We start from the raw sequence: 72,089 nt of genomic DNA on the forward strand, positions 1-72,089 counted from the left end.
TAGGAGTCTAGGACACTCAGTCACTGTTCATAGGCTACTAGCTCCTGCGTGTGTGCACTCACTGTCTGTGTACACACACTACACACACTCTATTTCCTTCTGATAACTGATTGCTTATTGTAATTAGTTAGTTGTACTTACTGTTACTACTTACTCTTACTGTACTAGGAGTCTCTAGGACACTCAGTCACTGTTCATAGGCTACTAGCTCCTGCGTGTGTGCACTCACTGTCTGTGTACACACACTACACACACTCTATTTCCTTCTGATAACTGATTGCTTATTGTAATTAGTTAGTTGTACACTTACTGTTACTACTTACTCTTACTGTACTAGGAGTCTAGGACACTCAGTCACTGTTCATAGGCTACTAGCTCCTGCGTGTGTGCACTCACTGTCTGTGTACACACACTACACACACTCTATTTCCTTCTGATAACTGATTGCTTATTGTAATTAGTTAGTTGTACTTACTGTTACTACTCACTCTTACTGTACTAGGAGTCTAGGACACTCAGTCACTGTTCATAGGCTACTAGCTCCTGCGTGTGTGCACTCACTGTCTGTGTACACACACTACACACACTCTATTTCCTTCTGATAACTGATTGCTTATTGTAATTAGTTAGTTGTACTTACTGTTACTACTTACTCTTACTGTACTAGGAGTCTAGGACACTCAGTCACTGTTCATAGGCTACTAGCTCCTGCGTGTGTGCACTCACTGTTTGTGTACACACACTACACACACTCTATTTCCTTCTGATAACTGATTGCTTATTGTAATTAGTTAGTTGTACTTACTGTTACTACTTACTCTTACTGTACTAGGAGTCTAGGACACTCAGTCACTGTTCATAGGCTACTAGCTCCTGCGTGTGTGCACTCACTGTCTGTGTACACACACTACACACACTCTATTTCCTTCTGATAACTGATTGCTTATTGTAATTAGTTAGTTGTACTTACTGTTACTACTTACTCTTACTGTACTAGGAGTCTAGGACACTCAGTCACTGTTCATAGGCTACTAGCTCCTGCGTGTGTGCACTCACTGTCTGTGTACACACACTACACACACTCTATTTCCTTCTGATAACTGATTGATTATTGTAATTAGTTAGTTGTACTTACTGACTGTTACTACTTACTTACTTACTGTACTAGGGACACTCACTCAGTCACTGTTCATAGGCTAGCTCCTGCGCGTGTTTGCGCGTGCGTGCACTCACTGTCTGTAGTGTACACACACTAAATTTACTGGTGATTACTACTGATTATTGTAACTGCTAGTTGTACTTCCTGACTGTTACTACTTACTTACTGTACTAGGGACACTCACTCAGTCACCTCACCCACCAACCCACTCCATTAAAGTACCCCACTTTTCACCCGCCCTTTTAAAAAACTTTTGTCTATACGCCCAAAACATCGAAGATGTCTGGAAGTGGCAGCCAGCGCGGTTTGGGCAAGGGGAAGGGCAGCAAGGGAATCAGGAGAAGAGGGAGCAGCATTGTGGCAGGCCGCGGCCGCGCCACCATGCACAGTTCCGCAGCAGCAGCAGCAGCGTCAGTGGCTAACATTCCTCCCATAGCCACTGGCCGTGGACGCCTTGGGCGCCGCCCAGCAGGAGCATCTGCAACTCACGCTGCAGAGACACAGCAGCAGCAGCGTGTAGCACCTGCTCCGATTTTCCTCCAGCCGGGTCGGAAACGTCCCATTGAGGAAAAGCATGCAGACACTGTGGTGCAACTCATGACGGAGGATGAGCAGCCCGCCATCAGCTCTGCATCCGAGGCCTCCACCCTCACCACCACCCCTGTTCGCAGCAGCCGCCCAGCAGGGCCTGGGGAGGAGGCCAGTTCACCGTCAGTTGGCGACCTGTCATTCAGCAGTCTTTTGACCCCAGACATCATGAGTCAATTGTCTGCTGTTGTTGGCGATTTTGAGGAGGAGATGCTGATGGGCACTTTGGGGGATGAGGGATTGGACAGCAAGACTGTGGCGACAGTCAAGCAGCCCATCCATGCATCAGGAGAGGAGTTTGGGGGGTCCTCATCCCAGCAGGACATGTTTCAGGAGGGGGAGGATGATGATGACCCGGTGACAGACAGAGACTGGGTGCCACCACCTCCAGGGGATGTCGTCCTCAGCAGCTCTGAGGAGGAGGAGGAGGATGCTCTTGTGGGCCTTGCAAGGAGGCGCATCATTGCAAGCATTGGCAGCAGCAGTAGGCAGGTCCCACAGCCTGCTGGTGTCTCAGGCTCAGCAGCAGCAGCAGCAGCATCTGCCAGTACCACCACCAGCCGCACCCAAGCCCCCCAAGCCCCCCCCCCCCAACCACCACAGGGAGACAGGCAGCAGCGCTTCCATGCCGTAGGGGGATGTTTCTGTCACCAATCTGGCGATATTTCACCATGCCCACTGTGTACAGCAAGTACGCCACTTGCAACCACTGTCAGCGGAAGTTGAGCAGAGGTGCAGACCCCTTAAAGTTCAGCACCAGCTCGCTCATCAACCACCTTGCTGCGAAACATTTCCACCAGCATGAGGAGTTCCAGAGGCTGAAGGCATCTGGTGCTGGCAGTGGCACCACACCCATCACTGCACAGCCTTCAGCAGCAGCAGCAACAGCAGCCACCCGCCCTCCTGCTCCTCCAGCAGCACCAGCAGGAGTGCGGAAACGCACTGCTCCTCCCCCCTCTGCAACTCCTGCCGCCGACACTGAGGCCTGTTCTGGCAGCCAGTCCTCAGTGGCCTCCTCCGCTGTGTCTGCTGATTCCCGTGCCAGCAAAAGGCCACGCCAGAGCCTTTTGAGCGAGTCCTTCCAGGGGGTGGTTAGGGCTCTGCCTCCCAGCAGCCGTCGCGTGCGGCAGCTGAACGGCTTGCTGGCACGGGCCATGTGCTCCCAACTCTTGCCGTACACGCTCGTGCAGGAGGGGAGCGACATTCGTGCGCTGCTTGCTTGCGCAGCCCCAGACTGGCAGCTCCCCAGCAGACACTTTTTCTCCCGCAAGGCCATTCCTGCACTGCACCGCTTTGTGATGGCCAATGTGGAGCGAGGGCTGGAGCACGCGGTTGGTGAAAGGGTCCACGTCACCATGGACTCCTGGAGCAGCCGCTTCGGGACAGGCCGCTACCTGTCCTTCACTGTCCACTGGGTCAGCTTGGTGGAAGGGGGTGAGGATGGGAGAGCAGCAGCGGGCACAGCAGCAGCAGCAACACAGTGGGTGGTGCCACCCCGCAGGGTCAGGGGAACTGCAGCAGGTTCCTCCGATCCTCTGCCATCCTCCGGCACACCTGGCCAAACCCCCCGCCTCAGCAGCAGCGTGAAGGCCCGCCACTGCCAAGCGCTGCTGCACTTGGTCAGCCTTGGGAAGACCAAGCTGACGGCAACCCATGTGTTGGCCAAACTCCAGGAGCAGGAGAGGATTTGGCTGACCCCCAGAGGCCTCAGAGTCGGAGAGGTGGTGGCCGACAATGGGGCCAATCTGGTTGCCGCAATAGACAGGGGAAACCTGACCCACATCCCCTGTCTTGCCCACGTGCTGAACCTGGTAGTGCAGAAGTTCTTGCGCACCTACCAGGGGATGGGCGAACTGCTGGAAACGGCAAGGAACGTTGTGCGTCACTTCCGGCGCTCGGCTGCAGCCTGTGCGAGCCTGGAAGACGTGCAAAAGGAGCTGGATCTGCCACGCCATCGGCTGATCCTTGACGTTCCGACTCGCTGGAACTCCACCCTGGCGATGTTGGAGCGTCTGGTTGAACAGAAGCACGCTGTCAACCAGTACCTTGCCCTGGCCACTGTTTCCGCCGCTCAGAGAAGGGACAAGACCAGCAACATCCCATCCATCGTCCCCGATGATGACTGGAGGCACATGCAGCAGGTGTGCTTAGTGCTGGCTCCCTTTCTGCAGGCCACTAACATGGTGAGCAGGGACCATGCTATGGTCTGCGAGTGGGTGCCCCTGGTTTGTCTGCTGAACAGGGCCCTCGATGCTTTGCTGGAACAGGGAGCGGCAGCCTTGGACCAGCAGGAGCGGCAAGCAGCTGCACAGTCCACCTCTGAGGGGGAGGAGGAGGAGGACTTGGTGGAGGTCCCTGACCTTGCTGCTGATGAGGGGGAGCAGCACAGTGCAGCTGAGTTGGTGCGGGGGTGGAGAGAGGATGAGGCTGACGAGGCAGAGGAGGAGGATGAGGACAGCAGCACTGCCGTCGATGTGCCAGCAGACGTGGCCCGCCTCTTCCCAATGGCAGCGCACATGCTGACGTGCCTGCGCAGAGACCCCAGGGTGATCCAGATGAAGCAGAGGGAGGACATCTGGATCAGCATGATGTTGGACCCACGCCTCAAGGGGAAGTTGAGCCAGTTCCTGCCGCCTGCAGGAGGAGACCCAGCGCAACAAATAAGGAGCTTGCAGCAGGCCCTTGTTGAGCGCTTGGAGGAAGCCTTCCCCCAGCCTTCCACCCCCACTGTCCAGCAGCCAGCACAGAGGCAGCAGCAGGTGCCTGCATCCAGCAGCAAGCGCCCCACAGACCTGCTGTCTCTCAGCCACGAGCTCTACAGGACTGTAGAGGCTCCGGCAGCAGTGACTAGAGAGGAGGTGCATGCAGCAGCATCCTCCACCGGTCACAGCCAGCGCCTGACCCGCATGGTGGCTGACTACATGGGGTCCTACAGCGGGCTTGACAGCGATGCCCCTGTTGATCCCATGGAGTATTGGGTCAAGCGCCTGGAGATCTGGAGCGAGCTGGCGCACTACGCCCTGGAAGTGCTGTCCTGCCCCCCTTCCAGCGTGCTGTCCGAGCGCTGCTTCAGTGCAGCTGGTGGTGTGGTCACCGAGAAACGCTCACGTCTGTCTCACAAGTCTGTGGACAGACTGACGTTTCTCAAGATGAACCAGGCGTGGGTGGAAGGCGAGTTCCTGGCCCCTGTTGTCGGCGAGAGGGGGACATGAACTGGCTAAGAACCATCGTTAATGTGCCTTACCACCCTTTACCACCTCCTGGCTCCTGCTCACTAAGCCAGCCTGGTTCACTTTGACTATTACGTCGCCTGCAGCCACACATTTTACACCTACAGTGGGCTGCTGTGTACTGCCCTTCTGCTGTCTGTCTGTGTTTCCCACTGCCAGGGTACACAGATTTACCTTCTGCTGCCACTCTGCCACCAGCTATTACGTCAAACAATAGCTATATATCTGTGTAATTTGTTTTACAAACAAAACCAAAAAACCATAAAAAAAAAAAAAAAAAGGTTTAATTTTTCTGAGGTGCCCGGGTTGAAAACTGTGTTGTCCCAGTTGTGTATTGGACACGATGTGGGCTGCACGACCGCTGTCTGGGACCTCCTGTTGTGTTCATTTACGGCCTGGTATCACCGCTAGGTACCAGGGCTATTATGTCACGCTGCCTGCCTGCTGCCACACTCACACTACTCCTCCATTCCTCCTCTTGATGCTGCTGTCTGTCTGTGTTTCCCAACGCCAGGGTACACAGATTTACCTTCTGCTGCCACTCTGCCACCAGCTATTACGTCAAAAAATAGCTATATCTGTGTAATTGGTTGTAAAACCAAAACTACAAAACCATAAAAAAAAAAAAAGGTTTAATTTTTCTGAGGTGCCCGGGTTGAAAACTGTGTTGTCCCAGTTGTGTATTGGACACAATGTGGGCTACACGACCGCTGTCTGGGACCTCCTGCCTGCTGTGTTTATTTACAGCCCTGGTATCACCGCTAGGTACCAGGGCTATTATGTCACTCTGCCTGCCTGCTGCCACACTCACACTACTCCTCCATTCCTCCTGCTGATGCTGCTGTCTGTCTGTGTTTCCCAACGCCAGGGTACACAGATTTACCTTCTGCTGCCACTCTGCCACCAGCTATTACGTCAAAAAATAGCTATATCTGTGTAATTGGTTGTAAAACCAAAACTACAAAACCATAAAAAAAAAAAAAAAGGTTTAATTTTTCTGAGGTGCCCGGGTTGAAAACTGTGTTGTCCCAGTTGTGTATTGGACACAATGTGGGCTACACGACCGCTGTCTGGGACCTCCTGCCTGCTGTGTTTATTTACAGCCCTGGTATCACCGCTAGGTATCAGGGCTATTATGTCACGCTGCCTGCCTGCTGCCACACTCACACTACTCCTCCATTCCTCCTGCTGATGCTGCTGTCTGTCTGTGTTTCCCAATGCCAGGGTACACAGATTTACCTTCTGCTGCCACTCTGCCACCAGCTATTACGTCAAAAAATAGCTATATCTGTGTAATTGGTTGTAAAACCAAAACTACAAAACCATAAAAAAAAATAAAAAAAAGGTTTAATTTTTCTGAGGTGCCCGGGTTGAAAACTGTGTTGTCCCAGTTGTGTATTGGACACAATGTGGGCTACACGACCGCTGTCTGGGACCTCCTGCCTGCTGTGTTTATTTACAGCCCTGGTATCACCGCTAGGTACCAGGGCTATTATGTCACGCTGCCTGCCTGCTGCCACACTCACACTACTCCTCCATTCCTCCTGCTGATGCTGCTGTCTGTCTGTGTTTCCCAACGCCAGGGTACACAGATTTACCTTCTGCTGCCACTCTGCCACCAGCTATTACGTCAAAAAATAGCTATATCTGTGTAATTGGTTGTAAAACCAAAACTACAAAACCATAAAAAAAAAAGGTTTAATTTTTCTGAGGTGCCCGGGTTGAAAACTGTGTTGTCCCAGTTGTGTATTGGACACAATGTGGGCTACACGACCGCTGTCTAGAACCTCCTGCCTGCTGTGTTTATTTACAGCCCTGGTATCACCGCTAGGTACCAGGGCTATTATGTCACGCTGCCTGCCTGCTGCCACACTCACACTACTCCTCCATTCCTCCTGCTGATGCTGCTGTCTGTCTGTGTTTCCCAACGCCAGGGTACACAGATTTACCTTCTGCTGCCACTCTGCCACCAGCTATTACGTCAAAAAATAGCTATATCTGTGTAATTGGTTGTAAAACCAAAACTACAAAACCATAAAAAAAAAAAAAGGTTTAATTTTTCTGAGGTGCCCGGGTTGAAAACTGTGTTGTCCCAGTTGTGTATTGGACACAATGTGGGCTACACGACCGCTGTCTGGGACCTCCTGCCTGCTGTGTTTATTTACAGCCCTGGTATCACCGCTAGGTACCAGGGCTATTATGTCACGCTGCCTGCCTCATTGACTGCCTGCTGCCACACACTCATCCTCCTCCTCCTCCTGCTGAATTTACCTCCTGCTGTCTGTGTGTTTCCACTGCCAGGGAGCACATACAATGGCGCTTCCAACATGCGTGCGCCACCAGCTATTTGTTACGCTCAAAAATAGCTGCATTTCTTTAAAAAAAAAATTTGAAAAGAGAAATAAGTGAAGAAGAAGACGATATAGAAGAAGATGAAGAAGATGAAGAAGAAGAAGATGAAGAAGAAGAAGAAGAAGAAGGAGAAGAAGATGAAGATGAAGAAGAAGAAGATGAAGAAGAAGAAGATGAAGAAGATGAAGAAGATGAAGATGAAGAAGATGAAGAAGATGAAGAAGAAGAAGATGAAGAAGAAGAAGATGAAGAAGAAGAAGATGAAGATGATGAAGAAGAAGAAGATGAAGAAGATGATGATGAAGAAGAAGAAGATGAAGAAGATGAAGAAGATGAAGATGAAGAAGATGAAGAAGATGAAGAAGAAGAAGATGATGAAGAAGAAGAAGAAGATGAAGAAGAAGATGAAGAAGAAGAAGAAGATGAAGAAGAAGAAGATGAAGAAGATGAAGATGAAGAAGATGAAGAAGATGAAGAAGAAGAAGATGAAGATGATGAAGAAGAAGAAGATGAAGAAGAAGATGAAGATGATGAAGAAGAAGAAGATGAAGAAGATGAAGAAGATGAAGATGAAGAAGATGAAGATGAAGAAGATGAAGAAGATGAAGAAGAAGAAGATGATGAAGAAGAAGAAGAAGATGAAGAAGAAGATGAAGAAGATGAAGAAGAAGAAGAAGATGAAGAAGATGAAGATGAAGAAGATGAAGAAGAAGAAGAAGAAGATGAAGAAGATGAAGAAGAAGATGAAGAAGATGAAGAAGAAGATGAAGAAGAAGATGAAGAAGATGAAGAAAAAGAAGATGAAGAAGAAGAAGATGATGATGAAGAAGATGAAGAAGAAGAAGAAGACAATATAAAAGAAGAAGAAGATATAGAAGAAGATATAGAAGAAGAAGATATAGAAGAAGAAGATATAGAAGAAGAAGAAGAAGAAGATATAGAAGATAAAGAAGAAGAAGAAGAAGTATATACAGTACTGAACAAATTTCTGGACACAACTTCTCTTTTCAACTTTTTTTTTTTAAAGGAACATCCCCACATAATCACTTGCTGTTGTTACTTGGAAAAAAAGAGGTTTCTTGCATCATTCACCCTCAAAACAAGTGTTGGAAGCTATTTAAGGCCATTTCGAATAGTCAGCTCGAATAATGAGCTCGAATACCGACTCGAATAGTGAGCTCGAATTCCGAGGTCGAATCGAATAGTAAAAATTATTCGACTCGAATATTCGACTGATCTCAAATAATTTACTATTCGAATTCGACCTAACTCGAATTTTGAAAAGGGGTATTTGAGCACCACTGGTGAATACTTCATCCTACTACTAACTACTGAATCTGAGAGAGCCTAAGCGCTTTGAGTCCTATGGGAGAAAAGCGCTATAGAAATGTTATTGTATTGTATTGTATTGAAACTGGGGATAGTTTCCTTATATGCGCTAGATTGATTTGTTTTGCCCACATTATCCCAGATAAGGACAGGGGGTCAAGCAAACTGATTCCAAGCCTACCCATTTTAGGGCCATAAACAACTTTAAATGTTAACATTTAAGTCTATCTTTCAAATCTTTTGTTTATGTAGCCAAACTAAGCATGTATTAATAAAGAACATTTTAAAGCGGACCTGAACTCCGAACCTCCTCTCTGCTTTAAAAGATACACAACAGTATAATAACCTTTAAAGCGGTTTAACACCCAGCATTACAACTTTGCTTTAAAAGATTGCTTACAGCTTACAAACTATTATGCCAGATTTTTTTTTTAAGCAGAAATTCACTGAATGGGTTAAACATGACATTTTAGTGTTGGATTCAACTAGGAATCCGCATCCGTTCTTATCTTTTAGTTATAAATGTATCTTTATTTGGAATGCAATTAGACCTCTGAAAAGCCTGCCGGGGAAGCCCTCTTTGTTCTCTCAGAGCAGTGTTTGTTTGTTACATTGTAGATAGATACATTTGTAACTAAACAAGCAAGCACGAGGAGAATTTCTAGCTAAATGCAGCACTAAAATGTCATGTTTAATCCATTCAGTGAATTTCTGCTAAAAAAAAATCTGGCATAATAGTTTATAAACTGTAAGCAATCTTTTAAAGCAAAGTTGAAATGCTGGGTGTTAGACCACTTTAAACTAAAAACTTTCCTTTGTTACAGCTGATACAAATCCTGCAATAAATCTGCACCGTTTCTACTTCCTGATTCATGGAAGCAGACATATTGTTTACAGCCTGCGCTTTCAAATGAACTTATCTCCTATCTCTGCCATGGCAGTCATGTGACACAGGAGAGATCAAATTATAATTTATGATTAGACACAAATGAGGGGGAATTAAACAGGCTAAACTCTCTAAATACATACAGGGTGCATTTCACTATGTTTTCTATGTTTTCTTTCTATCCTGTGCAAGAGTTCGGGTCCAAGGGCTAAAGGGCAAACTAAACTGAAACTACTGAATATTTTTAATTAATTAACATTAATACAGTGCTTACACCAAGCAGCCTACAGTTATGTACTTTTAAAGAGAAACTCCGACCAAGAATTGAACTTTATCCCAATCAGTAGTTGATACCCCCTTTTACATGAGAAATCTATTCCTTTTTTGCAAAAGGGCCCATCGGGGGCTCTGTATGGCTGATATTGTGGTGAAAACCCTCCCACAAGAAACTCTGAGGACCATGGTACTCCTGGCAGTTTCCTGTCTGTGAACCTTGTTGCATTGTGGGAAATAGCTGTTTACAGCTGTTTCCAACTGCCCAAACAGCAAGCAGCAGCTACATCACACGCCAGCAGTAAAAATGTCACCATGTGATAAATGTCCGAATGTAAATCAGAGATTTAAAAGATTTTACAATGGGCAAACACTGACTAAATCATTTGTACATAATTATTGTAAAAATGAAGCACTTCTTCATTACATTATTTTCACTGGAGTTCCTCTTTAAGTTGTACCACAATAAGACACTGCCCACAATATATTGTAGCCACACTCACCTTTTCAAGACACTCCCCTGTCATAAGCAAACGCAGGGGGGATTACAGCTGCCTAGAATCCCCCCTCAGACCAGGGTGGTGCAGTGTATGGGGACAGGCACAAGTTGAGACACCAGAATATCTGCAGACATCCTGTAGCTCACAGCCCCGCCCCCTTTCTTTCCCTGCTACAGTTGACTTTGGATCTAGCAGCAGTGTGTGTACAAAGCATGGAGCAGCAGCGTGTGTACAGAGCATGAAACAGCTCTGGGGAACTTAACAGAGCCAGGTATGAGCACAGCCCTGTGCCCTACTGTGTGAATGCTTCACTTTCCCCGTCATTACCAATATCGGCTGTCCTCATTATTATCTGTATCTGAACTACTCCTGATTAATCCCGGTTTCGATCGGTCGGAAAATTGCACCATGCATACCTAGCATGATGTCCTACCATACTATTATACTATATTGTGCATGGCTGAGGGAGAGCTTTCAGGAATCCTGGCCTTTAAAATCCTGTGTTTGATCCTGCCTGTCAAACTTTCACAGACTAGTTCTTGTAACGGCCAAAGAGTCCTTCTATTGTTGTCATTAGCTAATCATTGTAACGATCGGTGTCAGCACACAGAGAGAATCTGATTATTGGTGATCTGCAGTATCACCAAGAATACAGATTATACCTGATTATTGATGATCTGCAGAATCACCGATAATCCAAGTATAACTAACCTCTGACACCTATATAGTGTGAGTGTTTGGTGCAACACTAATGACTTTGAGTAAGACCACCCGAGGAGCAGGTGGTCTTTGGCAGTACGGGCAATACCGCCTTTTGGGAAGAACAACAACCTTCCAGCAGTCTGAGACCTCCACAGGGGCGGAGTCCCAAGGTGAAGGTAGGAAGGACCTGTGAGTGAGTGACACCTGAAAGGTGGATGCCACTAGCAGGTCTAGAGACTATCTCTTAAGGGGGAGATAGCTCTCTAAGTCGGGCAAGCCAGGTCGGCAACACACAGACAGATAAAGTACAAAAGCAGAAGACTGATTCGGTATCCAAGGCAGGCAGGGTTTGGCAACAGGTAATCAGATATACGAAGGTACCGAATCAGAAAGCAGAGGGATCGTCAGGAATGCAATAGGTCATAACAGATATCAAACAATGCCTAGTCTTGGGTGTGAGGTCCGTGGTCTCTACACCCTGGAACTAGTCTGAGGTATAACAGAATGATAACACAAGTTCCCTAGTCTTGGGTGTGAGGTCCGTGGTCTCTACACCCTGGAACTAGTCTGAAGTATAACAGAATGATAACACAAGTTCCCTAGTCTTGGGTGTGAGGTCCGTGGTCTCTACACCCTGGAACTAGTCTGAAGTATAACAGAATGATAACACAAGTTTCCTAGTCTTGGGTGTGAGGTCCGTGGTCTCTACACCCTGGAACTAGTCTGAAGTATAACAGAATGATAGCACAAGTTCCCTAGTCTTGGGTGTGAGGTCCATGGTCTCTACACCCTGGAACTAGTCTGAAGTATAACAGCATGATAACACAAATATTCTGGCTCAGTGTGAATTCCCAGGTCCTCCTGGTTCAAACACACTGTAGGATCTGACTAAAGTCTGAGTGCTTCCACGTAGTGTTCGCAACGGCAGACAACTTGTGACTGGCCAGCAGTAACTATATATAGAGCACCGCTCTCTGGCGCCACCCTTAAGTGATAGACCAATAGTTACTAGCTCTGAGATCAGCTGACCAGCCAGGTCAGCCGATCCCCCTTTTGCCGTCATAAAAGTTGTGCCTCTCAGCGTGCGCGCGTATTCCTGAATCTGTGTGAACTAACAGACCCAGCCACACCAGATGCACGCTGCTGCGTGCAAACCCCCGCGCTAGACGCGGAATCAGCCGCCTTGCTATCAGTACACGCGGCGGCTTTTCCGTGTTTCCTCACAATCATATAGACTTTACTAAAACACATTTGTGATTGCTTTGTATTATTAGTTTATAGTGCATGTATGAGGTTGTGGTTGGTGACACAGGTTGCTTTGCCTGGGGCATAAATAAGTCATAATCATTCTTGTCTCTAACACACAGCAATAAAAGTTTGGCCAAGGTTCTAACCTGGGGTAGTCCATCCCCAGTGAATCGGGGATCCCCAAATGCTGCATGATGGATGCTTTACCAAGGAAAAAGGTTCAGCACCCATACCAAAATACTAGCATGGAAACTCCCCTGGAGGATTTAAAGAGAAGCTTTAGCAAAAACGGGGAAAAAATAAATCAATACATTGCAAAGTGAGAAGATAAAATATACTGTAGAAGAGAGATCAATGAATTATTGATATTGGCTATGTAATTTGTTCATGTTGTTTGAAGGTGATCGGAAAGTGATCGGAAAGAGCAAGTTCCGTTCCGCCGTTAAATTCCGTCGCTATGAAAATTCCGTCTGATTTTTACGAAATTCCGCGGAATTCCGGATTCCGCCGGAAAAATTTAAATAATCGCAAAAGTAACCTTGTTTATCCTATATGGTAGCCCATAGACCCTATTAACTATTCCCTTAGTCCTTTCCTTCCTCCCTCCTCCCAGAGGGAGTAGGGTCTTGCCTTCCAGGGAATTGTAGTATTTCAAAAGCCAGCTTACATACCTTGGCTGGGAATTGAACCCAGGTCTGAGTGTGTGGTATGATATATCCAAGAAAAAAATGAGCTTGCTTAAGGATTTGTAGCATGTCAAAAGCCAACTCACATTGGCTGGGAATAGAACCCAGGCCTACTGCTCTGTAGGCTGCTATCCTAACCATTATACCACCATCACAACACACTACATGGCTACATGCTGAAGCCAGCCTAGCATGTACCATTATGATATATGCAAGAGACACACAAACATCTCCATAAAATCATTCAACAGCAACTGCATGCACAGTTTTTGTGGTACACGGTCTCTGGCACAATTGGTTAGAGCGTGTGGCTGTTAACTGCAAGGTTGGTGGTTCAAGCCCACCCAGGCATGGCCTTGCCTTTTGTGTTCAACAGTTGTCCGAAGAGAACCCCAGATAGCCAGGTAGATTCATCTTTCTCTCTCTCTCTCTCTCTCTCTCTCTCTCTCTCTCTCGTAGGGATGGTCACCGCTTTCCGCGGAATTGTATTTTCTGCAATTTTAGGTGGAAATTGGTGATTCCATTCCGTTTGGTCGGAACGGAAATGCTTTTTCAATCTGGCGGAATTCCGAAATTGCCTGTGAAATCCTGCCAGTATCCGTTGATGGTTTTAAGCTGAAAATTCAGTTCAATGGCATCAAGTCCTAGGAGAGAGAGAGAGAGAGAGAGAGAGGGAGGGAGAGAGAGAGAGTTCATTTTTCTCTTGGATATATCACAATGGTAGATGCTAGGCTGGCTTCAGCATGTAGCATTGTCATGTGTTGTGTTGGTGGTATAATGGTTAGGATAGCAGCCTACCGAGCACTAGACCTGGGTTCAATTCCTGGCCAATGTGAGTTGGCTTTTGACATGCTACAAATCCTTAAGCAAGCTCATTTTTCTCTTGGATATATCACAATGGTACAGGCTAGACTGGCTTCAGCATGTAGTGTTGGTGGTGGTATAGTGGTGAAGAGAGCTACTTACCAAGCACTCAGACCTGGGTTCAATTCCCAGCCAAGGTATGTAAGCTGGCTTTTGAAATACTACAATTCCCTGGAAGACGAGACCCTCCTCCCTCCGGTAGGAGAGAGGAAACATACAGGTTATCAGGAAGAAATTAGTTAGGTGGAGAAATAAATTTGAATTCCGTAAAATTCCACGGAATTTTAAAATTTTCCGTGGAATTCCGTTTTAGAGCTATAGCAATTCCGTTCTGTCATATCGGAACCGGAATCACCAAATTCCGGCCAGAATCGCGGAATTTACAATCCAGCAACCATCCCTAGTTGTTTGATCCACAATGAGCCTAGTTAAAGTAAAAATAAACTCACTCGCATACTCTTTTCTCTTAATGCCAAGATACAGTGGAATCTTTATTTATGCTTGATCAAGGGCGTTCCCGAGCTGGCTTACAAAGGCAGAGTTCTGAACTCAACCTCCAGTCTGCTTAAAAACCCCTGTTAACATATTCCTCCCTTTAGGGAGTCTCTTTCTGTCAGTCCAATCATCACTGGCAAGTGGAAGCTTGCACCTCCTGACTGGGTGACCCCACTGTGTCTTTCTGGATGACCTCAGAAGAATTCCTTGTAGGATAAGTTTTGTTTCCCTCAGGCTGTGTCTGACTTTAGTTAGGTTTCTATTCTTCTGTATGACCTCAGAGGTGGCCAGCCCTGGATACAGTCATCTGGTTCAGACCACCCTTTCAATGTACTCCTCCAGAAAATACCAGTATAGGCCAGTTCCTGGAATGACAAAAGCACCTTGGCACAATAAATTGTTCTCAATATAAATACTGAAAGCATTACTATAGCATACTTATTTTGGTCATATCATAATAATTCTTAAAACAATACAGTAATCATATTCTTAAAGCATCACTCTAGCACACTAGTTTGATTTATTCAGAGTGATACTTTCAGAAAGCAGCATAGGAATATAAAAGGTATACACACAATTAATTACAAAACCTTAATTGATTCTTTCCACAGCCTGCAGGTCATCATCTTTACTACTGGCAGACAAGAAAAAAAAACTAGACAGCACCAACTGCCATTATTTACAACCCCACCCACTAACATTGTGATAGGCTAAAATGTTTTTTTTTTTTTAAATTAGATATAAATATGCACAGAGGGAGATACTGGTTGCTTGGCAGTTGGAAACAGCTGTTATTTCCCACAATGCAACGAAGTTCACAGCCAGGGCACTGTCAGAACCATGGTCATGACATCACACTGTGGGAGGCGTTTTACCACCAATATCAGCAATACAGACCCCTCTGACGATCTTTTCGAGCAAAGGTAAAGATTTCTGGTGGGAAAAGGGGTATTGGCTACTGAGTGGGAAGTGAACTTCAATCCTTGTTACAGTTCCATTTTAATATGGACACCCCCATTCTACTCCACTCTAATAGATCCAAAATATAAAAAAAAATTCTGTTGACTTCCACTTTAAAATGTTCTACATGTTTTCTATGCACAATACCACTTGCTTCTAATAAAAGAAACTATAACTAATTTCCACATAAACTTTTGCAATTTTCAAAGTTGAAAGTTTGAATTCCCACAATGCATTACACTAGAGTTCAATCAGATCTTACTATTCCTTGTGTAAAAGCCTGAATCCTCTGTGACCTACACATGATTTAAATAGCACAATGAAGCTTGATTCATTCTGTTATTAACCAAGGTACAGGTAGGTTTGCTCACAACCTCTAAAAGAAAATATATATTCTGGACAAGAGCCAAGGCACCTGAAATTAAACTTACTTTACTTGAAAAAAAATAAGATCTAGTCTTGGAGAGGAAATGCATTTCTGGGAAATGGGGTACAAGATTTAAATGTGTTGCTATTTGTATAAGGTTAATGGCTTGTCCTTATAATTTGATTCAGCACAATTATTACTTATTAAAGTGGGATTATACTCCCCAAACCAAAATTTCAGTAACTACGCTTAAGTACATAAAAGAACATTTGAAAGAATCTCCAAGTATTCCCAGTGTGTAAATGCATTTATTTTCACTACAGAGAGCAGTACAGGCTTCGCTTATCTCTGGTCATTGGCAAAGATATTCAGTGTCAGAAAGAATCTCTCTGCCTCTGCACACTGCTTCCCTCCTATCCTGCTGAAGTGACTCAGCTATTGCCAGGGTGATGTGTTCATTCAGCGGAGGGAGGGAGGAGAGAGCAGAAACAAGACACAGGCAGAGAGAGTCTCCTGTCTGGCAATGATTACCGTACATTTGCCGACTAGCCAGAGATAAGTAAGCCAGTACTGCTCTCTGCCAGGAAAATAAAAATGTTTACACTCTGGGAATGCCTGGGAATGCTTTCAAATGCTCAAATGTTTTCAAGTGTGTGTGTGTGTGTGTGTGTGTGTGTGTGTGTGTGTGTGTGTGTGTGTGTGTGTGTGTGTGTGTGTATATTAGTGCCTATTAGACACCCACCCAAATAACTTGATTTGCCATGGCTTGCAGTAGGAGCAGTAAAATGTTGCAAGGAAATAGAGCTGGGAGACTTCCATCCGTCCTCCTCATCCTCAAGTATGTTGTGCCCTCTCAAAAAGCTACAGAAAATAATATCTGTGTAACACCGGTTGAGATGTCCCATAATGCACCACTGCTGAATATGCAAATCATCCCTTTGATGTCCCTGAAAACTAAATACACCTCCAGAACCGCTGTAATGCAAGGATGTGTCAGCTTGTTAATTGCACAGAGCCACAATAATCCAACATGCGTACAGAATGTTTCAGATTAGTTGGTCCTCATCAGTGTATGGCATGGATTAATGTGGCTCTGTGGGGTAGGCATTGGAACCGCTATGCGGTATGATGCCGACTTTAGAGATTAATAGCAAATCCCCCATAGGTGCTAGAAAGACCAAATTTGCAGGGAATGTTAAGCAGAAAAGTAGGAACAAGAGGAAAATAAATCTTTCAAAAAGACCTTGTAGTTATTGAGAAAATTAATGTTAAAGTTGGCGGAAATTTCCGCAATGTCCGCAAAAATTTCCGCGAAAATCCGCCTACCGCACTTCCATTACCGGTTTCCGAATTTTGATGTGGAAATGTAATTTGCGATCAGAAATTTGGAAATTGCATTTCCGCGGAATCCCAACGAGCATCCCTAGTCAACAGTCAGATACAACAATTAAGATAATTCCATAGACAGATGCCATATGCTTACAACTACTGATAGCCAGAATCTAAATTTTCTTGCCAACATATCAGTTTTGGGGGTTTTTTGTTCACCTTCCAAAAACATTTTATTATAGTTCTCATTGCAAAACAAATCTTGTCATCGCATTTAACATAATCGTGTCTAATATCTGACGTATAAAACAAGCATGTCAACTCAGCATCCCTGACCCCCTCCTTTCCCCCCCCACGTTTGATTTGGTCTCCCATTATCAACTAACTCAGAGTTAAAATGCACCAATCCATGTTCATAATGAGAGGATCTTATGATGTGCCCTACTGCCCTTAGTAAATTGCATAGAAACACATTTGCAACAGATGCAACAAGATTATAAAACCAGTGGTAACAGAAGTAGTGAAATTACTCTAAAAACTTTGTATTTTTTATTATTCTTTCGGAATTAGCAAAAAAAAAAAAAAAAATACTGTGTAGTCCAGAGTTTAAATACGTTTTTCAATAAATATGGAAAAAGCCAATTCCACTTTGGGGACACAGTTCATCTTATCGACATTCTCAGATCTCCATAAATATCAAACTGTGCTTTTTGTGGTGTTTCTCTTCATTTTGGTCATCACCGTGCTAGGAAATTTGACAATCCTTGTGCTAACATGCTCTGATTCTCAGTTACAGTCCCCCATGTATTTTTTCCTGGGTAACCTATCCTTTGTGGATATTTGTATGACTTTGGTAACTGTTCCTCAAATGCTCAAAAACTTTTTGCTGGAGCTACATGGGAGAGTCATTTCGTTTGAAGGTTGCATTGCCCAGGTGTATTTCTTCCTGAAGTTTGCCAATGTGGAAGACTTTTTGCTAGCTGTCATGGCTTATGATCGTTATATTGCAATCTGTGACCCACTCCACTACGTGGTGGTTATGCACAAAAGACTAAGAATCCGATTTATTGTTGGCTGTTGGCTACTCTCTACAGCGAATGCAGTGTTGCATGCAGGTTTAACTTCTCGACTTTCTTACTGCCAGTCTAACTTCCTCAACCACTTTCTGTGTGACATGGTACCACTTTTCAAGATCGCCTGCTCTGATATAAGTATCAATCAGCTGGTCATCTTCACAGAGGGCTCCATAGTGGTAGCGGGACCTTTTATACTCATCGTAGTCTCTTACATCTTTATTATGAGGGCCATTTTCAAGATTCGCTCAGCGGAAGGAAGGAGAAAAGTCTTCTCCACTTGTTCTTCACACCTTATTGTGGTCACATTTTATTTTGGAACTATCCTGTTCACTTATTTCCGTCCTCCTTCCAGCTTCTCGCAGACCAAAAACTGGGTGGCAAGTCTGATGTACACAATTTTTGCCCCAATGTTTAACCCTTTCATATACAGTTTGAGGAACAAGGATGTGCAGCAGGCGGCACAAAGGTTTCTTACTAAAAATAAACCAGTTTAAAGTGAACCTGAGCCAAAGCTTGGGTCAAAAAGGAGGTGTTGGATCAGGACGATATCATCATATCAGGACGATCTAACTTTTTTTCAAAGCACCAGAGCTGCAGCCACTAGGGCGCACTCTATAGACAGTAGAGAGTATTGCCCAAGGTCTCGTACTGAAGAGGTGCTGGCTTACTGAACAGAAAGAGTGTCAGGGGTAGAGCCCTAACCAGTACACTATCCAGCCACTATTCTGGATTGTATGGGAAAAACCCTTAGTGTTGAAGTGGTTAATGTTTCTTACACTGAATTGGAATCCATGGCACACTCGGCATTGGCATTAGGTAACAAACAGTGAATTTGACAGATAGACATAGAGATCAAAACATTAAGGTGTTGGTGCAGTACTGCACAGGGTTGCATTGAAGGTTGGAATAGAAGGCTGGGAATTTTGCTGGGGGGGGGGGGGGGGGCAAGGGTCCAGCAGGAGGATAGCTGTTGCTGGGGAAGGGGTTAGAGTTCAGCAGGAGGACTGCTTCAGGAAGAAAGTTCTCCTGTGCTTGGTGGTTTTGGAGGGGATGGTTTTGTAGTTTCAGCCTAATGGGAGGACAACTGCCAGAGTGGGAGGCTTAATGTGAAATCCTTGCGCCCCTGGTCTTCTTTCTAGGGGGGTGGAGGAGGTCCAAGGGTAAGCCTCCTCCACTGTTGGACCATAGTGAATGTTAATTACACTGCTCATTACCTCAGTAGCGCATTCCAGAATAATTCTTCTTTGGATTCCAATTTTAAATCATATCAATTTAAGGGTCTACAATGGTGGTCCCCCTTTTAAGTCTAAATTAACATGCACGTAGATGTTCTACTAAAGCTCCCCTTAGTTAGAAAGTCGAGATTTAATCATAAAAACCTGCTGATTATTTATGAATATTGAAAGTAAAGTAAAAATAATATTTTTATTTGTGAACAATGTTTTTATTGAAACTAGAAAAAAAAACAAACATACCTACTGTATATAATTACAGAGAGCAATCTATCTGCTCAATTCCCTCCACACACTACACACAGATTTTCAATCAATTTCAGCATGAAATCTTTAAACATCTTTGGGTGTCTGCCAAATCTCATCCCCCCCTCCAGGGTTGTGTTGTTCTCACCTGTCCGCCATGTGGTCCCGGTCTCTGGTTCTCCCCCTCCAGCTGCTTCATCTTCCTCACTTCTGTGTCCCCGGGTGCCAGCGTTAGTAGTCTAGTGCAGAGGACAGACACTAGGGGCACTGTGACCACAAGAGGCCTCTAGTATTTAGCCTTTGCATTAAGTCACACAGGTGCCCAGGGAATTAAAAGTGAAGAAGACGTGCGGTGGACAGGCTAGTAGCTTCATTGCTGAAATTCTCCATACAGAAAGATTGACCTAACTGAGTAATTTTGGCTGAAAATCGCTCAATCAATCAGGCCAAATGCTGCACTGATTTCACACTAATTTGATCAGAGTGATCAAATCGGCCGTATATCGAAGGAAGAAATCAATGAGTGTATGACCTGCTTACGCTGTGCAAACAATGCACAAAAATGTCTGCTGTATCCAGGGGCCTTGTTTGCACAGCAATTGCTTCATTACAAGTCAATATGATAATGTACCCCACAACCCACAATGTTATCAGTTAGCTTCAGTGAAATGTAAATATTCCTTCAAATGGCATAAAGTGCATACACACACCAGACCTTTTCAAACTACGGGTCGTCAGACTCGCCCGCGGGGCGGTCGTTCTGACGACAGTTGCATGTGAGTACAAGCTGTCGTCAGCAGGGCTGGATTTAGGCCAAGGCAACCAGGCCATGGCCTAGGGCACTACAGGATGAAGTGCACCAAATATTCCTTCAAATGACATAAGGCATGTTTGCATTGTAGCCGGCAGCTATAGACTTGGGCAGCATTGGGGATGGACTTGGGCTGCATTGGGGATGGAAAGGAAGAGGAAGCTTCTGCACTGGAGAAGAGCAGATAAATGAGAGACGCTGATGGCTGCTGCAGTGCGAAGGCGATCTGGCTACCTATACTGAAAGGTGGGGGGGGGGAAGGAGGAGTTACGGGAGTCATCTGGAAACCTATACTGGAGGGAAAGGGGGAGTAGTCATCTGGCTACATATACTAGAGGAAAGGGGGAGGGGTCATCTGGCTACCTATACTGGGGGTTCATCAGGCTACCTATACTACTGAAGGGGGGGGGGGGCGGTGGTGACAGTGTCCTAGGGTGGTAAAGCCCTGGAACTTGTCAGACTGATAAGACTGGTTTTGACTGATCCACCGAGCGGTCCGGGTGGTAAAGCCCTGGAACTTGTCAGACTGATAAGACTGGTTTTGACTGATCCACCGAGCGGTCCGGTGTGTGTATGCGCCTTTAGACCGTCACTTTATGTTTTATACTTGTTTTTGCTGTGTTCAATGTTTTAGAGAAATAAGTTAATTTTGAGTTTCATGCCACATTAATTACCACTTACCTGGGGCTTCCTCCAGCCCGTGGCAGGCAGGAGGTGCCCTCGCCACCGCTCCCGAGGCTCCCGGTTGTCTCTGGTGGCCGACCCGACCTGGCTAGGCTGGCTGCCAGGTCGGGCTCTTCTGGGCTCCAACGACGGGCTCTTCTGCGGTCCAAGCAGGCGCTCTGACGTCATCGGACGTCCTCTGGGCTGTACTGCGCAGGCGTCAGCGCGGCCCCGTGAGGCGCAGATTGGAGCGCAGAAGAGCCCAACCTGGCAGCCGGGCCTGCGAAGGTCGGGTGAGCCACCGGAGATGACCGGGAGCCTCCAGAGCAGCGGCGAGGGCACCTCCTGCCAGCCACGGACTAGAGGAATTTTGGTAGCAATAGAATGTATGGGGGCTTTACTTTGGTACATCAAAATCGGCACAATATTACGCGTAAATTCATACGTTATTACAATAAGAAACTATTAACTACGAAATTAATTATGCTATTCCCATGAAATTTCACATTATGATCATGATGCATAATTGCGTATTACGATGCGTAATTATTTCTGCTCATCACTAGTGAACGGATCCTATTGATTCGCATAGGATCCATTCACCTCCGTTAGGGTCCGTTCTATTACAGTTCGCTAGACAGACCATTTTCTTATTCCAGAGTTAACCAGGCCTTACCCACAACTGAACATGGAAATCTGCAAGTAGCTGTGAGTGAATTGAGTAGACATTGGAAAGTCCAATGAAGGCTTATTATAAGCCGAAAGCTTACTGTTTATTTATCTCTAAGTTAGTCAATAAATAGTATCATCCTGATTCAAAGCTCCTTGATTAAGTCTCGTACCCACATACAAGGCAAGTCACGCAGCCAGCAGGTATTGGAACTTCAACCCTCAGGTAACAGTGTTGAGCTGACGTTGTGCAGATGCTATGTCAGGGGAAGCAAAACTGACAAGGACCAACACACAGTGGCCAATGGCCGCCGAGACCCCTGATGCACCACCACTTCTTGCTGGGTCTCCAGCGCTATATTATGTAGGGAGCCCCGGGCCCCGGCAAAATATCTTTGAGCCTTCTCTTGGGGCTTCCCATAGGTCCAGAATCTCAACCAATGAGAATCCTCCCAAACAAGTATTTTTTTTGGTCAGTTTAATATTGTTAAGAACAGGAAATAAACTTATATTAAAAAAAAAATCGAATGTAGTTTTCTTTTATTTGCTTCCTGGCACTATAGCTTCCCGTTGATCAATGTTGGCTTGATCAAACTATCAGGACTGCCACTCTCCTTTGCTTCTGGTTTCTAATACTGAACACTGGAGCCCCGGGCAAAGAATCTTCATAGCTCCCACTCAGAATCTCTAGGAGGGTTCTAATTGTTCCACTTAGAGGTCTAATGGTAACCCCGGTGGGAGCTATGAAGATGCTTTTACCGGGGCTCCAGTGTTATAAGACAGAAGCATCTGAAAGAAGCCGTAGTTCCTGCCGCTCTGGTGGTTTGGCTCAAGCCTTCGTGCAATGTGGAGGAGCAACAGTGCCAGGAAGCGAGCACTTGGTGGGTGGCAGGAAGCTTTGTGGCTCTAGCGTTGAGTGTGATGAAAGTAGCAGATCTAACATCAAACTTACTTTGATTACTTTTTTGACTGTTGGGGGCCTAACACACATATTTTTCAAAAAAATGGTGTAAAATGGTGTTAAAGAACTCAGGAGAAAGTTAATTGAATAAGGGCTCTTAGATGATGTAACTCATAGATTATCTCTCTTCTAGTTGTGGTGTTCGAATTCGAGACCATGTAGTTCGGAACCTGAACAGCCAAATTCAGCACCATTTTAGCATCGGACAGCAGGACTGGGGTGTGTTCCATTCAGCTCAGATATTTCCTCCTTCCATCAGGGAAGAATCAGGGAGTATCAGAGCTAAATGAAACCTACCCCACCCTACTGTCCAGTGCTGAAATGAAGCTTAGGCTATTGAGTTAATATTGTTGTTATTATTGCCGATCACGCATACTGGAACACACTGGATTCTCTTTTGATTCAATAAAATGATTGAAGTGATTGGTTGATTGTGCCACCAAATCGCTAGATGTATACCCATCTTTATACTTGGGCTGACAAATAAAACAAATATGTAAAGTTAGATAATTCAAGAGAAAAGCTTTGGGAATCAACCGCTATGCTACAATTGCCATGCTGAAAGCATAAAACTTTGTCAAGAACTACACTCTCTTGCTTAACAAAATAAGGATCTATGGTCCATTGATTCAACCGGGCTCCAATTTTTTTGTTATCGACCACAGCTCTATTATATTAATCTTAACATTCTGTAGTCACAATATCATTAACTGGCACAAAAACAAACCTAACATGTTAGCAAAATAATTGTTTCCAATTATCCAGGCTGTGTGGTTGAATTCCCATGATGCAATGCTCTAGAGACCAATCAGCCCAACAGAATTCCTTGTAGAATCAATATTACCAGATCAGAGGCCAGGTGTGTAATTCCTCAGTGACTGTTCTAAGGTTTAAATTGCACGCTAAATATGATTATCATCTCTTATTAGCTAAGTTACAGATAGGTTTGCTTGTAACTAAAAAATTTTTTAAAAATGCATCATAGGCAGAGAAAATGTAAATAAAAGCTTGTACTTCGTAAGTAAACTTATTTTATACAGGACATTTTGTTATTTTTGTAATGTTTAAACTCAACTTTTACCTGCTTTGTTTATAAAACACAAAAATGTATTGCTTTTTGGGAGCAGATAAGACTTACTTTTATTAACATATTTATTACAGGTGAAACTCAAAAAAATTAGACTATCGTGCAAAAGTCCATTTATTTTAGTAATGCAACTTAAAAGGGGAAACTAATTAAAAGCCTATATTTTATAAAATAACAGTAATATAATAATTGTTTTGTATTGGCGCTTTTTGTACCGCTTTAGACCACATCAAACATTATTGAACTGATTAGAGAAAAACTCTACAGATGCCCATCATTGATACAATCTTTTTTCTCCAATCTTACCCTTTTCTTTGTAATATGATGGACTGCCAAAAATATCCGTAAGTAACAACATGGGGGAAATTACTAATGTAGAATTACAAAAGGAACGAGCTTATGAAATGTGTGTTGTTGTTTTTTTTCCATACAGAACTATTTTTTTGTAACAGAGAATAATGTTTTGCAAAAAGGTAATGAATGCATTTACAACACAAACATATGTTTTCATGTTCTATTGAGATAAATGCATTTTTGTAAAAAAAAATCTCAACTTTGCCAACAAGCAATATATTTTCATTAAAAAAAAATGATAGCTCTGTAAAAATGTTCATAAAATGTTTGGTGAAGTGAAAACTGAGAAAAATTCTTATCACTAATAAGAAGTGTTACCAGTGACCCAAGAGGTAGGGGAACAAATAAACACTAAAATAAACACTAGAGTCTTTTTTAAGCTTTGTGCAACTGTAACAGTTAAGCAGGTTGTTTTTTTTTCTGTTATAGATTAGAAAAAAGTAATTTTCTCCAAAATGTTTAAAAACAACTCCACCTCAGTAATTTGCCTAACGCTACTGAAACAACAATTGAATACAGTACATTGGTGCAGCAGACATATTTGGTGAGAAGCCTACTCAAAATAATAAAGATTACATTCAGTATTGAAAGCAAGATTCTTAAAAATGGAATTAAAAAGCAGTAAGTTCTCTCTTATCTGTTTATACAAATACACACTACTTGGCCTTCCATATTGGTACGCATAAGCTCTTATCCTTAACATTTGTTAAAAAGGATATAAAATTATACAATAAATATTTGTTCAATTGAATTTTTTTTAAACAAAATTTTAAATTCAATATATAATAAAGCAGATTAAATATGATATATGCTGTAAGTACACATGTATATTTTACACATTATATATGAATTATAAGTTAATGAAGCCAAAAATTTCAAATTTCATTGAACCCCAGTCAAGCACGGCAAATACATAATTTTATGTAAATTCAGCAGTAGAAATTGATCTTAAACATCAATAAGAGTTATAAAATGTAAATGTCAAAATGAAAAGTGTTTAATTCCAAAAATGTTGCAAACTTGCATATAGCATTGAAGGGTAAGTACTTAAATTAAGCAGAATTATGGTAGAAGACAACTCAACTTTGGTAACAAAATTTGTCCTGTCAACATTCTCTGATATTTACCAATACCAGTCTGTCCTTTTTGTCATATTTCTGTTCATTTTGGTCATCACTGTGACTGGAAATTTAACTATTATTATGTTGACAAGCTCAGATTCCCAATTGCAGGTTCCCATGTACTTTTTTCTGGGCAACTTGTCCTTTGTAGACATTTGTATGTCTTTGGTGACCATTCCACTAATGCTTAAGAACTTCTTGCTAGAACTGGAGAGAAGAGTCATTTCTTTTGAAGGTTGCATGGCCCAAGTTTATTTCTTTTTAAAGTTTGCCAATGTTGAGGACTTCTTGCTTGCTGTCATGGCTTATGATCGCTATATTGCAATCTCTGACCCTCTCCATTATGTAGTGAACATGCACAAAAAGCTAAGAATCCGACTCCTTGCCAGCTGTTGGTTGCTTTCAACACTCAATGCAGTATTACACACAGGTCTGACCTCTCGACTTTCCTATTGCCACTCTAACTTTATTAACCACTTTCTGTGTGACATGGTACCACTTTTTGCACTCTCCTGCTCTGACATATCCATAAATCAGCTGGTCATCTTGACAGAAGGCTCTCTAGTGGTAGCAGGACCATTTATATTCATTGTAATCTCTTATGTCTATATTATAAAGGCTATTTTAAAGATCCGTTCAGCAGCAGGAAGGAGAAAGGTCTTCTCCACTTGTTCTTCCCACCTTATTGTGGTCACCTTTTATTTTGGAACCATCTTGTTTACTTACTTCCGTCCTTCCTCCAGCTATTCACTGACGAAGGACAGGATGGCTAGCGTGATGTACACTATTCTTGCTCCCATGTTCAATCCTTTCATATACACTTTGAGGAACAATGACGTACAGAAGGCTTTTCAAAGGCTTCTTGCCAAAATGAAAGTTATTTGAAAGAACTTTAAGAAGAAACATATCTTTAACTGAAAGCCCCAGTTACATTTTTAGTTTATTTCTAGAGCACATGTGCTCCAAATTCCTCGTACGTCCATCTCCAATTAACTTTTTCTCCTGAGTTTTCTCCCAGAAGATAATGTTTGTTTTTTTTTAAATCAGCCTTTATTAAAAATATTAAAGGAGCAATTACACAGAAAATATTCACAGTATTTCTTAACACCTAAACACAGCAGCAAAACGATGCTCATCCAGTGAGCCAAAGATATACATTTTTAACAGCTTAAGCATACACCTCTTTCTTTATCCAAAAAGTCATATGTGCCTCCTGAAGATAAAATGTCTAAATACTATCTTATTTTAGAGTACATATATACAAACTGAATATGTGAGTTATTCTGGACTTTCCTGTTTACTTTATCGTATACCCCCAAGTATTCTATCATGTACCATGGAGAATTCAGCTAAGCCTGGAGTATCCAACCAACCATTCCAGATTTTTTCATATTTATGGGGAGCCCCTCTATGAGCTTATATTAGTTTTTCCATCTTGAGATAAGTGTTTACTTGTTTTATCCACATATTTTTTGTAGGTGGGTTTGGATCTTTCCACATTACCAATATGAGTTTTCTTGCTTGGAATAGTAAACGGTGAATCATTAATTGTATATGGTCCTGACTATCTACCCCTGATAATAATCCTAATATACATACTTTAAGAGCTGGTAAATTGTTGATTAGAAATTAATTTTATAATGCCCAATACCTCCCCCCAATATCTTTGCAGTTTTGGGCATTTCCACAGCATGTGGAGCAGATCTCCATGATCTCTCCTACATTTTGGACATATTGGATCTAGTGTTGGGCGAACAGTGTTCGCCACTGTTCGGGTTCTGCAGAACATCACCCTGTTCGGGTGATGTTCGAGTTCGGCCGAACACCTGACGGTGCTCGGCCAAACCGTTCGGCCACATGGCCGAACTAAGAGCGCATGGCCGAACGTTCCCCGAACGTTCGGCTAGCGCTGTGATTGGCCGAACGGGTCACGTGGTTCGGACCCGAACGCGCTCTGATTGGCCGAACGGTCACGTGGTTCGGGTAAATAAATACCCGAACCACGTCATATCTCCGCCATTTGTCTGTGGGTTTAGCTTTGGGTAGGCAGGCAGGGTAGTTCGCGCTCCAGCCACGCTAGCCAGGGTCCCCCCTGTCATTGTGTCACTGCTGGGAACAGTAGTACACCGCTTGCTCAGCCACACTATATAGCATTCTGTTTACTGCCACTCTGTGTACCTCGCTCAGCCACACTATATAGCATTCTGTTTACTGCCACTCTGTGTCTGCTGGGAATAGTAGTACACCGCTTGCTCAGCCACACTATATAGCATTCTGTTTACTGCCACTCTGTGTACCTCGCTCAGCCACACTATATAGCATTCTGTTTACTGCCACTCTGTGTCTGCTGGGAATAGTGGTACACCGCTCGCTCAGCCACACTATATAGCATTCTGTTCACTGTTCTGTGTCTGTTTGGAATAGTGGTACACCGCTCGCTCAGCCACACTATATAGCATTCTGTTTACTGTTCTGTGTCTGCTGGGAATAGTGGTACACCGCTCGCTCAGCCACACTATATAGCATTCTGTTTACTGTTCTGTGTCTGCTGGGAATAGTGGTACACCGCTCGCTCAGCCACACTATATAGCATTCTGTTTACTGTTCTGTGTCTGCTGGGAACAGTAGTACACCGCTCGCTCAGCCAGAGTATATAGCATTGTGTTTACTGCCACTCTGTGTACACCGCTCAGCCAGACTATATACCATTGTTTACTGACACTCTGTGTACACCGCTCAGCCAGACTATATACCATTGTTTACTGACACTCTGTGTACACCGCTCAGCCAGACTATATACCATTGTTTACTGCCACTCTGATTCTGCTGGGAACAGTAGTACACCGCTCGCTCAGCCAGACTATATAGCATTGTGTTTACTGCCACTCTGTGTACACCGCTCAGCCAGACTATTTACCATTGTTTACTGACACTCTGTGTACACCGCTCAGCCAGACTATATACCATTGTTTACTGAAACTCTGTGTACACCGCTCAGCCAGACTATATACCATTGTTTACTGCCACTCTGATTCTGCTGGGAACAGTAGTACACCGCTCGCTCAGCCAGACTATATACCATTGTTTACTGACACTATATAGCAGACTATATAGCATTGTGTGTACACCGCTCAGCCAGACTATATACCATTGTTTACTGACACTCTGTGTACACCGCTCAGCCAGACTATATACCATTGTTTACCCAGTGTTCATCAAACACAACAACCAACAGCCCTTCGGTGTGCAGCGCTACGGTTGAGTTGTCTGTCTCTGAGATGTTTGAGCACAAGAGGAAATTGCCAGCAAATGACCCCCGGGCCGTGGCAGTAACAGCCAGCCAGCATAGCCAAGCTTCTGGCCTGCGAAATGCTGCCATATCGAGTGGTGGAGACAAACAGCTTCAAGGGCATGATGTCAGTGGCCATCCCACGTTACGTGGTTCCCAGCCGCTACCACTTTGCGCGCTCTGCAGTGCCTGAGTTGCATGAGCACGTGGTCAGCTAAATAACCCGAAGCTTGAAGAATGCCGTTGCCTGCAAGGTTCACCTCACCACTGACACCTGGACGAGTGCGTTCGGCCAGGGTCGATACATCTCCCTTACCGCGCACTGGGTGAACCTTGTGGAGCCTGGCAGCGATTCCTCACCTGCTACGGCGCGGGTGTTGCCCACGCCGCAAACAGCTGGATAACAACAGCAGCACCTACCTCTCTGACTCCTTCTCCTCCAACGCATCTCAAAGCTGTACCTCATCCGGAAATGCTAACCCAGCACCAGCAGCAGTAGGATCGTGGAAGCAGTGCAGCACAGCTGTTGGCATGCGTCAGCAAGCGTTGCTGAAGCTGATCTGCCTTGGGGATAAGCAGCACACAGGGGAGGAAATTTGGAGGGGAATAAAGGAACAGACGGATTTGTGGCTGGCACCGCTGGACCTGAAACCGGGCATGAAGCTAGACACCTGGCACGAACTGGCAATGTACGCAATAGAGGTGCTGGCTTGCCCGGCAGCCAGCGTTATGTCGGAACGCTGTTTCAGTGCTGCCGGAGGCATCATCACAGATCGGCGTATCCGCCTCTCCACAGAAAATGCAGACCGTCTGACTCAAATTAAAATGAATCAATCCTGGATTGGAAACGACTACGCAACACTCCTGGACCCCAACCAAGTAACATGACCGATGAACATCTGGGATGGTTTAGCGTTTCCGGTCCCTGTTTATTGAACCTCTCATCTGTATTACATTTATGACTGCATGGCGGCAAAAAGCATTGCTGCTATATCCGCACGCTTTTTGTCCTCATGCAAGGCCTGGGTTGTTGTGTCTCACAAAGCGTGGCCTTCTCCTCCTGCGCCTCCTCCTGTTCCATCACGTGTGCTGCTGCTGCTGCTGCTGGGTTACCGTTGCCGGTCCCTGTTTATGGAACCTCTTATCTTTATTACATTTATGACTACATGGCGGTACAAAGCATGCTATCCGCACGCTTTTTGTCCTCATGCAAGGCCTGGGTTGTTGTGTCTCACAAAGCGTGGCCTTCTCCTCCTGCGCCTCCTCCTGTTCCATCACGTGTGCTGCTGCTGCTGCTGCTGCTGCTGGGTTACCGTTGCCGGTCCCTGTTTATGGAACCTCTTATCTTTATTACATTTATGACTACATGGCGGTACAAAGCATGCTATCCGCACGCTTTTTGTCCTCATGCAAGGCCTGGGTTGTTGTGTCTCACAAAGCGTGGCCTTCTCCTCCTGCGCCTCCTCCTGTTCCATCACGTGTGCTGCTGCTGCTGCTGCTGCTGGGTTACCGTTGCCGGTCCCTGTTTATGGAACCTCTTATCTTTATTACATTTATGACTACATGGCGGTACAAAGCATGCTATCCGCACGCTTTTTGTCCTCATGCAAGGCCTGGGTTGTTGTGTCTCACAAAGCGTGGCCTTCTCCTCCTGCGCCTCCTCCTGTTCCATCACGTGTGCTGCTGCTGCTGCTGCTGCTGCTGGGTTACCGTTGCCGGTCCCTGTTTATGGAACCTCTTATCTTTATTACATTTATGACTACATGGCGGTACAAAGCATGCTATCCGCACGCTTTTTGTCCTCATGCAAGGCCTGGGTTGTTGTGTCTCACAAAGCGTGGCCTTCTCCTCCTGCGCCTCCTCCTGTTCCATCACGTGTGCTGCTGCTGCTGCTGCTGCTGGGTTAGCGTTGCCGCGTGGTCCCTGTTTATTGAACCTCTTATCTTTATTACATTTATGACTACATGGCGGTACAAAGCATGCTATCCGCACGCTTTTTGTCCTCATGCAAGGCCTGGGTTGTTGTGTCTCACAAAGCGTGGCCTTCTCCTCCTGCGCCTCCTCCTGTTCCATCACGTGTGCTGCTGCTGGGTTAGCGTTGCCGCGTGGTCCCTGTTTATTGAACCACTTATCTTTATTACATTTATGACTGCATGGTGGTACAAAGCATGCTATCCGCACGCTTCTTGTCCTCATGCAAGGCCTGGGTTGTTGTGTCTCAAAGCGTGGCCTTCTCCTCCTGCGCCACCCTCCTCCTGTTCCATCACGTGTGCTGCTGCTGGGTTAGCATTACCGGTCCCTTTTCCTGGAACCTCTTATATGTATTACATTTATGACTGCATGCCGACAAAAAGCATGTTACCTGTGCAAAGAAAACAGACATTTCCCGCATTTAAAAGACAGTTTTCCCTTTGAAACTTTAAAATCGATTTTCTCAAAAACTATAAGCTCTTTTTGCTAAATTTTTTTTCCTCTTGTACCCACTCCCAAGGTGCACATACCCTGTAAATTTGGGGTATGTAGCATGTAAGGAGGCTTTACAAACCACAAAAGTTCGGGTCCCCATTGACTTCCATTATGTTCGGAGTTCGGGTCGAACACCCGAACATCGCGGCCATGTTCGGCCTGTTCGGCCCGAACCCGAACATCTAGATGTTCGCCCAACACTAATTGGATCCTCTCGCCATTTCATTACAAACATTCTTTGAGGGGTTAATAGATTTCTATAGATAATATGCAATTGTGATAGTTTTTGGGAGGCATTTGACGATACCAGTGGGACTGCGGCTATAATCTCTGTCCATTCTTCCTCTGACAATTCACCCAGTTCCTGCACCCAGTGATTATAGCACTTGAGAGGGAATTTCTTTAAAAACTGCCCGAGAGTCATAGCATAGCATGTCGAAATAAATCCACTTCTTACATTGTATTGAGCTATAAGATTAAAGATGGGGGACGGGTATACTAGTAGGGAATGCGATTCTTTTTCCTTATGCAGTGCATGTGACAGCTGCAAGCATTGATATTCTAGCATGGGTGTTCTTTCCTTTCCCCCCATAAGTTCCAGTATTTCAGGTAGTGTTTTTAAAGTCCCTCTCTCTAATATATTTCCCAAGGAGGAAATTCCCTCTTTAAGCCATGTCTTCAAAAAAGTTAATTTTGATATTTCCATCATACGTTTATTGTCTTTTAGAGGCGTATATATTGTTATACCCTTTATATCTTGCATGATACGTAGGCGGTTCCATATTTTGTGTATCATCAAGACAGTGGGGGGTGTATTGGGGGATAACCCCCGGTTGTCTGCTTCTAAAGCTGCATAAATGGATCTATTCCCCAAAAAGTGATTAAGTAGTGACCTGGTAGAATCTATCAACTCCTCATTTTCCCATCCCACCAAATGTTGAGCCTGTGCAGCTAAATAATACACCCACGGGTTTGGAACTGCCAGCCCACCTTCTTCCTTAGTATTTTGTAAATATTGGAGCTTTATTTTAACTCTGCCCTGTCCCCATATAAATTGTCTAAATATTTTGTCCAAGGTTTTAAACAGTTTAAGGTTGAGCCATGTTGGTGCATTGTGAAGGGTGTATAATAGTTGGGGCATAGTCACCATTTTTAGTAAGTTGATTCTTGCCACCGGAGAGAGAGGCAGTTTTGCCTTATCTTACTCAACAATGGGCTGATATTATGTTGTTCATAAAGAGTGACATCTGGAGTAACTACTATTTCAAGATATTTAAAGGAAATTACTTTAGGGATTTGATCGCAGTTATCAGGCAGAACATCATCTGGTTTATCTATCAGCATAATTGAAGATTTATCCCAGTTTACCTTCAGTCCCGAAAATTCCCCAAATCTACTAATAGTTGACATTGCTGCAGTCAACGAATCCCCTGCATCTTGCAGATACAGGAGGGTATCGTCGGCATACATTGCTACCTTTTCTTCCAACTGCCTCCCACCATATTTAAACCCCTGAATTGATTTATTTCTTCTTATTTATTCAGCAAAAGGCTCTATCGCAATTGCGAAAAGCAATGGTGACAAGGGGCACCCTTGCCTTGTTCCTCTTTCTAAGCTAAATTTACGTGTCATAGAACCATTAACCCGAAGACGTGCCATTGGGGAGGTATATCGAATTTTTACCCATCTACAGAACACTGGGCCGAATTGCATCTCCTGTAACACTCCATGTAGATAGATCCACTCTACACTATCGAATGCTTTGGCTATGTCAAGCGACAATGTCGCCCTTTTCCCTATATTATCTGCTTGTAACTGTAAATTTAAGAATGTACACCTAATATTTATTGCTGTGGATTTGGATGGTATGAAGCCCGATTGGCCTGGCTTGACAACAGTGGTAATTATCTTGGCCAACCTATTAGCCAAGATTTTGGCCAATATTTTGACATCTGTAGTCAATAGAGAGATGGGCCTGTACGAGTCTGCTTTAAGAGTTTCTTTGCCTGGTTTTGGAAGCAATATAATTGCTGCTTCCGACATTGATGGTGCTAATACTTCCTTAGTGTAGATTTCCTCATATACCTCCAACAGTTGTGGAAGTAATACTTCTGCGTACCTTTTATATATTTCAACTGGTAGCCCATCGCACCCCGGTGCTTTATTCGCCGGAAATGTAGCGACCGCTATTTCCAATTCTTCAAATATGATAGGTGCATCCAACATGGATCTATCCTCATCACTGATTTTCAAAAGGGGAATAGTATTCAAAAAGCATGCCAGTTCATCCATCTCGTAGTTTACTTTAGAGCTAAAGTTTAGAGCTATAAGAGCTATATAGTTCCTTATAAAAACTGTACAGCTCCCCCAGTATGTTTGTATTATCCATAACCACCTCTCCTGAACTGTTCATCAACGCACCAATGTGTGTTGACTGTCCCTGTGACTTGGTGATAACTGATAGCAGATGACCCGTCTGGTCCCCTTGTTTAAAAAAGGCCTGTTTCATGAAAAACCGTTTGTGGTTGGCTTTAGTCATAAGATATTCATTCAGGATCTCTGGTGCCTGAAGCCAACTGGATCTCAACTCATCGGTGGGGTCAGCAATGAATGCAGCTTCCGAGTCCATTACCCCTTTAACACATATCTCATGTCTCTCTCTAGATTTTGATATTATCTTATTAATTTCTCTAATAAATATCCCCCTTAGATATGCTTTCAAAGTCTCCCAGACCAGTATGTGATTAGAAGGGTCACTATTAATCTGTAAGAAACGATTAATCTCCTGAATTATGTCGGCATGTGTGTTTAGCAATGAAAGCCAATAAGGGTTTAGCTTCTAAGGTAATTTAATTTTAAACTCATTTTTAGGATTTGTTAACCAGACCCTTAGAGGCGAATGATCTGAGAGTGATCTTACTAGGTATTCAGTTTTGTTCACATATGGAAGTATCTCCATATTCCCTATAGCTAGATCAATTCTAGAGAGAGACATGTGGGTCCCACTGTAATACACTAATTCTTGGGAGTGCCCCTTTCTCCACAAATCTATCATATTGAGTTCCCTTATGAGGTTAGCAAGGGCAGAACTTTGACTTTCCTGTGTTCTAGACCTGAATCTATCCAACTTTTGATCCAAAAACATATTGTAATCCCCTATCCATAGCATAGGCAAGAACATCTAGCTACTAGTATACATTCGAATGCATTGAATTTGCCATGAAGTATCACAAAACGGCCCTCAGGGTCTATATGTGATTTAATTAATTGGAACCCGATTTTCGCATGAATAAGCACCGCTACCCCCCTCGAATACGAGGTGTGTAGTGAATGAAAAGTATGCGATATCCATCTTTTCTTTAACCATTTCGTGGTTTGTGTTGTCAAATGTGTTTCTTGCAAACACACTACCGAGGGACCCTGCTTTTGAATGAAGGAGAGAATTGATTGTCTTTTTATGGGGTCGGATAACCCTCTCACATTCCAGCTTATTACTGCAAAATCAGCCATATTTATGCGAGGTCACGATCATCAGCCAGTGCATGTAGCCATGCCATTTCCAATATAACCACTTGCTGCTGTGTGGGTCAACAAAAATTAAACATCTAACGTCAAAATCTTGAACATAACAACCCCCCCCCTCCCCCTAGAAAATAATAACATTTCCACGTTGCATAAATGCATGCTCATTTTTCCAATGGGCATACAAATTGTAAAAACGGACTTTATAGTGATCAAACTTTGTGTCGATGTTACTAAGAAGCTGAATATATCCAATTCTTCTTTTACCAGTGCAGATTACAATACTGCTTATAACCCCTTATAAAGTAGTGTCACTGTCTCTGCTCCACTGGTAAGAACAAAATCTTAAGTCCGAATGGTGATCCCGCATGCGAGGCTCAACCCCCTCACTTCCAGACTAACAGCAAACGAGTACCTAAACAAAAATTTTTTAAGTCAAAACAGGTTGTGTAAGTTAGCCTCTTAAAGAGAACCTGTACTGAGTAAAAAATATTTAAAATAAACACATGAGGTACCTTCAAATGAACATTACAGAGTTACCTTGCCATCAGTTCCTCTCAGAAGCTCACCATTTTCTTCTGACAATAATCCCTTCCAGTTCTGACAACATTTTGTCAGATCTGAAATATCAGTTGCTGTCAGTAAAATATCAGTTGCTGTCAGTTATAGCTGAGAGGAAAACTGATGTACCTGGTAATGTCCATGTTTCCCTATGGCTCAAGTGGGGGATGTTACAGTTTAACTGTGTGCTGACCAGAAAGCGGTTATGGGTAATGGACATTTTCAAAATGGAGGACGGAAAATTCCCTTGATCACAGTGAACAAATAAGACGCGGGACAGGATAAAGACACTGAGGAGTAGACTACACGGGAGGTAAGCATGACTTGTGTATGCTTATTTTGACTTTTAATTTTCAGTTCAGGTTTTCTTTAAGCCCCGCATATAACATACTGCTTTGTCCTTTTCTCAGACACAGAGATAAACACCAGTATGCTAGGTATGTCATTCAAGCTTCCTCCATTGCCTGCGATGGTATCTTCTTGGTTAAGTGTTGTTCATTTTCATCCAACCATGTCGTGGCTTCCTTGGGGGACTGTGAGGCATCGCGGGAAAGCAGCCGCCTCTACTCAGCGTGAGGCGGCTGCTTCCCTCAAGGGCATGGCGGTTAGCACGCATGGCCCTGAGACACCGCAGAGCGGTGCTGGTGTGGCTGGGACTCATAGTCCCTCTAGATTCAGAGTGACGCACGTGCGCGCAGAGAGGCAGAGCATATATGGCAGCCAGAAAAAGGTCAGCTGACCTGCTCGATCAGCTGACGACTAGGCCTCTTCTCATTGGTCCAGCACTTAGGGAGGTGCTGGAGAGATGCCTGTGTATATATACTGCCGGCTGTTCAGTTGCTGGTTGTCTGGCGTTGCGAACACAACGTGGTAGCACTCAGACCTTAGTCAGATCCTAAAGTGTGCCGGGACCAGCTGGAGCTGTAATCCTACACTTAGCTAGATTCTGTTGATAGTTTAAAGTACTAGTTTGATTGTGCTTATCTGTTATGACCTTCTGCCTGCCTGACCATTCTCCTGAACTCTGATCCTGTACTTTGTCATTCTGATACTCTGTTGCCGAACCCCGGCTCGTCCTTAGACTCTGCATCTGCCTTCTGATTTTGTACCTCGATATTTCTGATACCCTGTTGCCGAACCCCGCCTGTACTTTAGACTTCGCCTCTGCCTTCTGTATCTGTACTTTGTCTGTTCGTGTGGTTACGACCTGGCTTGTCCGACCTCGAGAACCGACCTTACTGTTAGAGGCGGTTCCCAGTCCTGATAGTGACACTCCCTCTTGAGTGTCACTCTCGTTCTGTCGTTCCTTCCTCTCAGCCTGACTCCTCCCTCCGGGAGAGTCCAGAAGGAATTAGGCAGTACTCCTTACTGCTCTGAGGCCCAGTCCTCTCATTATTACTGTTTGCACCAAACACTCTACTCAGGTGTCCAGAGGTTAGTTTGTATATCGGATTATCGGTGATACTGCAGATCATCTATAATCTGGTATATATCTGCATTCCCAGTAATACTGCAGATCACCGGTAATCAGATCCTCTCTGTGCTACACCAATCGTTACAGGGACATAAAGAAATGCGCCTCATTGATAGCAAGTACTTTAAGCTTAGAAGGGTAGAGCATTGCGTATTGTAATTGCAGCTTTTGAAGCCGTTGTTTTACAGTATAGAATTTCATCTTCTCTTTCTGGACTTCCGCAGAGAAATCCGGATAGAAGGAAATTCTATGGTCACCATATTTAATATCTCCTTTCAATCGCGCCTGTTTTAGAATTGCTTCCCTGTCCTGGTAGTTTAGTAATCTAGCAAGAATCGGTCTTGGTGCTGCCCCTGGCTTAGGAGGAGGTGTGGGAACTCTGTTTGCTCTTTCTATTGCATAAAGATTAGAAAAGGATTCTCTGCCAAACACTTCTATGAGCCATTGTTCTATAAATGCAGTGGGTTCCAGCTTTTCCACCTTTTCCGGGAGGCCAACAATTCTGACATTGTTTCTTCGCATTCTATTTTCCATATCATCTGCCTTATCAGTGTTTGCGATTGAGTGTTTAATTACACTTTTTAAGTCCCTTAATGCTGGAGCTAGAGAGTCTTCTAGCTCACTGACTCTGTTTTCCACTGCAGATGTTCTTGCTCTGATGTTAGGCATGTCCTGCCGTATGAGTATTAATTCCTCTTTTAGTCCACCCATCTGCTGAGTTAAAGATTGAATGGCCATGTTACAATTTTGTACAGCGGCGAATATATCACTTAAAGAGGGTTTCTTTGAGTGTAGGAGAAATATCCTGCTCCACTGTGCTCTCACTGTTATCCGCTGCAGCAGGTACTACTGACATGCTGTCAGTTTCACACTCCTGTTCTGCAGCCTCAGCGTCATCTTGGCTAGGAGCTTCTGCCACTTGTTCCCCCTGTGCCTCTACACCCACCTCTTTCAGCCGCTGTACGTCTTCCTTCCCGCCGTTCTTCTGTGTCCTGGCATCTTTGTGCGCATACTTTTCCAGCCGGGCCACTACCTCCTCACTGGCTGCACTCGTTGCCTGTGACCGGGTCTGCTTTGAGACGGCGCCATCTTGCTTGTGCGGCGTCTCTGCTGGGCCTTTCTCGTCCTTGGCCTTTCCCTTGGTCATTGCGGCAGGTTTGTGGTGCCGATCAGCCCAAAGTGATTGCGCCTGTTTCCCTTCGCTCTGAGGCTGTTCTGGGTTCCGATCCGGGGTCGGGTGCCTCCACGCAGGATCAATTATCCAGGATCAAGCCAGGAGCTGTGTGAGACACGACCGCTCACGTCGCCTGTTGGCCACGCCTCTTCCCAGAAGATAATGTTTACCGTATATACTCGCAAGCAAGCCGACCCGCATATAAGCCGACCCTCCAACTTTTACCCGAAAAAACAGGAAAAAATGATTGACCCTCATATAAGCTCGGGGAAGGAAATGTGTGTCCCGGTATAGCTAGCATAGTGCCCAGTATAGGTAGGTAGTGCCTCAGTATAGCTAGTAAAGTACCCAGTATAGCTAGTATAGTGCCCAGTATAGCTAGTATAGTGCCCAGTACAGCTAGTAAAGTGCCCAGTACAGTTAGTAAAGTGCCCAGGATAGCTAGTAAAGTGCCCAGTATAGCTAGTAAAGTGCCCAGTATAGCTAGTATAGTGCCCCAGTATAGCTAGTATAATGCCCCAGTATAGATACGTAGTGCTCAGTATAGCTAGTAAAGTGCCCAATATAGCTAGTATAGTGCCCAGTATAGCTAGTAAAGTGCCCAGTATAGCTAGTAAAGTGCCCCAGTATAGCTAATATAGTGGCCAGCATAGCTAGTATCGTGCCCAGTATGCTAGTATAGTGCCCCATTAGAGCTAGTATAGTGCCCCATTAGAGCTAGTATAGTGCCTCATTATAGCCATTAGAGCTAGTATAGTGCCCAGTATAGCTAGTATAGTGCCCCATTAGAGATAGTATAGTGCGCAGTATAGGTAGTGCCCAGTATGTGTAGGTGGACCCTCTGCCCGCCCCCCCCCCTCCCCCGCCACAGCCGCCGCTGCTATGAGCTTAACCGGCGGATTCCTCTATTCCCCTCTCCGTCTCCTGCTCCCCATGTAAATAATTCACAGCAGTTCGCCCCACGGCGGCTGCTGTGTGATGAGGGAGGAAGCAGGAGAGCGGCTTCCTGTAGCGGCGATGTGTATCGCCGTTACTATGGGAACCGCTCTCCCTACAGCTTCCTCCCTTATCACACCGCAGCCGCCGTGGGGCGAACTGCTGTGAATTATTTACATGGGGAACAGGAGACGGAGAGGGGAATAGAGGAAGCCGCCGGGTAAGCTAATAGCAGTGGCGGCCGCGGGGGGAGCGGGGCGGGGAGGGGAGCTGGGGGGGGGAGGACCACATCACTCGCAAGCAAGCCGACCCCCCAACTTTTGGCCCACTTTTGGGGGGTCAAAAATTCGGCTTGCTTGAGAGTATATACGGTATGTTATCTAAAAATACATTTTCAGCACCTAGCAATTGAAAAAGTACTAAAAAGTAGGTAAATAAGTAATATCACATTTATTTTGAATCTTTTCTTCCATGCATGAAGCTTGAAAGGTGTTTTATTGGTAAGTCTTGAAAATATCTCCTTGGAGAAAATTCAGGAGAAGAGTTAATAGGATATAGGGCATGGGCCCGTATGAAATTAGGGGCCATATGCAATTCACTTTTTCACCTGAGTTTTCTCCTAGGAGAAATTTTTACAACTTGTAAATAAAATCCCTTTTAAACCACCACCAAGCAAACAAATACTCAAAATAATTTTGACAGCACTTTTCATCTACTTTTTGGTACATTTTCCATTATAAAGGGCTAAAAAGTTACTTTAAATCAAAGATGATAAATTAGCTCCTAGGAGAAAACTCAGGAGAAAAAGTGAATTGCATATGGGCCTAAATGTTTTACTGTGTTTCCTCCTAGTTGAAATTTTTACACCTTGGGCCATATGCAATTCACTTTTCTCCTGAGTTTTCTCCTAGGAGATAATGTATCATCATGTATTTAAAATAACTTTTCAGTAGTTTGGAATTGAAAAAGTACCAAAAAGTAGGTGTAAAAGTACTATCAATAGAATATCGAGTATTTTCTTGCTTGTTGGTATTTTAACCACTTTACCCCCACGCGTACGGATTTCTCCGCCCCTTTTTTCCCTCCTAAAAAAACAGGGACGAAGAAATCCGTACCTTCCGCGCTACCGCCGCTGTCCGCGCTCCTGCCGCTCGTGCGCGCGCACCCGCTGCTCGTGCACGCCGCCGCCCGCTCGCCCGGAGATCAATGAACGGGAAAATCCATTCCCGATCTGCTGCTTCTTTCAGAAACAGCGAGATCATTGTGGATCTCCCAGCCTCCTACTGCTTCCTGTAAGCGTCCTTCCGGACGCTTACAGGTCGCATGTAAACAAACACTCTGTGGCCATCTTGTGGCCAAATAGTAAACTACACCCTAAAAGCATTTTACATATACAAACATTACATTTACACATTAAATTAACTCATTACCTCCCACACTCCCCAATTTTTTTTTTTTTTTTTGTAATTAAAAAAAAAAAAAATACAATAAAAAAAAAAACATAGTTACCTTAGGGACTGAACTTTTTAAATATTTATGTCAAGAGGGTATAACACTGTTACTTTATAAACTGCGGGCTTGTAATTAGGGATGGATGCAAAACTGAAAAAAATGCACCTTTATTTCCAAATAAAATATTGTTGCCAAACATTGTGATAGGGACATAATTTAAATGGTTTTATAACCGGGACAAATGGGCAAATACATTTCATGGGTTTTAATTACAGTAGCATGCTTTATTTAAAAACTATAATGGCCGAAAACTGAAAAATAATAATTTTTTCCCACATTTTTTCCTATTTCCCCATTAAAACACATTTAGAATAAAATAATTCTTGGCATAATGTCCTACCTAAAGAAAGCCTAATTGGTGGCGAAAAAAACAAGATATAGTTCATTTCATTGGGATAAGTAATAATAAAGTTATAGACGAATGAATGGAAGGAGCGCTGAAAGGTGAAAATTGCTCTGGTGGTCAGGGGGTAAAACCCCTCAGTGGTGAAGTGGTTAAAGGGCACTTTATTGGCAAGTTTTGAAAATATCACCTAGGAAAAAACTCAAGAGAAAAAAAATTATTGCATATGGCCCCTTAGCCCCTATGCAGTTATTTTTTTCTCCTAAGTTTTCTCCTAGGAGATATTTTTTCATCTATGTAAATTAACTTTTCAGTGCTCTGCAACTAAAAAAGTACCTAAAAGTGGGTGTAAAAGTTCTATCAAAATTATTTTGAGTATTGTCTTGCTTGCTGGTGGTGTACAGGGCATTTATTTGGTACTTTTTCAAGTGCTGAAAAGTTATTTTGAATAGAAGATGAAAGATTATTTCCTAGGAGTAAACTTAAGAGAAAAAAAATAATTGCATATGGACCTGAGTTTTCTACTAGGTGATATTTTCACACTCCATAAAATTCCCCCTAAACCACCAGCAAGCAAGAAAATACGCTAAATAATTTTGACAGTACTTTTTCACCAGCTTTTAGGTACTTTTGCAATTGTAAAATGCCGAAAAATTATTTTAAAGAGAAGATGAAAATTATCTCCTAGCAGGAGAAAATGTGTTAGGGAGTCTAGCCCAAGCACTCCTTACCGAATAACCACTGGCTTACTAAACAGGAAGAGCCAAGATTCAAAGTAATAAAAGCAGGTGCTAGAGCAGTCACTCATCCAGGACTGACAGCTTGGCCCGCCGGTCCTTCAGTGGATCACCACCTCCACTACACAGTAAATCCAAAACAATTGGAAGGAGGCACTCAAAAGGCGTATAAACAGTTGTTTATTCCACAGGTGACTAACACAACATGTTTCAGGGTTTCCCCCTTTCTCAAATGTACACTTGAGAAAGGGGGAAACCCCGAAACATGTTGTGTTAGTCACCTGTGGAATAAACAACTGTTTATACGCCTTTTGAGTGCCTACTTCCATTCGTTTTGGAGCCAAGATTCAAACCCTGGCCACCTTTGCAGAGCCCTTAACCATTACACTTTGCAGAGCCCTTAAAGATAACCTTAAGTCAAAAAAAAATGAGATGAACTCACCTGGGGCTTCCCTCAGCCCCCTGCAGCCGATCGGTGCCCTCACAGCTCCGCTCCGATGCCTCTGGACCCGCCGGCGACGACTTCCGGTTTGGCGAAACCGGAAGTCGTCGCCGGCGGGTCCAGAGGCATCGGAGTGGAGCTGCGAGGGCACCGATCAGCTGCAGGGGGCTGAGGGAAGCCCCAGGTGATCTCATTTTTTTTTTTATGGCTTTAGGTTCACTTTAACCATTACACTATCCAGCCACTTTATATTATAACTTTATAACTGTTTACTGAATGTGTATACTGCTATATTTCTCAAAATGATTTAAATACTGCTGAAATCTATTTTAATACAGAATTGAATAAAACAAAAATATTTTTTTAAACAAATACATTATACATTTTGTTCAGCAGGATAAAACAGCACTTAGTAGAAGTAGTGACCAATAAGCAAAATAATGTTTTCCAATCATGAAAAATGTATATTTCCCACTATGTACTACTGCAGAAAGCAATCGTCCTAGCTTTATTATTTGCGGACTATTCTCAGCAGATCCGAGCCCAAACAGTACAGTATTTACATACATGAATATTCACACCTGCCTGGGACTTTCTTCAGCTCCATGAGGTCTGTAGACTCCCTCCTCGCCCTCTCCGGCCGCTCCATTCTGCCACTATCAGGCCACAGCCGGGAGCAATCTGCTCCTGTGCAGTAGTACTGCTCAGGCACAGAAAGCTCTCGGACGCAGGAGCACGATAGGGGCACGTGCGTGGCTGAGCCACGCATGTACTGAAGGGCATGGCTGGCCGTGACTGGCCGGATTACTGGGCCAGAAAGCATCAAAAAGGAGCAGCCGGAGAGGACGGCAAGGGAACCCACAGACCTTATGGAGCTGGAGGAAGCCCCAGGTAAGTATAAATAAGGGTATTAGCTTAATCTCAAGTAAACTTTAAGATTTAAATAGCATAATGAAAATAATAGTCTTTGAACCACTTAACGACCAGCTAACGCCGATAGGCGGCGGCTGGTCGTTTGTGGTTTTGCATGGAAACGGCCGCTCATTCGAGCGGCCTTTCCATGCCAGTTCACGGAGGGTGTCTCCGTGAACAGTGTGCGAGCAGTCGATTGCGGCTCGCACATGTAATGTAAACACGCGGGAAAGAAATCCCTGCTGTTTACATCAATACGGCGCTGCTGTAAAGGAGATCGGCGATCCCCGGCCTCTGATTGGCCGGGGATCACCGTCATTTGATAGGCTGAAGCCTATCCTACATGGTTCAGGACGGATATCCGTCCTGCGCAGCCCAATGAGGGAGAGGTAGGGAGGAAGAGGAAGAGAGCGCAGAAAACGCTGAGGAGGGGCACTTTGAAGAGCCCCCCCGCTCGGCCACACGGAGCGGCAGCGATCAGACCCCCCCCAGCAGGTCATCCCCCTAGTGGGGAAAAAAGGGGGGAAGTCTGATCGCCCTGCCTTATTCCCGATCTGTTCTGTGGGCTGGAGAGCCCACGCAGCGCAGATCTGACAGAACACATTTTATTTACTTTTTAAAAATATCCAGCTCTGGCTGGGTGCACACATAGCAAAAATGGTAGCATTGCGTGAAACGGTAGAGTTGCGTAAAACGCTGTGTTTTTGCCCCTAACGGAAGTCTGTAGGCCGGAGGACTAAATGCATATAAAAATGCATATATGTTTTATATGCGTTTTTAAAAACGCTGGTTTTGTTGCATAATATTCATAGACGCATCAAAAACGCACATAATGAAAGTCAATGGGAACGCAATGGTATGCATTTTTCATGCGTTTTCCGTGCATTTTTATATGCATTTTTCCTCCAAAATGCTATGGGCAACAGCCTGCTTTCCTCTGTGGGTGCACAATGCAGGGAATAGCAGCGGCAAAATGCAGAGTGAGAGATGAATGGCTGGGACATTTGCACTCAGGGGCTGGGGCACCCCTGTGAAGAGGGCGCCAGATATCACAGCAGCAGCACTTTCCTCCTGCATCTCCAGCCTGGCACTAGCAGAAAGCTCTGGACACCGCCAAACCGGAAGCCATTCCCCAGACAGAATTACATAACCACCCCCACCACTGAACAACCGATTTCCTCCCAAACTAGATAGCCACCATGCAGCCTCCATCCCAGTGAATACGATAGTCCAGCAGAGAAGGCAGCCGCAGCAGGGGAGAATGACAGCACCAGATGACTCATATTCAACTATTGCGATCCAAGCAATAGAGGTCCCGTCATCCGGAGCCCATCTGTCTCCTCTAGAGTACTGCCGCTCGGTTACTACTACTATTACTACTTCCTGTCTGATCTGAGAATCAGGAAGTTCAGAGCGAGCGTCTGCACTATAGAAGAGACAGATGGGTTTCAGATGACGGGATCTCTATCGCTTGGATCATGGATAGGTGAGTGAGCGTTTGCCATCTGCTGCTATCATTCGTGCTGCAGCTGTGGTTCTCTGTGGGAAGGGAGGGAGGAGTGGGCAGTGTCAGAGCGCACAGTAGCAGGAGGGGGACCTAGGAGGAGAGCCTGGCTCTGAAGACAATCAGCAGCGCACAGCATCATTTGACAAGACAAATAACATTTATATCGTGCTTTTCTCCTGGCGGACTCAAAGCGCCAAAACTGCAGCCACTGGGACACGCCCTATAGGCAGTAGCAGTGTTAGAGAGACTTGCCTAAGGTCTCCTACTGATTAGGTGCTAGCTTACTGAACAGGCAGAGCCGAGATTCGAACCCTGGTCTCCTGTGTCAGAGGCAAAATCAACAGTCGTCACCGCACCAATGGATTGCAGTAGATGTGCAGGAATCGTCTTTGGAGTCACAAGACACAGCAATGTAGATTCATCAGATTCGCACCATCTAAAAGTTCTTTATTAAGTAATACTCATTAAAACATAATAAAATTGTGGATATCTGTGAAGACGATCATGGACCTGACATGAACAGGTCCATGTCACCATGGACTCATGGAGCAGCCGTTTTGGGACTGCTACCTATCCTTCACAGCTCATTGGGTCAGTTTGGTCAAAGGGGTGAAGCAGCAGCACCAGCAGCACCATCGGGCAGAGCACCACTAGCATCCCAGTGGATGGTGCCACCCCGCGGGATCAGCGAGGATGCAACAGGCTCCTCTGATCCAGTTCCCTCCTCCTGCACACCCGCCGCCAAATGCCCCCATCTCAGCAGCACCGTCAAGCTCCGCCACTGCCAAGCATTGCTGGAGATGGTCAGCCTGAGGAAGGACAGGCTGATGGCAGCAAACGACCTGGCTGCCCTGAGGGAGCAGGAGCAAAGGTGGCTGACCCCCAGAGGCCTCAGAGTCGGATTAGTGGTGTCCGACAATGGGACCAACCTGCTGGCTGCCATTAGAAGGGGAAACCTGACCCATGTCCCTTGTTTGGCCCACGTCCTGAACCTGGTGGTGCAGAGGTTCCTGTGCACCTACCCGGGGATGGGAATCTGCTTGAAGGGGCATGGAAAATTGTTCGCCATTTCCGCCGCTCCACCACTGCCTCAGTGATCCTGGCTGACCTGCAGCAGCACGAGGGCTTGCCACCCCACAGGCCCGTCATCGATGTACCGACTCGCTGGAACTCCACCCTGGTGATTTTGGAGCTGCTGTGCCAACAAAGGAGGGCTGTCAGCAGCTACATCGTTGATGAGGTGGGGTGTGGATGTCGAGGCACCCTCTAAAAAAAAGGCACAGGAGACAGAAAGGGAGCCCAATGGTGCAGTACATCAAAGTAAAATGGTAAATGTAAAAGTAAAGAAACTGCTCACAAAGGTTGGTTACAGAGGGGCAACAGACCACAGGAAGCAGGTGGAGGCAATGAACCCGACTCCACTCAGGGAGGTCGCCGGGGACCGGATGTGGTCGCTCTCTTCGAAAAAAGAAGGGAAACAGATCTCCACCATGGTGAAACCACGAGTACTCTGTCTTCACCCCTCAAATGGGTGGTGTATGGGGGTATGGTATGCATTTTTAGGGTAAAAGAGGCGCCCTGGTGTGTTATAAAAGCATTTAAGAACAGTTTAAAATCGACAAAAGATTGAAGTAGCTTACCTCAGAGACAAAAAATTATTTGTGTAAACAAAAAGAGGGGCTCCCTATGCTAAACCTTTTGCTTAGTTTGGCACTGATATTGGCCTGAGGAAGCAGGCCCAGACCCGTGAAAAGCATTGCCTGTGCTACCACTAAGAAAATATTTAGTTTACACAAAGATTTTTTGTCTCTGAGGTAAGCTACCTCAATCTTTTGTCGTTTTAAATTGTTCTTAAATGCTTTTATTACACTCCAGGGCACCTCTTTTACCCTAAAAGTGCATAGTTGATGAACATGTTTCCAGCACCACACACCTCCAGGTCATATCGAACGCAGATTGGGGAAGGATGCGTCATGTGTGCCTGGTGTTGGCTCCCTTCCTGCAGGGAACCAACATGGTGAGCTAGAAAAGGGCAGCCTTCTGCGAGTGGGTGCCCATGTTTGGCTGCTGGATAGGGCAATAATTGATCTGCTGGAAGAGGGAGAGGCAGCCCTGACCCAGCTGGATCCGCAGGCAGCTGCACAGTCCACCTCTGAGGAGGAGGACTTGCAGTTGGTGGAGGACGAGTTGGAGGTCCCTGACCTTGCTGTTAAGGGGGAAAAGCAGAGTGCTGCTGCAGTGGTGCAGGGGTGGAAAGGGCAGGACAAGCGCTCTCGTCTCTCCACACAGTCTGTGGACAGACTCACCTTCCTCAAGATGAACAAGGCTTGGGTTAAAGGTGAGATCCTGGCCCCTGGTGTTGGTGATAGGAGGATGACATGAGGTGGCTGGAAATAGTGGTAAGGCAGACCAACCGTCAACAGCACAACCTCCTGCAAATGAAATTAGGCCTGGTTCTTCTTAATTTTGCTGTGGTACCACCGCTAGGTGCCATGCTGTAATACTGCTGCTGCCACACTCTACTCCTCCTACTGCTGCTGCTCCTGCTGACTGTGAATCCACCGCTAGGGTCAACAGTCTAATGCGCTGCTGCCACATGGCACCAGCTATTATGCTAACAAAATAGCTGTATTGTTGTAAAAAAAAATTCTTGGCGTGTCTGGGATGAAAAGTGTGCTGTTTGAGTTGTGGGGGGCCCCAACTGCGGCCGTATGACCGCTTCCTGGAAGCTCACTGTTGTTATGGTTTACACCGCTAGGTGCCATGGCCTATTATATTGCCTGAAGAAAGTGAGGAAAAGACAGTGACGAAGGTGAAGTAGAACCAGGAGAAGAAGAAGGTGAAGTAGAACCAGGATCAAAAGAAGGTGAAGTAGAACCAGGAGAAGAAGAAGAAGAATCAGGTGGTGGTTAAGACGATGAAGAAGAAGAATCAGGTGGTGGTGAAGACGACGAAGAAGAAGAATCAGGTGGTGGTGAAGAAGAAGAAGAATAATCATGTGGTGGTGAAGACGAAGAAGAAGAACCAGGTGGTGGTGGTGGTGAAGAAGAAGAACCAGGTGGTGGAGAAGAAGAAGAAGAAGAGGAATCAGGTGGTGGTGGTAAAGAAGAAGAGGAACCAGGTGGTGGTGGTGAAGAAGAAGAACCAGGTGGTGGTGAAGAAGAAGAAGAATCAATTGGTGGTGAAAAAGAAGAACAACCAGGTGGTGGTGAAAAAGAAAAAGAACAATGTGGTGGTGTTGAAGAAGAAGAACCAAGCGGTAGTGGTGGTGAAGAAGAAGAACCAAGCGGTAGTGGTGGTGAAGAAGAAGAACCAGGTGGTGGTGGTGAAGAAGAAGAACCAGGTGGTGGGGGTGAAGAAGAAGAACCAGGTGGTGGTGGTGAAGAAGAAAAACCAGGTGGTGGTGAAGAAGAAGAAAAACTAGGTGGTGCTGGTGGTGGAGAGGAAGAAGAACCAGGTTGTAGTGAAGAACAACCAGGTGGCGGTGAAGAAGCAGAACCAGGTGGTGGTAGTGGTGGTTAAGAAGAAAAAGAACCAGGTGATGGTTAGAGATTTAGCGAACGGGTTGCCGGCGAACGGTTCCAGGTGAACTTTGGTGGTTCGCGTTCGCCTGGACCAGGCGAACTTTTGCGGAAGTTTGATTCGCCCCATAATGCACTATGAGGGTCAACTTTGACCCTCTGCATCACAGTCAGCAGGCACATTGTAGCCATTCAGGCTACACTAAGCCCTGGAGCCCCCCCCCCCCTCTTATATAAGGCAGGCTCGCTGGCCATGACACTCACTCGTGTGCCTGCAGCAAATAGACAGACTAGGGAGAGCTGCTGCAGATTTATTCTCCTAGGGAGAGATTAGTTAGGCTCTCGGCTTGCTCCTGGCTGATTGTTATTGCTAAAATAGCACCCCTCAACAGCTCTTTTGAGAGCTAATGTTTTCCTGATGTGTCTTTTTTTTTGTGTGTGTTGCTCACTGACACTGACATTATACAGCCATATCTGATGCAGCTGCACCTTGGTAATTGTTATTACTGTGCCAGCCAGGCTCTGCCTAACTATCTATACTGGGACACCTACCTATGCCCACCTACCTATACTGGGACTCCTACCTATGCCTAGCTGACTACTGGGACACCTACCTATGCCTACCTACCTATACTGGAACTCCTACCTATGCCTAGCTAACTACTGGGACACCTACCTATGCCTACCTACCTATACTGGGACTCCTACCTATGACTACCTACCTATACTGGGTCTCCTACCTATGCCTAGCTAACTACTGAGGCACCTACCTATGCCTACCTACCTATACTGGGTCTCCTACCTATGCCTAGCTAACTACTGAGGCACCTACCTATGCCTACCTACCTATACTGGGTCTCCTACCTATGCCTAGCTAACTACTGAGGCACCTACCTATGCCTACCTACCTATACTGGGTTTCCTACCTATGCCTAGCTAACTACTGAGGCACCTACCTATGCCTACCTACCTATACTGGGACTCCTACCTATGCCTACCTACATACAAGAAGATAATAAGGTCGTTGCTTCATTGTGGACGGACCAAATTTGATCAGCTGGACAGTCACTGTTGTTCTATCATTGAGCTACCGCAGCCTGCACTCTGGCCATGTTGCGCATCAGTCCAGCACGGCCGTCACTACGCAAACAGCTGTTTGCGGTGCATTACTGTAACGATTGTGGAATTCTCTCCGTGATCAGCGCACAGGACGCGCGCTGACACTGCGGAAATCCTCCACAAGCGTATAATTTGAGAGAACCCAGCAAAAGGTGCAACGCACCTGTAGAGGGAAATTCCTGTCAGCAGATGGAGCTGTGGAGTGCAGAGGAACAATGAGCACACAACCATGAAGATCAGATGAGAAGGCAATCGCAAGAGATGGCGATTGCTAACAGCGACACAAGACCGAATAAGCACAGAGGAGGAATGTATGTATGTCCACCAATCTAGTCGCCAACCTGCGACGGTGGACACACAACAGAGGAAACCAAGTGAGAACGCAATCGCAAGAGAAGCGATTGCGAATGAGAATGAGCACAGGGACAGAATGTATGTGTGTGCACCAATCTAGTCGCCAACCCGCGACGGTGCACACACAACAGCAGAAACAAAGTAGGAACGCAATTGCGAGAGAGGCGATTGCCAGAGGTGACACAAGACTTAAGCAAGACAGGGCACGAGAGTAGCAAAGGCACAGCAAATCATACAATGAGAAGATAAGGAAAATAAGAAACGCTAACTAAACGCGAACACCGCACTTAAATGAAACAGTGAGATGGTAATACTCACAAACACGGGTTACCACCTAGGTAACCACTCATTAGGCAGGTGAGGAGATTAGACCTGTCCTCACTCAGGATTAAGAAGTCGCTCTCTGTAGATAGGAAGAAAGGGGTAGATCACCCCTCCACCTGGAGTGGACTCAAATATATTGGTAGGTGAACAGAGGCGCCAGAAGGATAAAAGTACATAAAAAATGTTTTAAAATTGCTGGGAGGAAGTGGTGGACTCGCCTCCGTTAAAGCAGACACCAAGGACTGTAAATATATAGATATACACATTTATTGAAAATACCCCAAAGATGCAACGCGTTTCGCGGGTACAGCCCACTTCTTCAGGCAATAAGCAGGGGATAAACAACAGCAATTCAGTTATAGCAAGCAGAGCAAGTGGGCTGTGCCCGCGAAACGCGTTGCATCTTTGGGGTATTTTCAATAAATGTGTATATCTATATATTTACAGTCCTTGGTGTCTGCTTTAAAGGAGGCGAGTCCACCACTTCCTCCCAGCAATTTTTTAAAAAATTTTATGTACTTTTATCCTTCTGGCGCCTCTGTTCACCTACCAATATATTTCTGGGAGCAGAAGGCTTTTATACTGCCAGCCCTCAAAGGAGACAGCTGGGCAATTTGCATGTATGCAAATCCCTCAGCAAAGCAACTCTGAAAGTTGCAAGATGAAGACAGGTCTCTTTTCCAGAGACCTGCATCTCTCAGACATAAGGAATGGTCAAACAGCTGTCTGCCTGTGCAGCCAGCTGAGAGGATCATTACAGTTACACAGTGAGTTTGGTGTGTCAGTGTGAAGCAGTACTCTAATTACACTCCCTGATTGATGTAATAATAATAATAATGGCAGTATTTGTATAGCGCCTTTCTCCTGTCGGACTCAAAGCGCTTGCGAGGCAGCCACTAGAGCGCACTCAGTAGGCAGTAGCAGTGTTAAGGAGACTTGCCCAAGAAACTCCTTACTGAAATAGGTGCTTACTGAACAGGCAGAGCCTAGATTTGAACCCAGGTCTCCTGTGTCAGAGGCAGAGCCCTTAACCATTACACTTCCAGCCACTATACACATGCAAGATGTTTGAAAGCACTTTAGGGCTGCAATTTAGCATTCAATGTGATTTCTGCCCTTAAAACGCTGTTTTGCGTCAAATCCAGATTTTTCCCCGGGACTTTGGGCATGTATCCCACTCTGCCATGCCCCCCTCCAGGTGTTATGGCCCGTACTCACGGGCTGCAGAAGTGGCCTGTCGCCAGCACACGTGAGCGTGCTAGCGACAGGCCGGCGACAGCTTCTCTCCAGGTCCCTCCGCGTACACACGCGGAAGAGGGACCAGCGGCGAGACGGAAGCTGTCGCCGACGTTCCTCCTCCCCCCGCCGGAAGCTCCATTTACCTCTATGGAGGTTGCTGTCGCTAGTCCGCGTACTCACGCGGACTAGTGACAGTTGCGGCGGAGGTGCGGCGGCGACTGTTGCCATGCGATTGAAACTTTCAATCGCATGGCGACAAGAGCGACGGGCGACAGTTCGGGGTGCGCGCGCGTGCGATGGCCCATACTCACGGGCGACCTGTCGCCGCAACACGCGCGCGCCGCGTGTTGAGGCGACAAAAGTCCCTCGTGAGTATGGGCCATTAGGCCCCTTGAAACATGTTTTCCATCACTTTTGTGGCCAGCATAATTTTTTCTATTTTCAAAGTTCGCCTCCCCATTGAAGTCTTTTTTTTATAAGAGATTTTTTAATGAAAATTTTTAAACATACAAACAGCTCCCAAGAAGGAGCATAGACATAAACAAAAACAAACATAAAAATTTAACCAAAGTGGGTTAAGTTCCAGACTTAGTTAATTGACTAAAAGTGACAGTATCATAATTAATCAGTAGGTACATATAAAACCTGACATCAGTGTATGATTAAGGAAGATACAAATACATGTAGCATAATATGCAAAGTTTGATTCAGTGGCATACAAGCTAAAAACTCCAGGTATGTTATAAATCAAATATTGACGACTATAAGGCAGTATCTTGAACTGAGACAGTAATATCTAGGTTAGGAATGGTTGTGTCTGAGGAGTCGACCCATTTGGACCAGATTTTGTCAAATTTACGGGGTTGATGCCTTGACTGGTATGTTAATTTGTAAAGGGGTAAGGCTTGGTTTACCAGTCTCTTCCAGTCATGCAGACTAGGCACCCTATTGTGTTTCCATTGCAGAACCAGAGATTTTCTTACATAGTAGAACAGAATCTGAATGAGTGTGGCTTCTCTCCGGCTACATGGAATGTCTGTCAGTATACCTAGCATACAAGTTTTGAAATTAAAAACCTCTGGCAGACCTAAAGTATCTCGAAGGAAGTGGGTTACCGACTACCAATAGCTATTTACCTGCGGGCAAAACCACACACAGTGGAGGAAATCTGCCTGTCTCTGCCTGCATTTAAAGCAAAGACCATTATGTAAGGAGCTCATTTTACTCAAGCGTGCTGGAGACATATAGGCCTGATGGAACCATTTCAGGTTAATTAGTTTGTCATGCGCAGCAATAACCGATTTGTGAAAAGATTCTTCAAAGTCCACGGCACCCAGTCCTCCTTACTGAAATCAGTCCCTGTGCCCGACCATCTCATCCGCACAGATATAACTTTGGGTGTATTACGAGATGTCAGTACAAAGTTATAGTACCTAGATATTTGCTTAGTTATATCCTGTTGTAGAAGTAGGGATTCCACTCCTGAGGGTACTAGGTTAACATTATGTAGACCAGTCTGGGCATTTATTGCATGTCAGAGTTGAAAGTACCTGAACTGGGCTTGTCTAGGTATACCAAATTCCTCTCGGAGTTGTGAAAAATCCTTAAAAACACCTTCGGAAAAAAGTTGGTGCTGGTATTTAATACCATACTTTGTCCAGAAGCAAGGGTCAGGCACACTGAGCAACTCCGGGAGGTTCTGGTTATGCCACAGAGGCGAGCTAGGAGAAATTGGGTCCAGGGGCTCGTTCAGAAGCTTACGAGTGGTCTTATAGATTTTGATTGTGTTCTGGATAAGTGAGGTACCCACGCCCACATTTGGAATAGAATATCTGTAGATGGCTCCACACAGTGCTTCATAGGAACTAGCTACGTCTGCCTCAAGTGCCAACGAAGAGTCCTGCCTGTGGTCACTAATCCAGTAGCTGGCAGGTATAAGTTGTGTTGCCAAATAATACAGAAAGAAATTGGGTACCGCAAGGCCTCCCTGGGAGGTCAGCAGTTGCAAGGTAGATAGGGCAATTCTAGGGACGGAATTTGACCATATGAAAGACACAACTATCGAATCGATGTGTTTAAAAACTGACCGTGGAATCACATCTGGAGCCATCTGCAGAAGATATAAAAGCTTAGGGGCAACTATCATTTTAATTATGCATACTCTACCACATAAATTGAGTGGTAAAGATATCAATTTTTTAAGTCGGACCTCAATAGAATCCAGGGTTGGTTGCATATTGGCTGCAAAGAAAGTAGCTAAAGGGCGCTGAACCCAAATCCCCAAGTATTTAAATTTATCAGTGATTTGTAGGTGGGATCTAGGGGTAATTATTTGGTAATCAAAGGTGTGTAGGGGGAAAAGTACTGACTTGGACCAGTTTATTGTCAAACCGGACATGGATCCGAATTTATCATAAATGTCTAACACAGCATCCAGGGACGACGCAGGGTCCGCAAGGTACACCAGCATGTCATCTGCGTACAAAGATATACGTTCTTCAACCCGGTCCACCTGCAGACCCCACACCGAATCAGACAGCCGTATAGCCTGGGCCAAGGGCTCAACAGCAATGGCAAACAGCAGGGGTGAAAGTGGGCAACCCTGTCGCGTGCCACGCTTGATATTAAAAGCCTGGGATACACTGGAGTTAACTCTTATTTTAGCCTTTGGTGAGCTATAGGGAATGCTGAACCACTTCCGGAAACCAGGACCAAACCCGAACCTCTCTAGGAAGGCCATAAGGTAGGACCACTCAATTGAGTCGAAGGCTTTATTAGCATCGAGTGATAAAATCACTCTAGTCCCAGCATTTGCATGAGGATATTGAATATTAGTCATGAGTCGTCTAATATTTAGTCTGGTACATCTGCCAGGCATGAACCCAGTCTGATCAGGGTGTATAATACTGTCTATGTGTTTATTAAGTCTATTTGCGAGAATTTTCGTGAGAATTTTAGTATCTGTATTCATTAAAGAAATCAGATGATATGCATCGCAAGAGGCTGGGTCCTTACCAGGTTTTAAAATGAGAGTTATCAGAGCCTCACTCATGGACTCTGGAAGTGATCCAGTCTCAAACATAAATTGGAACAGTTTAGTAAGGTGTAGGACAGCTACAGTTTTATTTTTCATGTACCATTCAGCTGGGATACCGTTCGGCCCCGGTGCCTTGTTAGCTTTAAAGGATGAGATAGCTAGAGTTATTTCATCAGAGGAAATGGGGGAGTCCAGTTCCAGATTGGCCTCCATCGATATGGATGGGAGGTCCAAATTGTCTAGAAACTCTCGGAGCCTAGGATCTGTATCATTCAGCTCCGAGGAATAGAGCATAGAATAATATGTGGTAAAGGTACTAGCTATCGACTCAGATGTAGTGCAAATTGTCCCAGTGCTGTCTATAATTCTCGGGATTGCTAGTGATTCTGTATCGGATTTAAGTAGGTATGTCAGGAGTTTACTACATTTATTCCCATATTCAAAATATCTCTGTTTATGAATTAAGTCTTTCCTTTTTGTCCTGTCTAATAGTTTTAGTTCCAATTTCCTGCGGGCCACTTCCCAAAGGGCATAATTTTCCCGAGTCGGGAACTGGATGAATTGAATTTTAGCCTGGTTGGATTCTTTTTCACAATATTGTTGCGAAGCGATATAATTCTGCCGGATTCTGGACAACGCAGCCATGAACGAGCCCCTAAGAACCGCCTTGCTCGCATCCCAGCAGACCAACGGGTCAGCCGTGCCCTCATTAGTACGCCAATAATGTGTCATTTCTGTCTGGCATTCCCCAAGCACCTCCTCATCTTCCAACCAGCACGCTCCCATTCTCCACAGGGATGGCACCCTGCCCCCAGGAAGGAACAGCTCACACACCAGAGGAGAATGGTCTGAAATACAGTGCGCTAGGTATGTAATCGATTCCACCATAGGCAAGAGATCCTTGGACCTCAGACACATATCAATACGTGACATGGTCTTAAATGAGTCAGAATAACAGGAAAATTCTTTGTCATCTGGAAATTTCCATTTCCAGACATCCCTTAACTCATACTGACGTAGCCAGTTCAGGAATTGTGGATATGATCTGCCAGTGCCATTTATTCTATCTAATAAAGGATCCAAAACAGCGTTATAGTCTCCTAGAAGCATAAAAGGGCCATCCATCAGATCATGTAGTCTAGAGGAGACGCGCTCAAGGGTTTGCACATTGAAGCAGGGGCGGACATACGGCCGTGCAGGCCGTGCCGCCGCACGAGGGCCCCTGAAGTTCCGTTTTCTTCAGGGGCCCATTAAGTATTTTTTTTTTTTTTTTTTATATTTTTTTTTTTATTATTATTTTATTCCCGGGGGGCCCCCCGACTCCTATCCTCCCTCACCTCGGGGGGCCCCCTCCCGATATGCGCGGCGGGAGAGCGAGCGAGCGGCAAATGCAGGAAGGGCTCTCCAGGCATCCGCTAGAGGCCCAGCCGCTTGGTCTCCAATATGTCTCCAGTTGGAGACATATTGGAGACTCAGCGGCTGGGCCTCTAGCGGATGCCTGGAGAGCCCTGAAGACTTCCTGCATTTGCCGCTCGCTCTCCCGCCGCGCATATCGGGAGGGGGCCCCCCGAGGTGAGGAAGGAAGGGAGGGAGGGAGGATAGGAGTCGGGCCCCCCACCCGGATAGCCACCCACCCGGCTACCTAACCACCTACCCACCCGGCTACCTACCTACCCACCCACCAGGCTTCCTACCTACCCACCCGACTACCTAACCACCCACCAGGCTTCCTACCTACCTACCCACCCGGCTACCTACCCTCCCACCAGGCTTCCTACCTAACCACCCACCCAACTACCTAACCACCCACCCGGCTACCTACCCACCCGGCTACCTACCCACCCACCAGGCTTCCTACCTAACCACCCACCCAACTACCTAACCACCCACCCGGCTACCTACCCACCCGGCTACCTACCCACCCGGCTACCTACCTACCTACCCGGCTACCTACCTAACCACCCACCCGGCTACCTACCTAACCACCCACCCGGCTACCTACCGGGCTAGTTACCAACCCACCCACCAGGCTACCTACCCACCCACCAGGCTACCTACCTACCCACCCACCAGGCTACCTACCCACCCACCAGGCTACCTACCCACCCACCAGGCTTCCTACCTACCCACCCGGCTACCTACCTACCCACCAGGCTACCTACCCACCCACCAGGCTACCTACCTACCCACCCACCAGGCTACCTACCCACCCACCAGGCTTCCTACCTACCCACCCGGCTACCTACCTAACCACCCACCCGGCTACCTACCTACCCACCCACCCGGCTACCCACCCACCAGGCTTCCTACCTAACCACCCACCCGGCTACCTACCTAACCACCCACCCGGCTACCTACCGGGCTAGTTACCAACCCACCCACCAGGCTACCTACCCACCCACCCGGCTACCCACGCACCCACCAGGCTACCTACCTACCCACCCACCGGGCTACCTACCTACCTACCGGGCTAGTTACCCACCCACCCACCAGGCTACCTACCCACCCGGCTACCTACCCACCCACCCACCAGGCTACCTACCCACCCACCCACCAGGCTACCAACCCACCCACTCACCCACCAGGCTACCAACCCACCCACCCACTCACCCACCCACTAGGCTACCTATCCACCCAACCACCCATGGGAGCTGCGCGCCGGATGGAGGCTGGGACAGGAGGTCTGCTGCTGCAGGTGAGTAAATGTTTTTGTTTTATTTATATTAGCAGGTGTATGTTCTGGGCAGGTCTGCCACATGATTGCATGTATTTTCTTCGCAAATCTGCCGACATGATTGCATGTATTTTCTGGGCATATCTGCCGACATGATTGCACGTATTTTCTGGGCATATCTGCCGACTTGTTTGCACGTATTTTCTGGGCATATCTGCCGACTTGATTGCATGTATTTTCTGGGCATATCTGCCGACTTGTTTGCACGTATTTTCTGGGCATATCTGCCGACTTGATTGCACGTATTTTCTGGGCATATCTGCCGACTTGATTGCACGTATTTTCTGGGCATATCTGCCGACTTGATTGCACATATTTTCTGGGCATATCTGCCGACATGATTGCACGTATTTTCTGGGCATATCTGCCGACATGATTGCACGTATTTTCTGGGCATATATGTGTATTTTCTTGAGAAAACCTGCACAATTATGTGAATTTTCTGGGGAAAGGGTCACCAAAACTTGGGCCCACTGTCTTTGCGTTGCACTTTTCAAGGGAACCTGAGGTGAGAATAATATTGAGGCTGCCATATTTCTCTCCTTTTAAGCAATACCAGTTGCCTGGCTGCCGTGCTGGTCCTCTGCCTCTTATTCTTTCAACCATAGACCCTGAACAAGCATGCAGCAGGTCAGGGGTTTCTGACAATATTGTCAGAACTGAGAAGATTAGCTGCATGCTTGTTGCTGGTGTAATTCAGTTTATTACTGCAGCCAAATAGATCAGCAGGGCCGCCAGGCAACTAGTATTGTTTAAAAGGAAATAAACCCTCACCCCGGGTTCGCTTTAAGTTACAGTTAGCTCCGCCCTCATCCGGTCATTGCCACGCCCATTTTTTTGCCGCGGCGCTACGCGCCGCAGGCTCTATCCACTAATTTTTGCCGCGGCGCGCGTAGCGCGCCGCAGGTTGTAGCCACGCCCATATTTTGCCGCGGCGCGCGTAGCGCGCCGCAGGTCATAGGGGGCCCACAATTACAATTTTGCACAGGGGCCCACTGCTGGCTGTGTCCGCCACTGCATTGAAGGGTGGTGGGATGTAGATAGAGACCACTATAAATGATCTATTCTCAATTGTACATTTCAGGATAACAAAGTAACCATTTGGATCAGTCTTAATATTTGAAATTTGTCCTGGGAACGATTTACAAACAAGAGGAGGACAAACCAAGCGCAGGAGGTAACCCCAATTCAGCTGCGTGTTACAAAGGGGAGTCCCTCCACCCCTCAATCAAAAGTATATATATTTAAACACAAATAACACGCGCTAGGTATTCCTCAAAGTTTATTTATTCTTAATGTTCTAAAAGCACACCGCTCCTCATATATGCCTTCATCAATACCTCATAGATCATTCATTCTCACATACCTCGCACACTTAGAAGGGCCCTTCTATAAAAAAGGGGTAAAAAATCAGACTATAAAATTAGGCAGTGCAGAAGTCTCTTCAAATAGATGAAAAATTGCTTATCTCACTAACAAAGTATCCTCTTAAGCCTTCTGGCAAAGATAATAGCAGTTTCCGTGTCACAGATTAGTTCTCCTGCAGCCGTTTATACCAGCAATATATGCTCCAATATGTAGGCGACAATGCGTAAACAGTTCCTTGTCAGGATAATGATAGCATTCTCTGCGCTTACCAGATTGTAGATGCCTTTAACAAACTGTACCAGACTCACGTATTTCTCCGTGTAAGCGTCCTCACAGAACACAAGTCTGAATAGTATTCCTCCACTTTCGCCACAAGCCGTGGTAACGACGCGTACGTACGAAAAGGGCGTCGGGAAAAAAGGGCGCGTGGTATAAACGTTAAATGGAAATATCGTTTATAGAAATATTGTGTAGAATTTCGTTTGCAAATAGTGTTTTAAGAATTTATAAATCACTAAATAATGTGTATGAGATCGGCAATTCTTAAAACGTTAATCTTCCCTGTTTGTAAAGTGAAACTTATATTTACGTTTATTAAAAACCCTCCCTGTACCTATCCCTAACCCCTAGACCCCCTGTTGGTGCCTAAACCTAAGACCCCCCTGTTGGTGCCTAAACCTAAGACCCCCCAGTTGGTGCCTAAACCTAAGACCCCCCAGTTGGTGCCTAAACCTAAGACCCCCCCTGTTGGTGCCTAAACCTAAGACCCCCCTGTTGGTGCCTAAACCTAAGACCCCCCTGTTGGTGCCTAAACCTAAGACCCCCCAGTTGGTGCCTAAACCTAAGACCCCCCTGTTGGTGCCTAAACCTAAGACCCCCCTGTTGGTGCCTAAACCTAAGACCTCCCTGTTGGTGCCTAAACCTAAGACCCCCCCTGGTGGTGCCTAAACCTAAGACCCCTATGGATAATAATGTTTTACAGACATTAATAAATAAAAAATGTAAATAAAAAAATGTAAATAATTTTTTTGGGTGGATAATAATGTTTTAGAAATGTTTTAGAAATAGTGATTTAGTATCTTCATAAACGTTATTCGTCACGGGCTCATTTTGTAAAGTTAAATCATCACAAACATAGTTATAAATCCTTAAAAATCTCCGGGCGCCTTTGTTAAAACGTTAATAATCTCCGGCGCCTTTTTTTCCCTGTTCGGCGCCCATTAAACGATATTTATAATGGAAGTGAATGGGGCGCCCTTTTTGTCCACTTGTCTCATGCGCCCAAATCTACTGCTTCCGTAACGACAGCGGCAACTCCAGATTTCCGCTCCACGCCAGCGGGCTAGTACAGGGCACGTCACTTCCGCCTGTAAGGTCCAACAGGCTGCTCTCCGTACTTCTGCCCAGCCGCCCTAGAGGTGAAGAGCTACCATTGTATTATTGTGGGCAACGCAATTACAAGATTGGAACTGGGCTAGCAGTTTATGCGCGCAGCTGCTACCCGTAAGTCAAGTTCTGGGATCTTGAGGTGACGTCACCGTTTATAGCAAAGCCCAGTGTGTTCCAGCTGGGCGGAAGTACGGAGAGCAGCCTGTTGGACTTTACAGGTGGAAGTGACGTGCCCTGTACTAGCCCGCTGGCGTGGAGCGGAAATCTGGAGTTGCCGCTGTCGTTACCACGGCTTGTGGCGAAAGTGGAGGAATACTATTCAGACTTGTGTTCTGTGAGGACGCTTACACGGAGAAATACGTGAGTCTGGTACAGTTTGTTAAAGGCATCTACAATCTGGTAAGCGCAGAGCATGCTATCATTATCCTGACAAGGAACTGTTTACGCATTGTCGCCTACATATTGGAGCATATATTGCTGGTATAAACGGCTGCAGGAGAACTAATCTGTGACACGGAAACTGCTATTATCTTTGCCAGAAGGCTTAAGAGGATACTTTGTTAGTGAGATAAGCAATTTTTCATCTATTTGAAGAGACTTCTGTACTGCCTAATTTTATAGTCTGATTTTTTACCCCTTTTTTATAGAAGGGCCCTTCTAAGTGTGCGAGGTATGTGAGAATGAATGATCTATGAGGTATTGATGAAGGCATATATGAGGAGCGGTGTGCTTTTAGAACATTAAGAATAAATAAACTTTGAGGAATACCTAGCGCGTGTTATTTGTGTTTAAATAGATTTACAAACAAGGATTGCAGTACCCCTGGAGAATGATGAGTAGTGAGCTAAGTAATATGAGGCCACCCAGGGTTTTTTAAGTAAAAATGCTTTAGAGCCAACAAGATGTGCCTCCTGCAGACAAATAATCTGGGGGGATAGCTTTCACAGATAATCTAAAACCAAGCGTCTCTTGATAGAGTTGTTTAGCCCCCTCACGTTCCAGGAGACCACCTTAATATGTGTCATACTGTAAGATTTAAAAAATTAATCAGGAAGTTCTGAGCATTATAGTTCCTTATGCTACATATTCTGCACTTGACTGTCATTGTCATGTTAATATAAACTTGAATTTCACCCACATAAAACCCACTGTAACCCCAAACCCTCCCCATCCCCTGTATTAAACCACAAAGGATTTCTATTCCCTAAACGATGTAAAAGTAAAAAGAGGGACTATAGGGACAGCACATGTGTCCCGGCTCAAGGTAACAGTCATATCCACACATGTTGTGAATAGTTTCACACTTAAACATAGAACTGTTTCAAACTTATTAACCAAACAAGGAGAGCCTACCCTGCAGCAGAGTTCTCGAGGAGAAACTGATTATAAATTAAAATAGGCCGAACCGGACCTACATACGTGGAGAAAAAAGTAGGAGTGATAGCTATCTATGGCTATAAAATGATTATTTAAGGTATATCCACTTATGGTCAGTAGATGGCGCCCAAGGACTTTAAATGGAGCAAGTGTGACTACAAGGCTAGAGGAAAAGCCTCTCCTGCCATTATATGTTAAAGCGGACCCAAACCAAACATTTTTTTTTTAATAAAAAATATTTAGTTGCACCACTCTGACACATACAAAGATAAATAAACACTCCTTCAAACCAATGAGCATTAGTGCATGCTTTTCACCCTATTCTTTTCATAACTAGGATTATACTGGAGGCAGCCATTAGCAATTCCTCCATTGCCAGACACCACCTCCTTCACCAGTTTGCCGGATTTTGTCCTGGCAATTTGAAAAGAAGGGAGGGGTTCCTCCAATAAATGTAAAATATTTTATGTTTGTCATCATGCAGCTGAAAAAAGGCTGCTATTTATTATTATAATCTAGAAAATAGATTTTATTTCTGAAATCTTGTATTTTTAATTTGGGTCCACTTTAATGCAAAGAGAAGAAAGATCAATACTGCAGGTGAGGCTCCCCTCCCAGGCCAAATGATCCAAATATAAAATCAATGTAATACACCCTCCAAATCACACAGCAACATAAATAGCAATGCCATATATCATCTCCACCTGTAATAAAGATATGGGTTAGACAATTAAATAGGGAGGCATAGCAGAAGGGCTCGACAATGGAGCCACCAAACAAATGTCACCTTATGACACATCTCTTGATATTGGTGGTGTTGCAAAAAGAATAAAAAAGGAAAAGGCAACCTCAGAAGTAGTCTCCCCAAACAAACAAAAAAAACATGCATTGCTAGAAAACAGAGTCAAGTAATTGGGGTCATTAATACATAACAGTACCAAGTCATGAAAAAGGCATATAGAAAAAGTAGGTGCATCCACCTAAGGTTGGTAACCGGCAAGGTAGCAGGAGAAAACAGGTATAAGGAATCACTTCTTGGAGCGCGGTTTGATTACTGGGACATCAATGCCCTGCTCCTCCATCCACGACACCGCATCCGCAGGAGCCGAGAAGAAATGAAACTTCCCATTATGCTGTACTCGTAGTTTGGCTAGAAAGAGCATGCTGTATGGGATTTGTTGGGCTCTCAGGCCAGATTTCACAGCAATAAAGTTAGCACGCAGTTTTTTGACTTCCGAGGAAAAGTCTTGGTAGATGGAAACTGCAGTTCCATTTATCTGTAACTCCGGGGCATCCCTGGCCTTTCTAAGAATCTCCACCTTATCTCTGTAATTGAGCAGTTTAGCCAGAATGGGCCTTGGGGTTGCGCCTGGTTTAGGCGGGCCTCCAGGTACTCTGTGTGCACGTTCAATGCTAAAAGTATTAGAGAGGACGAGGTTAGGAATGGCATTCTGTATCCAGTTTTCAAGAAAATTTTCAGGGGAGGGGCCTTCAGATTTTTCTGGAATGCCCACGAATCGCAAATTAGATCTTCTGGATCGATTTTCAAGGTCGTCAAGTTTAAGTGAGTGTTCTTGGAGGTTTTAGTTATGGATGATTGCGTAGCTCTAATAGGGGTCACTACATCCTCCAGATCACTTATTCTATGCTCTGCTTCAACAGTTCTCTCCTTGAGTTTTTTATAGTCAGCTTTAACAAAGGATAATTCTGTCTGTATTGTGTCCAGCCTAGTAGTGAGGGAGAGCTGCATATTGTGTATGGCAGCTAAAAGTTCAGCTCTAGTGGGCTCTATAGGGTCTGACTCTCCTCCTTCCCCCTTCTCCTCCCTCTCAGGATTGCCTTGGCTGCGGGCTTTAGGCTGGGTGTTCTGCCTGTGTTCTTTAGGGGGAGCTGCGGTATGGAGCTTACCGACTGCTGGAGGGAGTTCCCCATCTTCCGCATCTCTGGAGCAGGCCTGTGTGGGCGGCTGATTTTCCATGTCTGTGGCATCTCTCTCCTCCCAGCATGTCTGCCCGGCGCCATCTTGCCGCTCACCGTGGGCGTACTTGGCCAGCTTCTCCGCGGCTGTTGCGGGCACTGGTGGCCCGTATTTTGGCATCTGGTGGGAGAGGGAGTTCTCCTGAACCCGGGGAGACAGAGCGGCAGCAGATCTGGTGGTTGTGGGCAGTGTAAAACCCAGGATTCAGCCTTGAGCCGGGAGAGCTGTGAGAGAACACGTCCTCACACGCTCATGGCTGGCCACGCCTCCTCCCCATTGAAGTCTTTTGTGGTTCGCGAACTTTTCCGCGAACCGAACCTTCCGCGAACATTCGCGAACTGAGTTCACAAACTGAAAATCGGAGGTTCACGACATCACTAGTGATGGTGGTGAGGAAGAAGAAGAACCAGGTGGTGGCGGTGGTAGTGAAGAAGAACCAGGTGGTGGTGGAGGTGGTAAAAAAGAAAAAGAAGAACCAGGTGGTGGTGGTGAAGAAGAAGAACCTGGTGGTGGTAGTGGTGGTGAAGAAGAAGAAGAAGAAGAACCAGAAGAAGAAGAGAAAAGAGAAAATTCTGAGGTGTCTGGGTTAAAATCTATGCTGTCCCAGTTGTGTATTGGACACAATGTGGGCTTCACGACCGCTGTCTGGAACCTCTTGCTGTTTTATCAGTGTTATATGTACAGCCGTGGTACCACCACTAGGTGCCATGGCCTGTTATATTGCCTTCTGCCACACGTTACTCCTGCTGCTGCTGCTGCTTTTACCTTTTGCTGTCTGTGCTCCCACCACCAGGCTCCATGGAATAAGGCACTGCTTCCATGCGCCACTAGCTATTACGGTACTACAATAGCTATATATCTATATTGTTGTAAAAAAAATTCTGGGGTGTCTGGGTTGAAAACTGTGCTGTACCAGTTGTATATTGGACCCAATATGGGCTTCACGGCCACTGTCTGGACTGGAACCTCCTGCTGTTTTATCAGTGACAGCCATGGTACCACCGCTAGGGGCCATGGCCTATTATATTGCCTGAAGAAGGTGAGAAAAAGACAGTGAAGAAGGAGTTGAAGTAGAACCAGGAGAAGAAGAAGGTGAAGTAGAACCAGGAGAAGAAGAAGGTGAAGTAGAACCAGGAGAAGAAGAAGAAGAACCAGATGGTGGTGAAGAAGAAGAAGAAGACCCAGGTGGTGGTGGTGAAGAAGAAGAAGAAGAAGAGCCAGGTCGGGGAGATCAGCAGAGATTGACTGTGGAGGAGGCAGAGCTACCGTCTAAAGCTCTGCCTCTTCTAGGAAGTTAAGCCCTGCGAGCCCTGGAGCTTTGCAGGGCTATATGTCCGCAATAAATCAGTCAGCAGCCACAGGGATGCGGCGATTCTACTAGGGCGTTCATGCTGAAGAGGTTTATATAAGAAGAGCAGGTAAAAAAATGAGAGTTCAAAGTCTCTTTAAAGAGTACCATAGGTGGGGCTTGAAATCAGAAAAAAGATCAATGCTACCTGGGCCGAGCAGGTAGCCGCTATCTCTGCCACTCTCCGCTGCTACATTCGCCTGCAAACAGAGCAGCGTGCAGGGAGATGGGGAAGGGGCAGGGGGCGTGGCCGTGAAGAGACAGAGCTGCCCAATGGCAGCTTTGGAAAGCCTGCAGGAATGCCCTTAGTGAGCATTTTGAGCAGGAAATCCCTCTCCTCCCATTACCCGCCGGAATAGCAACAATCAGCAGACAGGTTTGTAGTGCTGCTACAGTAGTTAACTGACTAGATAACCCAATAGCCCTTTTTTTTCTTGCTATTGTTATATTGCAGTTCTGTGTTTCCAGTGCACACTTTAGCCGTTAAACACATGTGCTGGTCCTAGTAGTGCACCTATTAGATAATTTTGCACAGTGGGAGACATGGCAGCGCTTTCAAACAAACCTCATACCTGAATGGTTTAACTGCAATGGTGAGCAGAGCTCTAGAAACTGGACTATATTACACACCCAGCATACACTGCAGGCAAAGAGAGGGAGGGGGAATTAGTGATTAATCTGCACCGGTGGGCAGAAACTGGACTATATTACACACACCCTGCAGCATCACTATAGACCAAGGGGGGGGGGGGGGGGGGGGAAGGTGTTAGCTTCAGTAATAATTAGTGCACAAATTATGACCTAATAGACTTCCCCACGGCGGTGACGTACCCCCTTGGGGAAGACCTACCTCTAACCTAGCAATAAAAACATACATCCTCGTGCTGCTATTCATAAATGATATACACATTTCATAAGACAAGCAAACAAACAAATGATAAGCGCTCAAGGATGCACCTGAATTGTAAGCCATCAGCGGCAATGCAGAGCCCCCAGGGCTGAATACATGCCTCTAATGCAAAACAGATACAAATTCAGGTGCATCCTTGAGCGCTTATCATTTGTTTGTTTGCTTGTCTTATGAAATGTGTATACCATTTATGATAAGCAGCACAAGGAATATTATGTTTTTATCGTTAGGTTAATGTTAGGTCTTCCCCAAGGGGGTACGTCACCGCCGTGGGGAAGTCTATTAGGTCATAATTTGTGCACTAATTATCACTGAAGCTATCACCACCCCCCCCCCCCCCCCCCCCCTGGTCTATAGTGATGCAGGGTGTGTAATATAGTCCAGTTTCTGGAGCTCTGCCCACCGGTGCAGATTAATCACTAATTCCCCCTCCCTCTCTTTGCCTGCAGTGTATGCTGGTGTGTAATATAGTCCAGTTTCTAGAGCTCTGCTCACCATTGCAGATAAACCATTCAGGTATGAGGTTTGTTTGAAAGCGCTGCCATGTCTCCCACTGTGCAAAATTAAATGTAAGTATACTATTGGCTAGCTGCCTTCACTGTTTTAAATTCACTCTCAAATTTTTAGATTAGAATTTAGCACATAATTTTGTATCTGTTTTGCATTAAAGGCATGTATTCAGCCCTAGAGGGCTCTGCATTGCCTCTGATGGCTTACAATTCAGGTGCATCCTTGAGCGCTTATCATTTGTTTGTTTGCTTCACCTATTAGATAAGCCAATAATCCTTCACGACCACTGCTGCCATCTAGAGTCCACTACTGTCCTGTATAAGGCTTCAATGGCAGGGCCTATATCTTGTGGTGATTGTTGCACATAGCATAAACCGGAGTGAAGTGACATTCAGTTAAAAAAAAACACCTGAGTGTCCAGCCCAGAAACACTACTGCCATCTAGTATCCACTACTGTCCTGTATAAGGCCTCACTGGCAGGGCCTATATTTTGTGGTGATTGTTGCACTGTAAACCTATTTGTCACCTGAGTAAAGTGACATTCAGTTCCTCACTGGCAGGGCCTTCATTTTGATATATTAATATTGTGTAATAAAAAAAGACAGGCAGAGGCAGGCCACACTGCAGGGGTTGTGGGGGTCGTGCTGCTGTGATTTCCTGTGGCCCTAGCATATTGCCCAGTGTTCAGAGGCCACGTACCTTGAACTTACAAAATGCCACAGACGTAGCTGACTGGCTTACACAGCACACTCCATCTTCTACCACGTCTGCTAGGAACCTCCCTCATCCTGCTCTGATATGGGCACCCCACGATGTACCTCTTCCTCCACTACCACAGCTCCTTCACTTGATGTGTCATAGTTATTTACACATCAGTTTGTGGAAATTAGTGATGTGTCAGAAATGTATCAGTCAGGCGACATAACACAGATCGACCTAAGGTGTGATGATGTCCCCGTGTGCCTTGTGTGAGTTTTTAGATGGATGGATGTGACGTGGGTGCCCACAACAAGAGAGCAAGAGGAGGACAACTCAGATAGGGAGAGAGGGAGTCAGAGAGGGAGGAGAAGATGAGTTGAGGCAGGGAGAGCTAGCAAGGATCTAGAGGCAAACAGCATGTATCAGCACCTGGGGTCAGCCAGCCAACACGCCCGCCAACTTCTACTGTTACCACCAAAATGCCATTATCACAAGGCTCAGCAGTGTGGTATTTTTTGTATGGCTGCCTCTGAAAACAGCATCGCTATTTGCAACCTGTGCCATAGGCAACTGAGTTGTGGGAAGGCCAACACCCACTTGGGATCTATCACAAAGTACAACTGGTGGAACATGGAACTTCTTGTAAACTGCAGGCCAACATACTCGCCAAGAGAGTTCTCCTCCTACGTCCTCGTTGGCGTGTATATTCCACCTAATGATGAGGCTAATACTGCCCTGCACAATCTCAGCAATACCATCGCGCAGTGGGAGACACTCTCCGCCCCCCCCCTTCCCCCTCCCTGACTTGCTGTTAATTATCATGGGGGACTTAAATAGGGCCAACCTCTGCCAAGAGTAAAACATGGCTGCCCCCTTCCTCCTCCGTCCTGGTGTTCCTGCGCTGGAAGCCCCAAAACTACAGCAAACCTGCAATATTTACCTTCCCTGGCTCCAGCGCAGTCACAGCTTTCCAATCAGGCTTCAGCGGAAATAGCCGAGCACGATCATGTCCTATCTACTGCGCAGGCGACTTGCACCTGTGCAGTAGAGTGGACCCGATCAAGATTGGCCATTTCCGCCTGAGCCCGATCAGAAACCCGCTACAGCACCTGCACGGGATTGTGGTAGGTAAATATTTACATGTCTGCTGTTCAGAGGCTCTAAGAGCTGAATCACTGGGACAGAGGACGGAGGATTCCTCTTTAGGATCCAGAGGATTCCCCCTCCAAGGTAAGTATCTCCCGGGGGGGGGGGGGGGGTGTTCTAACCGATTTTCTTTAAAGTACTCTTGAAGTCATATAAATAACCTGTCAGAAAAAGAACATAACTGCATTACTCACCTACTCAGTAATGATGATCATGATCCTCTCCCTGTGATCCGGTACCCGCGAATACTCTTCGTCCCCACTTCCCTGACCTGGCCCCAGTCCTCACCTCCTTGTTCAATCTCTCCCTTTCCACAGGCATCTTCCCCAAAGCATTCAAACAGGCCACTGTACTTCCCCTGCTGAAAAAACCCTCACTCGACCCATCCCTACCCTCAAACTACCGCCCAATCTCCCTCCTTCCCTATGCTTCTAAACTCCTCGAACGCCTAGTCCACCAGCGCATTACCCAATACATCAACACCAATACCCTACTTGACCCCCTACAGTCTGGATTCCGACCTGCACACTCAACTGAAACAGCCCTCGCCAAGGTGGTCAACGACCTTACCCTTGCCAGGTCCAAAGGCAGTTATTCCATCCTGCTCCTCTTTGACCTCTCTGCAGCATTTGACACTGTTGACCACTCCCTCCTCCTCCAATCACTACAGTCCATGGGCATCCATGGTCTTGCCTTGGCCTGGATCTCCTCCTACCTATCCAATCGCTCCTTCACCACTTCCTTCAATGGCTCCTCCTCAACCCCTGCCCCCCTCTCAGTTGGGGTCCCCCAGGGCTCTGTTCTAGGCCCACTTCTTTTCTCCGTATACACTTCCTCAATTGGCAAGCTTATCTCCTCCCTGGTCTTCAATTATCACCTTTATGCAGATGACACTCAGATTTACCTCCATACCCCCGAAGCTCTCATCCACCACCATAAACAAGGTCTCCTCGTGTCTCTCAGCAATTTCCTCCTGGATGTCAGCTAGGTTCCTAAAGCTTAACCTAGACAAAACTGAGCTCCTGATCTTTCCACCCCATGCTGCTGCACCCATCCCAGATTTCCACCTCACAATCGACAACACAACCATTCTCCCTACCTCCCAGGCCCGCTGTCTGGGTGTCACCTTGGACTCTGACCTCTCCTTCATCCCACACATCCAAAACATCACCAGAGCCTGCAATTTCCACCTCCGTAATATCTCCAAGATCCGCCCCTTCTTAACCCCGGACACGACCAAACTGCTCATCCATGCCCTCATCATCTCCCGCCTTGATTACTGTAACTCCCTCCTTTCTGGCCTCTCCCTGAAACGCACTGCCCCCCTTCAATCAGTGATGAACGCGGCTGCAAGACTCATCCATTCTTCGCACCGCTCTGCATCCACGCACCTGTCACTATCTAGCTGGGGGGGGGGGCATCTGTCACTATCTAGCTGGGGGGGGGGACACCTGTCACTATCTAGCTGGGGGGGACACCTGTCACTATCTAGCTGGGGGGGGGGGGCACCTGTCAATATCTAGCTGGGGGGACACCTGTCACTATCTAGCTGGGGAGGACACCTGTCACTATCTAGCTGGGGGGGGGGACACCTGTCACTATCTAGCTGGGGAGGGACACATGTCACTACCTAACTGGAGGGACACCTGTCACTACCTCAACTGGGGGGACACCTGTCACCTGGCGTTTCAGCCCACACATCATCCCCAATCCGGCCCAAAACACTATTGCCAGGCACATCAGCCAGTAGAGGAGAATTTAGAAGCCAGGTGAGAGGTGTCTACCATATTAAAGGGGCATTCTGCTTATTTATGTGAAATGCTGTCTATTTATGTGCCTCATGACTGCTGAATTTGTCGTGTTGGGGGCCTCATGATTGCTGAATTTGTCTTGTTGGGGCCTCATGATTTGTTGGGGGCATCACGATTGCTGAATTTGTCTTGTTGGGGGCCTCAAGATTGCTGAATGTGTCTTGTTGGGGGCCTCATGATTTTTTTGGGGCCTCATGATTGCTAAATTTGTCTTGTTGGGGGCATCATGATTGCTGAATGTGTCTTGTTGGGGGCCTCATGATTGCTGAATTTGTCTTGTTGGGGGCCTCATGATTTGTTGGGGGCCTCATGATTGCGGAATTTGTCTTGTTGGGGGTCACATGATTGCGAACTGTGAGACTATGGGAAAGCTGAATCATCATCATGAGACAATAGCATTAAACCTACTGTCTCTTATGTGCATTTACTGGTGAAAGGCTGTCTCTCATTACATGCATTTACCAGTAAAAGGCTGTCTCTCATTACATGCATTTACTGGGGAAATGCTGTCTGTCATTATGTGCATTAATTGGTGAAACGCTGTCTCTCATTACATGCATTTACTGGTGAAAGGCTGTCTGTTATTACGTGCATTTACCAGGGTAACGCTGTCTCTTATGTGCATTTACTGGTGAAAGGCTGTCTCTCATTACATGCATTTACTGGGGAAATGCTGTCTGTCATTATCTATATATATAATAGAGTAAGTGCCTCAACCTTCAAGCAAGAAGAAGAAGTAGCGCCGTGCCCCCAGGGCCGTTCCAAGCAAGAAGAAGGGGCTGGTCCAAGCAAGAAGAAGTAGTGTCATATCAAACCAAGGGCAAAGAGGGATAATTTGCATATTCAGTAGCAGTGCATTGTGGGTAACTACAAATGTTCACTTATAGCTGAATTATTGCAGATTTGCTTCTGTTTTAAGAAGACAAATTACACCAAGCTTTGCTTTTTTTTAGTAGGAGGGCTTTTTGGTCCCTTTTATCTCCCTATACATTCCAAGTGGTTTGGGTCACCCTGAGCTGCTTGGTTACTCTGTTGTACTGGTCCAAGCCCTATCCCATACAGCCTTATCAATTCCTGCCATGTACTGATAAGGACCAAAAGTCCGAAACAGGCTGTCTACATGTGAGTTTTTATATGACTGTGTAAAATATAAAGCTATATGCTTGCTATACACCAGCGGTTCTGGATGCCTGCTTGGCTTACCAAGGGGCAAAAGGGGTCATTTGCATATTTAGTAGCAGTGAATTGTGGGTAACCACAAATGTTCACTTATAGCTGAATTATTGCAGATTTCCTTCTGTTTTAAGAAGGCAAATTACACCAATACATTGTGCAGCATTGCAGGAAGTGACGACAGTGGAATGCACGATGGAACACGGAAGAGGTGAGTCATCCCCACCCGCTGCCTCTTACTAATAGCGGCGGCTGCTACTGTGCTTAAGCAGGAGGGGGAGTGCACATGGGGGACCCAGGTGAGGGGGGGGGCTCCTGCTGAGCTTAAGCAGGAGGGGGAGTGCACATGGGGGACCCAGGTGAGGGGGGGGGGTTCCTGCTGAGCTTAAGCTGGAGGTAGAGCACACATGGGGGACCCAGTTGAGGGGGGTCCAACCCCCCCTCCCCACCGCTGTGCCGAATAACCCCTTCCTGCCCTCTACCCTCTTATGTGGCGTATGCTACGCCGTGGGTCGGCTAGTGTGCATTAATTGGTGACGCTGTCTCTCATTACATGCATCTACTGGTGAAAGGCTGTACGACATTACGTACATTTACTGGGGAAACGCTGTCTCTTATGTGCATTTACTGGGAAAACGCTGTCTCTTATTACGTGCATTTACTGGTGAAACGCTGTCTCTCATTACGTGCATTTACTGGTGAAAGGCTGTCTCTCATTACATGCATTTACTGGGGAAACACTGTCTGTCATTATGTGCATTAATTGGTGAAACGCTGTCTCTCATTACATGCATTTACTGGTGAAAGGATGTCTGTCATTATGTGCATTTACTGGGGAAATGCTGTCTGTCATTATGTGCATTAATTGGTGAAACGCTGTCTCTCATTACATGCATTTACTGGTGAAAGGCTGTCTGTTATTATGTGCATTTACCAGGGTAACGCTGTCTCTTATGTGCATTTACTGGTGAAAGGCTGTCTCTCATTACATGCATTTACTGGGGAAATGCTGTCTGTCATTATCTATATATATAATAGAGTAAGTGCCTCAACCTTCAAGCAAGAAGAAGAAGTAGCGCCGTGCCCCCAGGGCCGTTCCAAGCAAGAAGAAGGGGCTGGTCCAAGCAAGAAGAAGTAGTGTCATATCAAACCAAGGGCAAAGAGGGATAATTTGCATATTCAGTAGCAGTGCATTGTGGGTAACTACAAATGTTCACTTATAGCTGAATTATTGCAGATTTGCTTCTGTTTTAAGAAGACAAATTACACCAAGCTTTGCTTTTTTTAGTAGGAGGGCTTTTTGGTCCCTTTTATCTCCCTATACATTCCAAGTGGTTTGGGTCACCCTGAGCTGCTTGGTTACTCTGTTGTACTGGTCCAAGCCCTATCCCATACAGCCTTATCAATTCCTGCCATGTACTGATAAGGACCAAAAGTCCGAAACAGGCTGTCTACATGTGAGTTTTTATATGACTGTGTAAAATATAAAGCTATATGCTTGCTATACACCAGCGGTTCTGGATGCTTGCTTGGCTTACCAAGGGGCAAAAGGGGTCATTTGCATATTTAGTAGCAGTGAATTGTGGGTAACCACAAATGTTCACTTATAGCTGAATTATTGCAGATTTCCTTCTGTTTTAAGAAGGCAAATTACACCAATACATTGTGCAGCATTGCAGGAAGTGACGACAGTGGAATGCACGATGGAACACGGAAGAGGTGAGTCATCCCCACCCGCTGCCTCTTACTAATAGCGGCGGCTGCTACTGTGCTTAAGCAGGAGGGGGAGTGCACATGGGGGACCCAGGTGAGGGGGGGGGCTCCTGCTGAGCTTAAGCAGGAGGGGGAGTGCACATGGGGGACCCAGGTGAGGGGGGGGGGTTCCTGCTGAGCTTAAGCTGGAGGTAGAGCACACATGGGGGACCCAGTTGAGGGGGGTCCAACCCCCCCTCCCCACCGCTGTGCCGAATACCCCCTTCCTGCCCTCT

At 45.7% G+C, this 72,089-nt stretch overlaps 2 protein-coding genes across 2 annotated transcripts; both read left to right on the top strand.

The window, feature by feature from the left end:
• Nucleotides 1-17,596: 17,596 nt before the first annotated feature.
• Nucleotides 17,597-18,538, top strand: LOC137527473 (olfactory receptor 1f45-like). The gene has a single exon (XM_068247987.1). The coding sequence runs from the start codon at nt 17,597-17,599 to the stop codon at nt 18,536-18,538; it is 942 nt and encodes a 313-aa protein (XP_068104088.1).
• Nucleotides 18,539-25,131: 6,593 nt separating this feature from the next.
• On the top strand, nt 25,132-26,073 carry LOC137527474 (olfactory receptor 1f45-like). The gene has a single exon (XM_068247989.1). It carries the CDS (start codon nt 25,132-25,134, stop codon nt 26,071-26,073), a length of 942 nt encoding a protein of 313 aa, XP_068104090.1.
• Nucleotides 26,074-72,089: the final 46,016 nt, after the last annotated feature.

This window comes from Hyperolius riggenbachi, chromosome 8 (assembly GCF_040937935.1).
Source record: "Hyperolius riggenbachi isolate aHypRig1 chromosome 8, aHypRig1.pri, whole genome shotgun sequence".
Lineage (NCBI taxonomy): Eukaryota > Metazoa > Chordata > Amphibia > Anura > Hyperoliidae > Hyperolius > Hyperolius riggenbachi.

Excerpts from the sequence above, each read along its gene's own strand:
- LOC137527473 (XM_068247987.1), top strand. The coding sequence starts at position 17,597 with ATGGAAAAAGCCAATTCCACTTTGGGGACACAGTTCATCTTATCGACA.
- LOC137527474 (XM_068247989.1), top strand. The coding sequence starts at position 25,132 with ATGGTAGAAGACAACTCAACTTTGGTAACAAAATTTGTCCTGTCAACA.